We start from the raw sequence: 61,686 nt of genomic DNA on the forward strand, positions 1-61,686 counted from the left end.
GAGTTATGATAGATCCAGATCTCCACCGTATATCTTACATGATCAAATGGTCTATAATCAAAGTTGGTTTTCCATCTCCTCCCCTCTCAATTGTTTGAAAACTTACAATCAATTTGAAAACCTGCAATTAATAGATACTATTAATATTAAAAAGTATTAATATATCATTATTTCCTTCCACCTATAGGGATGCATCCTTAGCTTTTTGTTTTTCAATTATTTTTTCTCGTGAAATTTTTTTGCCCCATCACAATATTATTGAGTTTACGTGCGTGAAACACGTGCGTGGTTGCTAGTGTGTACCAGCTACCCAAATGGTAAGAAATGGTGGAAAGAACACTAGTGTTGATTTTTCTAATTGTTGGTTTTCTTTTCTATTTATACTCCCTATGAACTTCAATTGCTTCCTTGCTTCCCCATACTCAGTTGTCTAAATCAACTTCCTACACATATGGCCTACTGTGATACAACTAGGAATGTGAAGCGTCAGGAAAAGACCTTTCAAGGCTTGGCAAGGAACAAGGTGAGGCTATACTTTCCTCTAGAAGCAATTCATTTGATCAAACAAATTTTATCAATCTATTTTAAGTTTTCAGTTACACTCTTGCATCTGCTTACACACACTTTGCATGCTTTACAACCTACTAGCATGTTTGCCTCTCCTTTTCATTTTTAAGCTAGCTTATGAGGCTTTTTAGACTCGTATTCGGTTATTAAGCTAGCTTACGAGGCTTTTTTTACTCTTCAATAGGTCCTCGGTGTCCTAGACCCAAGATGCTGAATTGAAGGACTGTGATTCTGTTGAAGTAACAGGGATAGGCCCTCCTTGCAAGCTTCTCGTTATGCTTCTTCAGCAGAAGTGTAATGGAGCGACATGTACACTACCACATGACCATGATCGGCCTGCCATTGCTTGTGGAGCCTGGCCCAAACGTCCAAGAGTCTCCCATCAACATTGATCTTTTGCTTTCCTTTCGCAATGATCAACATCGAATCTTAGCCACCTTGGCCCAACAGCAGAACCCAACGATCCATGTGTTTGAAAGCAATCACCATCAGAAGGGAAGGGCCATTTGCTAAATCCTAAACCCTGGGGCTAGGAAGACACAATTTTCTTCACATATTCATGTTGTTAAGTTAGCTTTTAACTCACCGTTCTAACTAATGTAACATGCGACCTCAACATGTCCTAGACCTAATGCATGGGCATTTTAGACGTCTTTCACTTTGCTTGCTCTTCATATTGGCCATTGCAGAGAAAATTTCATGGCGAAAGGTTGCATATGGCATCACATCATTGATGCATTGGCTTTCTCCCATTCCTTTTCAACAAAGCTTGAACAAGTTGCCAATTCTTGAATCGCTGCATGTACTCACGATAGTGTGTTCGTTTAGCTAAATTTTGCTTATCTTTTCTATTTATTCTCCATATGAACTTCATCGCTTCCACATACTCAGTTGACAAAATATGGCCTATTGGGACACAACTAGGAATGTGTAGCATCAGGAAAAGACATTTTGATCGCTATTTTTCTTGACTTATGTAACATGAGTCTGCGACAGGTCCTCGGCATTCTATCCAAGACCCAAGCAGCAAAACTCGAATATATCCAAGTCAATGCCATAAAGCTTGGCATTTGAGACATCATGGTCAGGTGAAGGACTGTTAAAGTACCATTGATAGCCCTCCATGCGAGCTTCCCTTTAGGCTTCTTGAGCAGATGTGTAATGGGACTACACTACCACGTACATGACCTCGATCATCTTGGATTACCATACCTGTCATTGCTTGTGAAGCCTGGTCCATGAATCTCTCATCAACTTTGAGCATATTGTTATTGCATTTTGGCTCCTGCTCTATATATGTGTTCTCCACTGAATTACCTAGATTAACCTTTTCTTTTCTTTCCCCGCCCCTTTTCTGGTTTTATTGAAAAGAAATAGCTCACGTAGATGAAATACAGAACAATTAACATTTCCACGCCTTGCATTTATGCGATTGGACATGCAAGTTGTAATGCTTCTCAGCCTGTACAAAGAAACCAGCTACCACCTTCCCCTATAAACATTGCACAAAGGGAATGTTGAATGAGTTACCAAGGTCCAAGGGTGTTCATCTAGGTATATTTAGGAGGCAAGAGGAGTATGAAATCCCAACCATCGATGGATCAAGGGAAGGTTTGTCCATATGAGGATCTACTTAGTATGGCAAAGTTAACAGCTATTTAAAGAAGATAATGTTTTAGAGGAATTTAATTGTCTCTTTCTAATATTAATAGCTGAGCAATGACTCAAATCATACACATGTTGAGTGACGAATTTCTTCTCTTGATCAAAGTTTGATATATATATATATATATATATATATATATATATATATATATATATATATATATATATATATATATATATATATATATATATGTTCATGGTTTCATATGAATTTCGAATTTAAAAATCTGCAAAACAGTACTTAAAAAACACATTAAGCATGTTCTATATTGTCACAAATAACGTATAAATTAGTTATCTGATTTTTTAAAACTGAAACTTCGTTATCTAAACCTCCTCAGTGATAATCACACATCTTAACTTCTTTTACTGGAATCCACACATCGTTACTTCTAGTTTGCACCATGTAGATTCACAAGTTGAAGAAAAATAGTAATTGCTCGCCTTTGCGCATGAAAAATTAGTGGAACCAAATTTAGTACAATGATTACCTTCATTATATATTTCCTTATTTATCGTTGTGCTTTAATAATATTATTATTTTCTTCCTTAATTATACGATGTGGAATGTCCATACTAACCCTGTATAGTCATTAGTGAACTTTTACCTACTGAGAGGTAGTAGTAAATACTAGCCACTAGATCAACAAAAATTAATGGTTCCTATTGATTTGGGAGCAGTGTAAAATTTTCCTTTTTTTCCCTTGCAATCAGAATGAGAAGAGTCAACAAAAGGAATACTCTCAAGCAGAAAACGAACAAGTCAGTAGGCAAACTGTGTTTACAAAGAAAATTTGCGGGTTTGCAAATTATTAGAGATTCTAGCCTTCCTAGCTTTTGAGAAAAGAACATGAGAAATTTTGTTAAGATCGAGTATATTATCTTTGCATATCACGCCTAGTATCTAAACTGACAAGTTTGTTTCATATCTTTGTTTCCCCTGCCATGAAGGTTAATCGACCTCGTCAGGCTGACGGTTCGGAGTGAACTGCTGATGCGCCAACTTTGCAAAAGAAATGAAACATCGAAACATCGTTGGACTCTCATTGACATATTTTTGTGTATCATGGACGTTCAAAGATGCCCCCATGCTAATCATAAACCTGGATGGAAGAGGATGAAGATGATAACTTCACTTCTATGAGCATCCTACCAAAGCCATTTTAGCCTAGAATGCGGCTTAACGGTCAGATGTTGTGTCCGTAAGTGGTTACAGGGATTTTTCAGTAGAAATAATGGTGTTCAGTTGTTGTTCAATGTGAACTGTTCAGTGTGCTATCTGATAACTTCTCTTTATATATTTGTCTACAACGTCTCATTTGAATTTGCATCAACCTGAAAGAAACAACTTGCCATGATGCTCAGCAGCTTTTGCAATGGGAATGAGTGGTATTAGGAGTAGTAAAGTATAAGTGAATTGTTCATTTTTCTCATCAGTTTAGGCTTTTGAGTGAATTGGTTGGTGCATACAGCTGAGTATAGTATCAGAGGTAGAGGTCTCGAGTTCAAGTTCTGACGTGCGCAATTAAATAAAAAATTGCAGTTAACTCCTATTTTCACGTTAGAGGCCTGAGAGAGCCTCTACGTGAGAGAGAGTGTTAAAGTATAAATAAATTGTCTACCTTTCTCTATCAATTTATATTTTTAGGTGAATTAATTGATGCATTTAGCTTAATAAAGAGAAGAACATTTTCTTGGACAAGCATATTGCACTCTGTGTTGTTGTTACACCTACCTGCCTGGGTACTTGCATCGTCCCATCCAATGTTGTTCCAATCCCCATTATATATATCTAACTTGCTATCTGAGTGTCAATAGGTCGAGAGATGCGTGGACAGAGCTGAAGAGCGTGGTATATGTACTTCACATTTCTTCTGCTTGTTATGTTCTGTTGTTCTTTGTAATCCTATGAACTTCCTTGCTTCCACATATGCACCCAAAAGAATGTATCAGCTTAATTGCCAAATATAGGGAGTAGTTTGAGCGCAGACGGGAGTGAGCGGCATCAGGAAAAACCATTTCACATATATCACTCATCTTGCTTGGAACAGAAAGATGGTGAGTGCATGCTGATTGATAGCACCTAGCTCAGAGACGCGAGGGGCACTCACACCTCCGCATTGCACATATATACACAGATCCGATCAACTAACTGGTTTGCAGTGCAGAGTTTACTTGACCTGAATTTGTCCTATTCAGTCAACTCCACACATATCCAGCAGCTCTCCAGCTTTCTAGTTTCTTTCAAGATATAATAAATCGACAAACAAGACTTCTTGCAAATACTTGTGCTTAGTTCATGCATGAAGCTTTCGATGCAATAATTAACTTATCAAGAATGCACTCCCCTACTTCATGCTCAGAATCGCAAAGGATTAATTAATTCCGCGACCTTGCCAATCATAAAATTCTTCTGCCTAACGCCACATGTTATCAGTACTGCTTTATTTGTAAACACACTATTTCTCTACATGGCTCTAACAAAATTGCATTATTGTAAGCACCTGCCCGATTTCACACTTTTTAAATGTTCTCCAGTTCATCCTCTCTATAAATACTCCATTCAGTCTAAAATAAGTGTTGTTTTAGGTAGCGTGCAGTCAACTGTTTTGAACTTTGACTATAAATTACTTTTTATATATTGAGTTTAGATATTGAAAATGACACGATTTGTCTCGAAGAGTACTTCATAATAGTATACTTTTACTACGTTTTATCAATATATTACAATAAAAGGTAGTAATCAAAGTTGTATTTTAAGACATGAAAGTTGTATTTTAGAGACCGTGTCTATATTCAAAATGACACTTATGCCCTATTTGTTTGGGCTTTTGTTAGCTTCTACTTCTTAGAAACCAGAAGCTGAAATAAACAGCGTATTTTTGCTTGCTTCTGGATGTGGTTTCTGATAAGCAAAAGTAGTCTTTACTACTGCAGAAGCTTGAGGAGCTAGAAGCAAGTCTAGATATACTGGTATTATAAGCAAACTTTTGAAGAAGCCACAGCTTATAGAATCCTAAACAAACATGACCTTATTTTGAACTGGATAGAGCATACTACATAGATAATAAGCTCAAATTTCATAAGCCGTTTAGAACAGTTAAGTTTAAGCTGATTTATGTATAAGTTAAGCTGTATAGAGGAGGGCCATATTCCCTCAAAAGTTAAGTTAGTGCTTTTACAGTCACGACTACTTGCATGTGCAACATGCGTATACAGTCTCTACCAATATCGTTTCTCACCCCTCTATATATATCTACAATTGTTATCAGAGGGCCAATAGGTAGAGAGATACATGTACTAGGCGTAAGAGTAGTATAGGTCCGTATATTCTTCCAGTTGATTGAGCATTTTTTTCTTTTGTTTGCAATGTTCATATGAACTAGATCTGTTAGTTGCTTCCACATGCACAGAGACTCGAGTGATACTGCAACTTAATCGGCATGTATTGTATAGTGGGGCTGTAGTTGGGAGTGAGCAGCATCAGGAATAACAAGCATACAAATCATGGACACCGTGCCCTACACAGCAAGCCGATGAGCCGAGGATGTTCTGGCGACGGCAGACAGGTCGCCGGATCACTCCCCGCGAAACCTTTTCATCGGTTGGGATTTCCCTTTTTTGGTTAACCTTGATGTTCATTCATTATCTTTATCAATCGGTTGCCATTCTAATTTTCTTATATAGCGCGGGTGTGATTCGAGACCGTGCTTGGTTTGTGCATCCAATCATGGCGCGTTGGTCATCTCCAGCAGATACTCTAAAAATTCATCCCCTATAATACTATTACAGCATTCTTTAATATTTTTACAGAATCCCCTATTTTTTTCATCTCCAACAGCTACCCTATTTCCTATCTTCTATTACTCTCCCCCTCCCTTCGGACCCACGTGCATACGCCAGCTACAGTAATACGGGTGCTCCAACCAGCCTCAAATTTGCTGCTCCCAATTTCCGATTGGCATCACTGTAGCTGCTGAAAAAGTCGTATGCGGTAGCTGCTGAAAAGGTCGTATGCGGTAGCTGCTGGAGACGTATACGGGAGCTCCAATCGGTAAAAATACAGATGCGGCTGGTTTGCTGGCACTGCTGGAGAAGGCTTATAGTGTCAACAGAATCCCTAAAAACTCAGTCTTTGACTTACAGTTAGCCGAGATCATATCTGACATGAGCAGCATCAGGAAGAACAATACAAATCAACGAACCTTACACAGAAAGGCGACGAGTACTAGAGTTTATTATCAGCACTGCGGAAGCAATTTGCGGAAGCCGACGAGTACTAGAGTTTATTATCAGTACTTTCTTCAAGCAGGGCTGTGACAAGGACTTGATTTTCAATAAATGTAGGTGGCGCATCTGCCCAGATTTTGTCAAGTAACTATCTGTAATTTGAACTCGCATATTTAGCTGATCTGTTGCTTGTTTTCTTTCTTTGGGGCAACTCTATTTGTGCCATTGAAAATTTTAACTATTCTCTATATGGTATTGAAAATTTTAAAGTTCCTTCTCTATTATCGGTTTTAACTTTCCTTCCTTGCCACTCTATGAGCCTACCAACAAAACTGCCGTCTACGGTCACTGTTCATAGGTACTATTCACCGTTCATGCTGCTTTTACATCATCTAGAATCACTGTTGATGGCGTTTTTTTTTCATTCTATATAAATGGAGCATTACAAACGAAATTACTTTTTCACCATATAACCAAAAGCTAAAAATAATTTTAAAAATTAGTCTATCATATAAGAAGAAACTAGTGAATTTTTTAGATTTTTAAGATGTTATTGGAGGTCCTAACAATTGTTAGAAGTTATAAAAGTAGTTTTTTAAATTTTAGTTTAAATTCTACACAGTCTTTTTTGATGAATTCAATTAAAATAGGTTACACATATATTATGGAACATATACAAAAAGTTCTAGAAATTTCAGAGAAACACAAAACCACTGATTTTCAGAGAAACGGAGGACAGCTATGTCTATGAACAGTGCCCATGAACAGTACTGCTGAATGGCGAGTAAGGAAAGAAAGTTAAAACCGATGACAGAGAAGGAACTTCAAAATTTTCCATGGCATAGAACAGGTAAAATTTCCAATGGTATAGAGGGAATTGTCCCTTTTTTTGCATATATGATAAGTGAGCAAACGAATACTTGTCAATACTTGTCTCTGGTATGGAGGGAATTGTCCCTTGACAATACTTGTCTCTAGTATCCTAAGTTCAAGCATAAACCTTCCTACGCAATTGTGCATCCAAAAGACCTCATTTCACACGCAAAATTATGATGCCTCATAATAAATTTGAGAAGGCGGTCATCAACTGCAGCGGCATATTGGCACAACATACTACTAGTAATACTACATATTTGGACATATGAATTCATCTTCCCTGCTAATCTTCCATCCATATGTGTACGCTCCTGCTCAACATCCCACCAATGTCGGCGAGATATTTCCTGTAGGCTTGAGAATGGTGATTAGAGGAGGGGTGAATATGCAGTTTACCATCTTCTTGAATGATATTTTTCTAATCTTTCACCCAACGCGCCTCAAAACAATATGCGAAAGTAAAAAAAACTCAAGAGAAACATATTGTACCAAAAGATCCTATAAGAAAGCATGGCTCTCATGGATGGAATTGAACACTAGATTTCATTAAAAACCAATTCATACATTATCGTACACAAAAGCTTGCAATTTGAGAAAGAATCACTTAAATCCAAGGAGATAGTCATCAGGAAAAGAAACTCTTCAAATGGATAGTTTAGAGGCAAGAGAATTCAAGGCTAATTCTGAATGTGAATTTTATACCTCTAGCAATAAGACAAACCACTTCAACATGGTAAAAAATTCAGCTATCAAACCAAAACGAAAATCACAATGAAAACTGAAACACTCGCAACGAAACAAGGGGGCCAATAGAGGGAAGCTATAAGGAGATGAACACAAGCATGAGACAATATGAACTTTATTACTTGTAAAGGACAGCCCTATTTTTGACATATTACACAGTATTTTGCATACAAAAAGCTATCACCTAATACCATAGGCTAAGCACCCATCTCCCTCTTCTAAAACCCTACCACATAACTCCCAAATGGCTGGCTTAAGGAACACCATCTTACTATGCCGATAAGGAGCGCAAACATGGTTCTTCTCAAACTTGAGCTTGGGCAATCCTCGGATCAAGCATAAGGCACTCAAAAGAGAAAGTAAATCAAAACTCATGTGCCCTCGCCTCCTATGCCACATTCAAAGCTTAGAAGAGGTTTGTGCAATTAAACACCGAGAAGAACTATGAAACTTGGGAAAATCGACTCAAAAAACTCTCTCGACTCGAGAAATCTGACAAACCAAAGCGCCTAAGGAACCAAAAACTCAAGAAGCATCGCGTTGAAGTGCACTTCCAAATCATCATCCAACAACTGAGATACAGAAAGAAAATTGTATCCTAGATGCTCCACCAAAGCCACATCTTTGAGATTGAAACTCTCATTTGCTTTTATCATAACTTTAGCGTTCACTCTTCCTTTTCTATGATCCTCGAATGTTATGTATTAGTGTCTCTTCGTCGGGGTGAGGCTGGAGAACCATGATGCATCTCCGGTCATATGGCGTGAACAACCGAAGTTGATGAGCCACTTGTTCTCCAGGCCTCCTCCTGCTACCTACATATGAGAAGAATAGTAGGTGGATGGCTCAGTACTGGGGTTAAACAGAAGCCTCTTGGGAATCGAGTACTGGGTTATCCGCCCTGAAGCAGTAAAAGTAGTTGCATGCAAATCAACACTAGCGCGTTGAGGGCAAGTACCACGATGAGGAAAAGATGGTCCGCCAAAGTGCCGCGAATCAAATCCTATAACACATGAATCAAAACCATATGAATCATGGTAAGATTCACGTTGGGCACCACCTATAGGAGGAAAGTGAAGAGCGTCAGAACCTTATGAGTAAGAGCGATGAAAAGGCTCATATACACCAAGAGGGGTGGTGCATGTCCCGAGTACCCCTCTCCCACTCACGTCGCTCATCCCTCCTACGGCGAAAGCAGAACCCAACTAGGTGACCCTCTCTCTGGTAGTTGGTGCAATGGTAGCGTCTCTCAGTAACATGACTACGATCACTCTAGACTCTCTCATAGGAACTTTCATTTTGAGCTATGGAGCTCCATTTGGTTGTGGTGTGGGTTTTTCTTGATGGGTTGTAGTGTGTTATTAATCTTGGATTTTTCAGCTTCTAAGGTAGTAGGTGAGGTGAAAATAGTCTTACCAACCCCATTGTAAGTCACCCTCTCAAACCCAACCCCAAAGCTAGACCCGTCTTATCTGTGCATATTTTGGTTTTGGCTAAAATCAAATCCATTTTGCACTTGCCTTCTGAGCACTTCTCCACAAGAGAAATGAGATACTCATTCTCAACCATGTGCTTCTAATTTTACCATCTAACCCAGCTGAGTTTTTCTTTAAGGATGATGTAGGTGAAACAGTTTGGTTGTATATTCTTAGAGCTCTCAGCACTCTCCAATCTAGACTCTAGCTACTTAATGCGCTCGAGATTCACTGCAACATCCTTTATGAGCAAAGGGCAATTCTTGCAAGCACCTAAGAGAGTAGATCTAGACTCCTCCTCAAGAAGCTTCTTCTCAACAGTCTCAAGCCGACTAGTGACTTGAGCATGCAAAGTCTAAAGCTCGACAAGCTCACTCATGACCACAAGGAAACTATCATATTCCTCATCCTTCTCCCTAGATCTAAGAAACTCAAGCTCAGATAAAGAACATTCTAGCCTAGAATTGTGTTCTCTAACCTTGTGAACTGCTTTCTTGAGTAATCTATCCTGGCTAACAAGAGCATCATTCAAGGTATCAACTTGAACAGAAAGCTAGTCGTAGGAATGTGATACCACAGAAGGATCAAGCTCGACGTTGTTGTCGTTGTTGTCCGTCATAAAGAAAAGGCCGGTGAAGTCCTATTTCTTCTTCTTGTCCCTCACGGGCGGCTCCTCCTCCTTCGAGCTCTCATCCTCGCTTGAGAACTTGTCGATATCGCTGAGCGCCGCCACAAAATCTCGTGAAGCCACCTTGGTCGCCTTCTTGGCCATCTTATCGTGGTTTTGAAGAAGGGCTTCTTATTCTTCTTCTTGTCCTTGTGGTTGTGATTGTGATCTTCCTTCTTCTTGAGTTTGGGGTAGTCTGCCTTGAAATGAGTGGTGTCACCACACTCATAACAAGCATGAGAATCACCTCTCCTCCGGTCTCATCTGTTATCGTAGAAGTGGGTGAATTTCTTCACAATCAAAGCAATACCCTTGTCATCAAGTATGTCCACCTGGTCTTCAGTGATAGAGACCAAGTAAGATCAAGAAATCCACTAGGTGAAGGGTTAGTACAAGAAAAACCAACTCCAGCATGACTACCACCACTGGGTCCTAAAATCAATGACATTTTCTAAGACTGGAGGTTTTCTAGATCTATGTTAGATGCCTTGGCTATCTTTGTGGATTTTAGCTTGCTGAAGAGTTCATCGCAAGTCAATATGTCATAACTAGATGACTCTCCAATGCTTAAGATCTTTGCTTCCCAAATGCTATGGTCAAGAGTATAGAAAAGCTTGATCAACCTCTCATGATCAGAGTAAGGTAAAACCCCATTGGATCTAAGATTGCTAATAATTTCATCAAATCTTGCAAACATAGCATCCAAAGACTCTCTGAAGCTCTACACGAACATCTGATATTCATGATTGTATGTGTTCTGGCTCCAAGCCTTGATCAAGTTGGTGCCCTCATGAAAGACACTAAGAGTAGATCAGATCTCTCTACCAGTACGGAGGTGATGAACTCTATCAAACTCATTATGACTCAGGCTGGTGAACAATATATTTCTAGTCTTGTTGTTAACTTTATATTGTTCAATCTGGACATGAGACATGCGAGCGATAGGAATCTCATAGTTGGAGTCTACAACCACCCATATAGCACTTCATTGGCTTCACAGATAGGCCTCCATGTGCACCTTCCAGTACAAAAAATTATGACCTTCAAAGAAATGGATCTTTTCGTGTCTCTCCATCGTTGCCTACGGATAAAAAAGTCAGTTAAGGCCAACAAGTGATTAAACTGGCTCTGATACCACTTGTAGGATCGAGAATAACGACTAGAGGTGGGTGAATAGGCGCCTTACCAACTTCTTAAATGGCATTTTCCTAATATTTCACCCGACGCGTCTCAAAATAGCATGCGGAAGCAAAAAAAAAACTTAAGAGAAACATGTTGCACCAAAAGATCCTCTAAGAAAGCATGGATCTAACGGATGGAATTGAATATTAGGTTCCATTAAAAAATAATCCATACATCATCGCACATAAAAGCTTGCAATTTGAAAAATAAACACTTAAATCCAAGGAGATAGTCAACGAGAGAAAAAACTCTTCAAGTTGATGATTTAGAAGCAAGGGAATTCAAGACCAATCTGAATGTGAATTTTATGCCTCTAGCAACAAGAAGAAACACTTCAACATGGTGAAAAAATTCAGCTCTCAAACCAAAATAAAAATCTTAGTGAAAACTAAAACACTCGCAACGCAACGAAGGAGCCAATAGAGGGAAACTGGAAGGAGATAAACACAAGTATCAGAGGCAACGTGAACTTCACTACTTGCAAAGAACAATCCTATTTTTAATAAATTACAAAGTATTTTGCATACAAAAAGCTCTCACCTAATACCTAGGCTAAGCACTCATCTCCCTCTCCTAAAACTCTATCATATAACTCTCAAATGGCCGGCTCAAGGAACTCCACTAGCCCTCCCCTCTATTTTTAGGCCTAGGGAGGTTCTTTGATCCTTAAGTTTATTTGTTCCCAAAATACCCCTCACTTCCTATGCACTTCTACCTACTATCAGGGGTATTTTAGTCCAATCTTTTCTCTATCCATCGAATGGTTGTGGCGCCTTCATGACTTAGCTTTGCCTCAACGCAAGCTTCACGATGATGCCACGTGCACTCCATCCTTTCACGGTTTTGATGCCAAACTGCGAAACCGCCTCATACGCTTCTCAAAGCGTGACTCACTGTCACTTGCTTATATCTTAAGCAAGCGATCAGATATTAACACGTGTACTCCGTCTTGCGACCTTGACCGTCGGCAATTCTCTCCTGCTCCCGATCCCTCGGGCCACCTTGTTACTTGCATCAGGATTCCTTTCACTTGACTTGGTCAATACATCATCTTCATCCGTCTTCTCACGCTTTGCTTGCTCTCTACATGTACAGTTAGGATCATCCTTGACTCTGTCTGGCGTCCTTGATCGTCTGGCACCAAGTACCCCGCATAGCCCTGATCATCCTGTTATCGACCACTAAGTTGTTTCCATCACCTACACATCATAATATAAGCAAACACGTATCTCCAACTCCATTATAGATTAGTCAACATCAAAATCCTCAGTTGAAAGCACATCACAGAACAATCGTAAACACAAGATGATCCAACGTGTATTGCCCTGTGATCACCTGACCATCCGGCGTATGCGATACTTCCTTCACTAACACACTCCTGGAAAACCTTTCGGTGTGCACACCTTCAATCACCAGACCATCCGATGTGTACATCCTCACTAGACAAATTTTGCATCCTCTCTGGAAAAATTAGTCCGGCCTGCACATCCTCCATCGTTGGACCATCCGGCGTATAGAATCACACTAGACATGCTTTGCAACTTCTATAGAAAAATTAGTCCAACGTGTTGTGATGCCAATAGTCGAACCATCCAGTATTTCAATGGATTTTCTCCACTGAGTCAAAAAGCCTCTAATGTGAAATCTTCCTGAGCGCCAGACCATTCGACATGTTCATTTCACTGGACGCTAGACCATCTGATGAGGCAAATTTTCCTAGACTCAGAAACAAAAATGCCAACTCTATTTTATCTACACCTTTTGCTTAGTCATGATCATAATTGCAATACATAGACATGCTCATGCAATCCCAAAAATCATCAAACTGAATCAACAACATTGTCAATCACTCATCACATGTAAAACAAGGCATATTTCAACTTGGTTTCTCATTTTCCGTCACCAAACTGCCTTACATCACCTCTAAAAGGTCTGAGAGCCCCTCCCTTCACCTTGCCACTGAACCACAGCCCCCTCTCCTCTCTGCCTCGCTCCAATTTCCCTCCTAAGCCTCCCCTGTTCTTCACCAAATCTTTGCTACCATGCAAATTGACTGCCGCCGATAAGCCTCCACTCTGTCCTTCTGTCCTACGTGCCTCCTTGTGCTCCTCACTCATCCATGCATGTGCCTCCTCTCGTAACTCAGATCCCATCAAAAGCGGAGACCACCATCGTCGATCCATTTCTTCCTCACTGTCGGCACCGCCCGACCTCCACCGACCTGGTAAGCACTAGTGTACCTCTCCGAGCCCCTTCCAAGTCTCCTTTCCTCCCCCGGAGCCCACACCAGCATAGCACTGAGGCGCATCCTCCGCCCATCACGTAAAGCTTGCAACTGGCCAATGTAAGTGCCCATTGGAGTGGGCGAGCCCACTGAAACCTTCACGACACTTTGTAGCCCCTCACCAGCACGCTCGTTGGATTCCAAACTGCCCACTCTCGCATTTCAGTTTTCCACAGCCATCGGCTCCACCTCCCACACACCGCCGCTACCACTCCAGCGAGCTTCAGTTCACAAGAACACCACCTCCACCTCATCGATAGATCACTGGTGAGGGTGAGTATTTCTCATCAAAGTCCTATATAGAAAAGCTATCACCGACAAGTTTTTCGATGATGAGGCCCCACTAGGAAACCTCTCTGTTTCACTCTTGTGGTGACCAAATTCCCTCCAGTGTCCACATGTCCACATGTTGATGACTTGTCGATGTTAGAAAATTTGCTAACATGGCATGTCCTTTGACCAGTCAATCGTGCCACCTCAGCCCCCAAGTCCATGGAAACCATACAATCCATGAACCCGATAGATCAAGTCCACAACATAGTAGCCGATCCAGTCAATGTTGACCCTATGATTTATCAAGAATACTTTGACGAAGACAAGTCCTACATCATTTGATCATATTTTACCGAAGTTTGATAAACACAACCTACTTGAGCCAAATTTTGAAATGCTACATTCTTGCATGCTTACTTTAATTAATTTAAAAGCTTGAATAGTTATAGCCTAGCTTGATTATGCCAAACCTTGCTATTGATTTACCTGTTGTCCATTGAACCGTAGAAGTTTGTTCAGATGATTGCTTTGGTTACTAGTATTCTTAGGCTCATCATGCCTCTATAAAAGAATCACATTAACTACTCATATTATTCATGCTATTGTGAAAAGGGTGAAATGATTAATGTACTTGGTGGTGTGAGTGGGTTAAAAAATGAGGGCGTTAATGAAACTCTAAAGTTTGATTTGATGAGGGTGAGTAAGGTATCCCATAGGGGTGAGACTATCTTGGGAGCAAGGTTTGCCTTTGTAGTGTTTTGCTGGAAGACACTTTTCTCAGTCGTATAAGACCGGTTCGTTGTAACATCCTACCTACTAACCATCGTACAACCACATGTCTTGTATATGGCAGGACTTGACCCAAAACCTCTAGCTTAGCATGGTACCCACTCGTAGGCTATTAGTGGCAACAAAAACAAGAGATGAATCGGACAATCTAAGTGAAGTTCCATGATCTAGCTGGATACTCTAAGTGATTCGTGTTTACATGAGCCCCTGGTTGAGTGTCCGATGGTGGATATCATGGCGAGGTTAGGGTGCAGTGTCTCGTTATGCTAGCTCCGCTAGTTGCTAAGGTTGGAATATGTGTATATCTTGTAGGTGAAGTGTGCAAGCTCTATAGAGTTTAAACCTATCCTGATAGTTGTATCCATAGTTAAAAACACACTATGGTTCAGTCACGTACAACGATTAGCTTCATGTGTGCGTACCTTTTTTATGTGTGAATGGGCTATGTGCACGTGTATTAGAAATGCGGGCCATGTGCCGTGACTTGGAGAGGACTAGGTGTCTATCAACTATAAAACTTGAAAATTGGCGGGATCGATATATCTCCTAGGGGCAATAACTCCTAATATTGACTTAAGGTTGTTTTTTCCCCTAAATGCTTTCAACCTTGCTTACAAACTAGCTCTTGTATAAAAACTGGCTTTCAGCTAAAAACTAAGTTGTATGGCCTTATCCTACTCACTCTTGCCCTAGTTGAATTTAAATAAAGAAGTGAAGAACAATTATGCGGATAATGATAAGAAAGAGTAGAAGAATAAGTTGCACGTATGCATTGGGCCTACCCATTATTTTTCATTGTTTTGTTGTAGAACTCTTTTATATATATGTATGTCGAACGTTTTTTAATGAACTATGTGATGGATGTCGTATGTATGGTATTGTAACACAATCGATGTATAACCGTGATACTATCCTATTAAAAATGTATGTATCAGCTACTACTGACGCATAGTCTTATACAAAATACATAATAGAACCTAAAATTTATACAAACCGTTGTGTTGTCTCTTTTCAGTCCGACTTTGGGAGCTGATATAAAGCCCTTGGTGTCGGTGTCCTAGCTGCTGACGATATGCTAGCCTCCGTTCTGCATACCAACACCTTCAAGACGGTTGTTCCATACGTCTGTTTGTAGCGAATACAAACACTACCATCCGCTAGAGAAAGAATGCTCTATAAATGGATGATGAATGTTGTGCATGATGTTCAATTAAGTGCTTCCAACAAAGCTTGGCATGTAGTGTTAGATCGATTTTTTCTGGAAACTAGGAAAGTCGTCTCATCGAGGAAGCCGTTTAAAAAAGGAAAGTCAATTTCACTATCCAAACTATTCAGTTTGTCCACTTAGTCCCATATAAAATCTCGACTATTTGAACCGGATTAGTCTACCTCTAATGATGTCGTCTATGACACCAAAGAATCTAAAATTAAAACACTAATAGTACAAGGAGAAACGAACAAGACCATATTCATTAGGGAGTAAACTAACCAAGTTTAAATAGTCTAGGGGTTTAAATGATAAAAAAGTTGTGTCGGGGCTAAGTGGACAGGCTAAACTGTTGGAGCCTGAGGTTAGTAAAGATGGACTAACGAATAGTCGCTCCCAATTTGTATACCTGAGACCAGCATTTAGTCACTGTAAAGCTGAGTAAGCGATAGTTACCAAATGACGGTCCTGCACGAGTATTAATTAAAACTTCAGCCGTCAACAACCATAACCCCTCGCAGATTTTTCATCTGATCACCACCTGAGGTTGAAAAAGGAATACTGAGATAACTGCTACTGGAGTTCCAGCATGGCAAACGAAACCATGTAGACATCACAAAGGAAGCACCACAAGGATAAACAGCAAATAAATTCTTTCATCTAACCGTCTAAGCAGTACATCCAACTGATTGTTCTGCACGAAACTTGACGACAGTATGGTTCAAATTTAGCATGGAAAACTAGGTAACTGATGGTTCTGCACAAAAACTTAGCTACAATATGGTTTGAATTAAACATGGGAAATTAGGAATGGTTCTTAAACTACGATAAACGATGCAATATGCAGTACAGCTATGACTTGGATTTTATCCATCGTACTCCTCAGCAGCGAACTTGTTCTCGGGGTAGAACACGGCGACCACCTGGTTCCCACCAAACTTCCTCCCGTGCATCCCTGTCTTTGCCTTTGTCGAGCCATCCACATCTGCATATTCCAAAAACACCTGCAGTGCAGCAAAAGTTTATGAATCAGTACTGATGCCATTCCAGTATTAAGCCAAATGCTGTGTTACATTGGAGATCAAAAGAAAACAAGTTACCTTCCCAACTCCAGCAACAGGCGCACCGCTGGGATCGGGCCGTGGAATTACAACTTTCACCAAGTTACCTGTCCAAGTGTTAGTGAGTACATAGACAAGAGAGTGATAACATAATATACATGATTAATCAAACTCAAAAGAATAGTGTGTCTTCTGTAGGTTAAGGCCCGATTGCCAATATTGCATAAGGTCGGACTATAAAACACTCTGCAATGGCATTATGTGGGACTACAAAAAAGACACACAAAAAGACAAACACACAAAAGGAAACCAATTCAGTAATTGAGGGAAGGCAAACAAAATGATAAAATCGGAATGTGCGTTCAAAACAAGAGGGGAGGGGGAATCCACAGGTTTCATGCAGTTTACCGTATTTGCGGCCTTCCTCCCTCATGTCCTCCACAATGTCCTCGTATTCCTCATCATCTCTAAGTTCATCTGCTGTAACTACCTGCGTCAGGCATACGACCTTGGTTGGCAGGGCTCCTCCAACTTGGTAGACTAGCTTCTGTTCAGGGAGATTTCAGTCAGAAATTGAAAGGATAATATAAACAGATGTTGTTACATAAAACATGTCAATTTATTTAAAATATATATATAAGACATGTCTGTAAGAGCTGACGTGTACCTGCATTTGCACCTGTTGTTGTGCCTGCAACAGAATGCTTTCTTGCTCTGGCCTAGGCTGAGCAGCACCTTGGTTTGCACGCCTAACAGTAAGGGTCTTGTCTCCCATCTTGATACCGTTAAGAGCAGCACAGGCAATGTCGGTAACAGAAAGATCCTGGTACACACAGAAGGCATAGCCCTTCGAGTTACCAGTTTCCCTATCCTTCACAAGATCAAATCCACGCAGAGGTCCAAAGGACTCAAGCAACTCCCGCACTTGGGCCTCAGTGAAGTAATAGGGGAGACCACCCACAAAGATACGGTCTGGACCTTCTAATCCTCCAGCAGAGCCAGGAGTTAAGCCAACAGCAGCAAGATTGAGATTGGGGTTTGGCTGGCTTGGGCCCAGCGCAGCTGCTAGGGAAGGATTATAGTCCGTTGGCCTTCTAACCTTCACTGGTGCGCCCTCAAACATTATGCCATCTAAGGCCATGGCATTGCTTGCTTCCTCCACAGATCTCATCTCCACAAAAGCAAATTTCTTGTCATGGTTTATGTAGACATTAAGAACAGCATCACCTGGACCGGCTGTGTTTCCACCAATAGCAGCCATAACCTGATTGAAGTATATTGCAACTGACTGTATGACAAAAGAAAATTGATCATGACTTGCAACAGACGTAGAGAAACAAGTGAAAAAATTATAAGCTATCTATAAGTAATTACCTGCTCGTTAGCAGATGGAGGAAGTCCGCCGACATACACGCGCCGAGCATGTCGAGTAGCCTAAGAAAAGGGGTTAATCACATTGTATATAGCAAAGCTAAACTGCTGGAGTAACTCAAATTAAGGGAAGACGTATACCTGTTGTGTCATGGCTTGTGGCTGCATAACAAGGGGGTTGAACTGATGCAAAGAGAAGTAAAAAAATTAGAAAGTAATAATTGAATATCAAATAGTAAAGAATAGAAGTGTGCATCTCTAAAACAGATCATTCTACCGACACCAGGTAAGTTGCTAATCAGATTGAATATGGTTGCCCGGTTATGACAAAAAGAACCATTCACAGTTTAAGCTCTAGCTACACAATACTGAAAGGAAACGCAGTAGTCACCTGTCCTGCAGTGAAGTTAAACATGTTTGGAAGCATCCCAGGAATAGCAACAGCAACTCCAGGCAGCTGACCTGCAATACATCAACAGAAAACTCTTAAGGAAAAGAAGATGAAATTTCTTGTAAGAGCGTAACAAGTTATTATAATTAAAAGTCTGATATGACCCACCATTACTACAAAGCACAGATAGAGCAAGTTTGCAAAATTCCATAGAACAGAGTAGCATATGTTGAAGAAAATTACTGAAATATTAACTATGAGACTACCAAAATGTAACAGATGCTGGTATGAAGACGAACAAGATATCAAACCAGATAGTTTCCTCGTGCATTAAAGCTACAGTAGTCGGCTCATTCCATTGGCAGCAGTTGGACAAAGTGGCCCAAGATTGCCGTCTTACCCATTACATACACAACAAAAAAACAATAAAAAGAACAAACAACAAAAGATCTTGCTCAGTTCCAGTTATAATGCATAAGAAACGAAAATTTACAGGTCATTTGTACAAGCAAACATCATCAGATTCATATAACAAGAATTACCAAGCCTTCAAGGCATCCAATGGTACTAAACAACTGGTCCCAGATATAGGTGACAAGTTCCAAGAGCTCAGCCCATTTCTGGTGACAAGCCAGAAAGAGGCTAGTTGCCAGTCTTTCCCTATATAATCTCAGGCACAAAATCATAATAACAAAATTTCAATACTTTATTTGACTGAGAGCACTGCTTCAGAAATTGGAAAAGCTAATATTGCTAAAACAATGATAAATGAATTTTACAAGAAAGAAAAATGATTTGCAAAGTTGGTTGTGTAACATACAAGTTCATGAAAAACCAAGACTGCTTATGACACTATAGTGAAAGGAGTGGCTGCAGCTGCACATAGCAACCCCAGCAGCATTAATCAATATTATAAATGTGTATGCATAATAACTGCTCACCACAGTGAGCATCCCCAATCATAGATAAATATATGTTAAAATGCAAAATGAAACCACAGAACTATGTTGTTCGCAATATACCTGGGGCTGCACCAGCACTAACTATAGGAATTGTCTGTTGTGGTGGTGCTTGGTCAAATCCGCTCACTCGCTTGCTGTTTCAAGACAACAGATATTAGCAAGTCGTTAAAAAAGAAGAATAACATAGCATTGCAGACATAATACAATAAAACAATAAAACCATGTTTAGCAAAGAAGAAATCATGTCCAGAAAGAATTACATCAACTGAACTACACTTTATCCAAGCTAAATTCCGAAGCAAGAAATCAACATTGCAATTCAAAATTGCCCATTGCATACTGCCAGTTTTTCAAACATACAAGACAGAAGATAATAGCTACTTTTGAAAAGCACATTTAACGTGAGGTATCAAAAGGACATGATAATTTGGAATCCTCAAATAGCTTATTCAATGGGGACAGGAAAACCGGAAGTGCCACTGGCATCAGAAACCAAACAATAAACAAGTAGTAAACCTTCTGATAGCATATAACTTTTTACCTCTTTGAACGAGAGCGTGAACGAGACCTAGATCTGCGGTCACGGTCGCGGTCACGACTCTTAGAAGGGGAGCGGGAGCGAGACCGATGCCTACGGTGACCATCCCTGTCGCGGTCTCTTCTCCTGCGTTATCAAAGCATAAATCAGATTTCCAGTGCAAGCAAGATTTTGTTTTCTTACATTTTGCAAAAGATGTTTAGTAACAAGATACTTATATCTTTTTTGTAGCTACATTGTTTTGACACCAGAACATGAAAACCTTTGCTGTTATACTGACTGAAGTGAAGCAATAAATGAATGGTTAAGCATATATCTCATTATTGTTTTGTTATGCTCAGATGGGAGTCAGGTAGTAGATTCCTAATGACTTTCCAATACATTCGGTGGCTTAGAAAAATCAATTAAGACAAATGGCTATAGTACATTACCACATCGTACAGTTTCAGGGGACCAATAATTGTACACAGATCAGGCTACAAAACTCGAAAAATATTTAATATGCAAATGTTACAATGGGATAATAGGGCAGGAAAATAATACATCATGCCATTTTTTCAGAATCTCCCGAAAGTGGCACATCAAGTTCTGCGGCTTACATATTATGCAATCATCATTTAAGTAAACAAATCTTGGAACTAGCAAAAGTAACTCATCAAGACAGTACTGGAATATGCGTAACTCATCATACAAGTACTCTAGAAATTATGACCCAGTACCTTTCAGAATCATGGCTCCGGTGACGGTCACGATCATCAGAACGATCACGGTGTTCCCTTTTCTCACTTCGTTCACGGCGCTCCCTATGGTGGCGATCACGATCTCTGTCCCGGTCACCACGGTCACTCCTGTCACGGTCCTTATCCCTGTCCACTCTCTCCCTACTATCCCTAACACGGTCACCCCTATCACGCTCCCTGTCCTTGCCTTTCTCACGTTCTCTGTCTCTTTCTCTAGATTTCGAGGACCTGCTATCATGTGACTGTGTCTCCTGCTGGAAAAAGCAAAGGAGAAACATTCGATCAGTCCGATTTCCTAAAACAACAGAATTTTCAACTATTGACTATATGATAAGCTCGTAAATGTAGGTAATCAAGCATAATATGTGCTACTTAGTAGGAAACTATGAAGCTCTCACATACTGATCTTTGACCCATCAGTACACAAGCAGCAGCAAATAATCCAAATATAACCAAGCCAATGCACCTAGAACAAGGCCAACCAAATCTTAACCGCCCAGGTGATCAAATGTAAATATGTTATTTAGTGGTCTTCTCCCTTCTCAAGACCCATCAGCTTAATCAGCATAACGTGAGCACATATATAGCAACATCTGATGATAAATTACAAGTAGTATCCTAGGCGTCGCCTCCTGATCCAAGACCAACATAAGGTCTACAGAACAGATCGAAACGGAAGCCTGTACATCAAAAATCGATTGCATCTAATTAACTCTAAAAAGGGCTTATCCCACATGACAACTTGTACAGAACCTAATTTTTCCCCACTAATTATATTGTTTCCAAGGAAATACAATCACCACACAGTAGCCAGGAGAAATCGTGGTCGCAGGTTCGTAATAATAACCGTCACACCAGACTCCGCAAACATGTCGCATCAGCCGAATTAATCAAAACAGATACATCAGAACCTACCCAAATCCCTCGCGTGAGCACTGAATTCGAAACCCGCAGATCGTTCCACGTCCGCCCCCCCCCCCCCCAACCAGTGGCACTACTCGCCCCCATCCCTCGCACACGGGTCATCACATCGAACCCCCGCGCGATTCGTACCACTAACTAGAACGCCACACGAGGCAAGGACGATCCAACCAGGGGGAAGCGCGCACAAACGAACGAACTCACGCACCTGGGGCTGGGAGGATCGGCCGTCGGCGTGGTCGGAGAAGCCAGTGGGCTTGGCGGCCGGGGACCCCCCGGCGGGGGCGGCGCCGTAGTCGGCCTGGGCGTAGGCGGCCGCGGGGTCGCCGTTGCCGTCGTAGCGATCATCGTGCTCGGCCATGTCGCGACGAGGCGGCGGATCGAGTTGGGGAATTTTTCTAATTCTAGGGTTCGGCGTTTAGCTGGGTCGAGAGGCCGGGACGATGTGGAAACGGGAGCACGAGGTCAGGGGCGGACCTCGTTATATAAAGCGCGACTGCGCGAGCGGTCAAGTTCCGTGGGGCGAGTCCCTGACGGGTGGGCCCCGGGGCGCGTGGGGGTTTGTGTCGGTTCCGGTGGTGGAGTTGGGCCTTGAGCGTTGGGCCCGCGGGAGGAGAAATACTAGGAAAGTAGTTGCATTTGACGTTTTAGGTCTGTTTATTTCGGTTCTACATTGTGTTTTTGATTTTTTTTTAAAGTTATTTTTAGATTTTAGCCATTGTCTTTTATAATAAAAGGTCCCAGGTGACTACTTATATTGTGATTTTTCTTTCTAGACTACCATGGTTTTTGTGTAAGTAAAATTAGGTCTTATATCTTCTTGAAATGTTTTAATGATGCTGCTACAGTTAGTTTTGCTATAGTAATTTACTAGATTAAATGAGTTGTTTGATAGTGCAGTTGTATGGTTTCTCATTTAAATTATATCACCTACTGCAAAGTTTGATAGGCTACCAGTGGAGGATCAAAATGTATAACTGATACTTATCCATTTATTGATTCTTTTACCTACCTCATGATTTTTTCACTTACTCCTCTAACACAAATCTCAACGCAAATAAACAATCTTGATAAATCATATATCTATATCCCTAATGAAATTCCGTGCTGTGGTGAGTTCTAATTTTCAACAGACTCATGGCAGTAAAGAATTATGCAGGGTCCTCTTCATAGTACCGTAAATACATATGATATTTTACTTGACTTTTCAAAGAAAAAAAAAGTATATTTTGCACCGATAGAGGATAAATATCCAGATTATTGATTCAACAGTAGTTTAAAAAAGAAATGCTTCGGGCCTTCCGCGGGGATACTGTAGCGAGTGCTGGTCGGAACGGCCGATCATACGCATAATATCGTTCTTCAAAAGAATATTGACATACAAAGCTTACGTCCTGGTTGTGTGATAAAGGAGCAAGACCACAATATGGGGAGAAAAAGTCGTCAATTCGCACAGCCAGCACCTAAGCATGCACCGGCCGGGCAATCGAAACAATCATATACTCCCTTTGTTCTCAAATGGATGGCCTCTATAGATGCATGCAGTTAAATTTTAGAAGTTTGAATCACTAATACACATGTAAGTGTTGAATTTTAGAAGTTTGGATCACTAATACACATATAAGTGTTAAGTTTGTCACATGAAAATAGAATAAATAAATTTATCATTAGAAATACTTTTCAATAACTTTTAATAACAAATGCTATAAAATTTCAACGTCAAAATGTATGGATTAGAGACCTTATAGATGTCTAAAACGATAAATAAAAAACAAAACCCAAATAAAGATAACCACTGCTCGGCCTCGGTCACTGATGGTGACGAAGGCGTCGAGGATCACTTGGCGAAGAGCACATCCATGTCCTCCAAGCTCCGGCCCCTCGTCTCTGGCAGCCGCGCGTACACGAACACACATGCTACCGCCGCCACCCCAGCGTATAGGAAGAAGCATCCCGGCATGGTGATCGCATCGGCGAGCGAGATGAAGGTCATGCTCACCAACCCGCACGTCAGCCGGTTCACCGCCATGCCCAAGCTCGCGCCCTGCGCACGCAGGCGCAGCGGCATGATCTCCGCGCTGTACGTGCCTGCCAGCGGCCCGAACCCGACCGAGAACGCCGCCACAAAGGCCAGCACCGACGCGACGCTGGCTGCTGCGCTTGCCGTCGACGTCACGCCGGCGCTGAGCGTTATCCCTAGCGACGTCATCGTGGCGGCCACGCCGGCCGTGCTGGTGAGGAGGAGGGGTCGCCGGCCTAGGCGGTCGGAGAAGAGTGTGGCCACGAGGACGAAGCACGCCTTGACCACTCCGACGGCGACGGTGGCGCCCAGGATGGCGCCGTTCGATGACATGCCAGCCTTCTTGAACACTAGCGGGCTGTACAAAACGATGGCGTCGATGCCGGACGCTTGCTGGAAGAAATGAATCCCGGCCACGCAGATGAGGATCCGACGCACACTCGCCGTTGGCCGGACGAGCAGCTCCTTCCAGACGCTGCCTCCGTCGCTAACCTGCGGCTCCTCGACGGCCTTCTTGATCTCCTCGAGGCGGAGGTCGGCCTCGGCCGGGCTGTCTGAGGTGCGCACGAGCACCGCGCGCGCGTCGGCGTGGCGCCCGCGCATCGCGAGCCACCGCGGCGACTCCGGCATGGCGAGCACGCCCACGCCGAGGAACACGGGCGGGAGCACGCCGACGGCGTACATGATGCGCCAGCCGAGGTGCACTGGCAAGCCGGCGAAGGCGTAGTTTGACACGTAGCTAAGCAGCAAGCCGACGCTGATAAACATCTGCACGTGCACACAACAACCATGCTCCATTAAGCTAAGCTTGCAAATCAATCAACATGGTTAATTTGCGTACGTGTGTATGCATACATACGTCAAGAAACGACGACAAGAGGCCGCGCGTGGACGCCGGCGAGATCTCGGCGTTGTAAACCGATGTGACAACGATGGAGAACCCGGACCCGATGCTGGTGACGAAGCGCGCGGCCATGAGCGTGGCGTAGCTGCCGCCGAGCGACATGGCGAGCGGGCCGGCCATGAGAAAGGCGTTGGCGAGCACGAGCGTGCCGCGACGGCCCAGCAGGTCGGCCGCCCAGCCGGCGGCGAGGATGGACACGAGCATGGACACGTTTATGGACCCTGCGAGCACCTCGATCTGCGCGTCGGAGAGGCCCAGGTCCTCCCGGATGAACAGCTGCGCACCGCTCATCAGCGCGAGATCTGCGACCTCACAGAGCACTCGTCACATCATACAGATCCACGCACGGTTGCATATGTAGTAGCTAGATGTGATGGTAGAGTAGGATGACCTACTGTAACCCATGAGGATGGTCGTCATGGAGGCGAGCGTGGCGCATCCGAAGGCGTACATGTTCCGCCGCGGCTTGCCTGCAGACGAGGCGAGCAGCGGCGCGGCGGTGCCATTGGCGCCGCCGTCGTGCGCCATGTGGTTGTCCCGCTGTGTCTTGGTTGCGGCCGGGGTGGCGCGCGCCGGCAAGGACTTGAAGAGTGCCTGGATGCTCACAAAGTTACGGGCTGTCGTGTTGCTTTTAAAGGTATCCAGAGAGAAGATTAGCGGAAGTTTAATAAAAATCTGTAGGAATTTTACCTTCTCTCCCTAAAATTCTTGCTTTCCAAGCTTACCGAGCGATCAAATTAAGTAGCTAGTGACATTGTTTGATACTCACTGAGCCTAGTTTAAAATCGGTAAATATGAATTTTCCCTAAAATCTGTAAAAATCACACAAACAATGTTTCTTTAACCATATAAATCTCCACGATCCAGTACAACTGATGTACAATATAATGCTGCAACAGATCGACGCTCATGATCGATGTCGAAAGTGAGATCCAGTACATGCAATACACCACAGAAGACGACGAGCAGTCAGCCTGTCAATATGATATATATTTTGTTTCCGTTCGTCTCTTAGCCCAGGAAGACGACGAGTGATTGCTACCTAACACGAGAGCTGTCTGTCGTCGCAAAGATGCTTCTTGTAGGATCTATTACACTATTATTAGACGGGAAAAAGAATCACCACATTTACTTTTAAGATCATGAAATTATCACCTTAATCGAAAAAGAGAAAATTATCTAGACTATTTATTGTTATAAACATATAACAGTCTAGATTAAACCAATGAGCCAATCTAAAATATAATTAATAAATAGTTAAATTCGGAAACCAAAGATTCTATATCAAATACGAATAATAAATACCTTAAAATTCATGAAAAATTAGCAGTTCAATTTTCATATGGTGTGATAAGCAAAATATCGAAATAAAGAGTCTAAATGAAATAAATTAATAATAATTAAAATTAAAGTTAGAATAGAAAAAATAAGGATTCATATCAAATATAGTCTTATAAAAAAATCAAATTATTATAAAATCAAATACTAAATAAAGAGTCTATGTAAAATACAATTAATCAATAGCTAACATTCGTAATAAAATAATGAACTTTTTTAAATTCTTATTAAGATAATATATTAAGAAGCAATGTGTAACTTAAGTTCATCATATCAAGCAGACAGTAGACAAGACACATCACATAGGTAAAGGCAAACATATTATGATTTTGATTAGGTTGTTTAAATTTGACGTATAATTTTAACAGTTAATCAAAATATATACGAATCGAACTAATATACGAATACGGTTTAGGTACAAGTTTAGAGCATAAATAAATTTTTCCACTAATATATTTTTATTTCTCTTCTAATTTTATACGTTTTATAACTAAATGATATTGAACTCATAAAAACTAAAAAAGAAAAAGGATTGTTTTTTAATCAAATATTATCATAATAAAATATTATAACGAGACTAACCAAACTATTAATATGTGCCACTTCTTAGTTTTTGTAATGCGAGAAAAGTGACGAATCCAGGTACACTTCGGAGTTGTAATCAGCGTTCCAAAATTGTTTACTTTCATCGTGCTTGCTTCTCGCCATTGTTTTGGTTCTCTACTGTACTGGGTACATGGATCGCGATCACGTCCTTGCAATACGTACTACTCCAGATAAGTATTACTGGGTACATCAACATCGAAAGAGAGGCAGTGGACGGTCTGTGATTAGTCAAAATGAAACTTTTTTCCACTGGTGATCATCAGTTATATGGAGTAGTTCCTTGCAGCAGGATGGGATGGGATCCACGGACATTTTGGGCCCCACGAGTGTTTTGACTCCTCTCTCTCTCTCTGATTGTTCCGCTGGCCAATCGGTGCGCACCATGCAATAACTATCCACGTCTGTACGCATGCGATATATAAAGCTATATATTACCTTTTACTTACGGTGACTGTCAAAAGAAATTTTGTTCGAAAGTTGCATCCAATGACCGACACTTTCTTCTTCAATGGATCTCGGCTCACTATGGTGTTTGTTTTTCTCAACCGTCACCTCATCCTAGTTCTTCATCTCTGGTGACTTCTAACTTTCACTTCCTAATTATTACCTTTATTTTGCCACTGCTATCAGCACCATCTCACCACGACCATCCTGTCTGACTCGTGACTCCTATGAAACTATTGTTACCTCATCACCACACCCTGTCACCACCCATCGCTCTCCTACCTAACTTGTGGCTTTGGCTGCATCACCATACCACCAATACAAATATTGCCCACGTAGATCTTACCCCCACGTAGACTTCAAATCTTAATCTCTCTGGCGGGGCAGTGGGTAAACAATTTTTAAATTAAATTTATCAAAAAGAAAGAAAGGAGGGTCTGAGTTTGACAGGAAAACAACTTTTAAATTAAATTTATGAAGAAGAACGAAATGTGAGAAAACCCTCAACCTCGGGTGATAGAAGAAGGGCACAAAAATCAAGCAGTCGATCTTGACAGCAAGAAAAGAGAGAAGAGGTCATGCTGGATCGATCAAGTCCCTATCAGTCAATCATATTATGATATAAGCCCCTGCACCCATGGATCCGGATCCTCTGTAGTGGTGAAGGCAATACAGAGGTTGTAGCAGCACTACAGTGATATGTGAGGGATGAACATTGATCTGTAGAACGGTACTAGAGGAACAGTGATTCATTTACCGTAGCGTCTCTTTTCTACCGTTCACCAAGGACTGTAGCATCTGCCCTGAGTGGTTGGACTTCAATCTAACGTGATAACTTTAGGATCTCTTTTCCCACGCTCGTATGCCATGTGTCCCTATGCCCACGCGTCATGCTCGGCTTGCCCTTGCGCCCGTGCACCATGTGTTCCCGCACCCGCTTGCCGGCGCGCCTCACGTCCCCGCGCCCGCACGCCACACGTCCATGCGCTCCCGCTCGCTCCTACACCCACGCGCCATGCGTCCAATAGTTTAATAGTCCAATAGCAACTATGTATTTGCTTAGCAGTGTTCAGTAATTTACTATGACTTGAATTCTTCTGTAATTTTGTTATGGGTTTAATGCTTTTTAAGTAGCGGTGTGAAAAAATTACTATGTTCAGTAGTGTGTCAGTTTTGTTGTTAGTAGTTGCTATTAGTATCAGTATTTTTGTTTAGTAGTATTAGTAGTTTTGGTCAATAGTTTGTTCAGTATTTGTCAGTAGTTACTAGTAATATCGGTAATTTGTTCAGTAGGTCAGTAGTTTGTGTTCAGTAGTGTCAGTAGTTCAAAGTTATATTAAATTTTGTTCAGTAGTTTGTGTCAGTAGTTGCCAATAGTTTGTATTAGTAGTTGTCAGTAGTTTCTCGTAGTATCAATAGTTTGTTCAGTAATATCAGCAGTTTTTTAGTAGTTGTTTAAGTAGTTCTCAGTAGCTTTCAGCGGGTCAGTAGTTGCGCGTGGGGTAGGGGCACGTGGGCGCAGTGGCGGGCGTGGGGGATCCGGGCGTGGTTCGCAGGGGACACATGATGCGTGCGGGCAAGCAGGCGCGAGCGCAGGGCGAGCGAGCGAGTGGGGGCATGTGGTGCACACGGAAAAGCAAGCACGAGCGCACGTTGAAAAGCAGGCACAAGAGTGCGCGCTAGGAGCTGGGCCGACGTTCTGCTATGGGTGGGGTAGGCTGGACGGAGGTGAGTGTAGAATAACTATTCTATACTCTGGTGTAGAATAGTACTACCGTATATATGTGTATATATATACAGAGAGAGAAAGTTATGTCTACTTTCATTACGTTATCTAGATTGTACAATTCTACATTATCTAAGGATTCTATAAAATTATTAAATTGCTCCGAAGCATAATAAATATCAGCTTCATTATATATTTTATTAATTAATTCATCTTCCTCATTGTAACTTTCTTTCAAATAATCGAAACACAGACCGTAGAGTGGCACTAACTTTAACAGTGCATGTTTCTTTAAGACCCAAACGAGTAGACCCAAAAAATTATGAAGATGGTGATTTGCTACCCTTATGACTGGAAAATCAATTTTAGTCGATTTTCTAACCTTTGGATAATCATTGAAATGTTGATGAGTGCATCAAAACACCAGCGAGGGTGACCTCCATCCACAACCACAAGTTTTACGAAAAAGACTAATTTGCAAGGTACTCTGCAGGATCGTTCTCCTCTACCTTCTCAGTAGTCAAGCCTGTCTCCAATGGTTCCCTTTGCCCTCTTTCCTTCTATTATATTTTTTTGGGGAACTGGAAATTTATTAATATAGAATAATGTCTTTACAATCTCGAGCAAGGAGCTCAGCAATACACGAAGGCGATTCGAGGAACAAAACCAAAGCCTCCACACCCCTTTTTGCTAGTTGTGCTAACACGTGAGCCACTCTATTCCCATTCCTGTTCACATGATTAAAACGACAATCCGGCAAATTTAGAGCGAGATCATTTGCCTCCTTCAGTACATAGCCAAAGCTCGACCGATCCCAGCCGGTGGACGACATTCCCTCAACAAGCGCCGAGCAGTCCCCTTCAAAGATGATTAGCATGTTCACCCATTCATTCACCAGTCTACAGCCAAACAGACAAGCATGCGCTTGCCAAGAGGCTTGACCAAGCAGACAAAAGTGCTTCGCCAAGGTAATTCCTGATAAGCAGTCCCCTTCAAAGATGATTAGCATGTTCACCCATTCATTCACCGGTCTACAGCCAAACAGACAAGCATGCGCTTGCCAAGAGGCTTGACCAAGCAGACAAAAGTGCTTCGCCAAGGTAGTTCCTGATAATGCATCCGCCGAAGGTCTCGCCAGAACGCGCATCAAAGCTGGCATCTGTATTGACTTTTGCCTAATCGACAATTTGGGGGAATCAGATGGGCTCCATATGGGCCGAGAAGCCCTAACACTAGCCTTCCCTTTGCCATCAGATGTTTGCCAGATTTGAAACAGTGTCTCAAAATAATTTTTCAGAAAACCAACTGACTATGAGATAGTAGCTCCGCCCTTCACGTGGATGGCATCGTTTCTCAAATGCCAGGCATGCCAAAATAGCAGAAGAATGCAAGCACGAGTTTCATCATTCCGTGAGTTGAGCAGCACCTGTAGCCAAGCCGAGCCAGTATAGGAGAATTCCCATTCAGAGGGCAGATTCCAGAACTCCCTCATCGCCTCACGCAGGGCTCTGGCCTTAGTGCACCTCACCACAACATGGAATCGATCTTCATCCGTGTTTCGGTACACGTCGGGTAGAAAGCCAAAGTTTGGCGCCAACGGCTCATCTGTGTTGCAAGCGCTCCCCTAGCGAGCTTCCATCCAAATACTTTAGCCTTTAGAGGAACCATAGAGCTCCAAATACACTTCCAGATATGGTTTGCTCCCTCGCCATTAGTACTAACTGCAGGCAAATGCGGAGGCTGAGTACGGTCTTTGATGGCAAGCAAGTAAGCACTACATACCGTAAACATACCTCATGGATCAAAATGCCAAGATAGAAAATTGTCCACTTCTCGGTTTGGAACTTTTAGTTTCAAAACTTCAGCCGCATCGTGAGGCCACATGATACAGTGGATAAGATCCTCATTCCATTGCTGTGTCAGGAATCATATGCTCATTCACTCTGTGAAGTCTTGAGGTTTCCTTCATATTATAAATTTTAAGTGCATTATCTCGCGGCAACCAATTGTCGCACGCCATATCCTGATGCTCCTGCCAAAGCACACCCTCCAGATAATTCCACATTTCAGCATGTCCAAACCATGCATAATACCTTGCCACGAGGGTGAGCCCCCCGATGCAAAAGTTGTGTCATGAAATTGACCCAGAGGGAAATATTTCACCTTTAACAACCGAGCACACAGGGTATCAGGAAACTAGATCAGCCTCTAGGCTTGCCGAACGAGGAGGGCTTGACTGAAAGCACGGACATCCCTGAAACCCATGCCACCATAACACTTCGGCACGATCATCTTTTCCCAAGCAATCCAATGGACTTTCCTAGCATTCTCCTCATATCCCCACCAAAAGATCCTCGTCGTTTGCATCAAATCCTCACACAGCCCTGCAGAGAATTTGAAGATCCCCATCGTAAAAATTGGTAGGGCTTGCATAACAGATTTAATCAATACCTCTTCCCCTCTAGCTGAAAGATATTTTTCAAACCAATCTGCCAGCCTTTTAGCATATTTATCATTGATCAATTGGAATCTATAATCCTTCATTCTTCCTTCTGGAACAAGGAGTCCCATGTACCTTTCTTCGAAGCCAACATGCTCCACATTGAGAATTGTAGACACTGCAACATGATCTTCACTGGCTCAAATGTGGATGGTGACCTCACAACGCTCAGTGTGTATTCTTCAAACTCCCTGCCAATGTACTCTGGGTGTTCCATAATACCCAGCCTGTTCATGGCAGTGTACGACACCTTCGGGAAACCAGAGGTGTCCAAGCAGTACTCAGTTACCCAACCTTGATCTTCCATATGTATAGAGAAAGACAACGCTCATCAAAAAGGGTTTTTCAATAGAAAGGGGAAGTATAAGAAGTTTTGTAAAATAGTTTTAAGGAAATTACCACGTCTATGGTATCATCTGATAGCTAAGTATGGCTCTGATACCACCTAAAGCACCTCAGATCATCCTGATGCTTAAAACCTTTGTTGTACCAGTCTCTAAATCAGTCACTAAATGAGAGTTTTATAATAGGTGGAACCATAGTCATACAACAAAGAGAATGGTGAAATAACTCTATCAAGCTAATAAAATATACACCATTAAGAAGCAGTGCACAAACATCATAGTCCACGACATCAGAGTGCATAGCAGGGACAACATGATGAATACGTCACTCCACAGGCAACTCGGGTGTGGATACGACCAAACTACTCATTAGCCTCACCGTCTGTGTCGGTGAAGCCCGGATCATCCTCTGAAAGCACAAGCAAAGGGTATCCGGGCGCTAGCCCGGTTGGCAAGGACGGCGCGAGTGCTCGAGCCAGCCCGCGTTCGAGCCCGAGTGCTCGCACGGGCATGCACGGAGCGGCCTCGCTCGACCCTGCCTCCAAAGAAGGCCGTAGAAATGGGTCCCACTATTAAAAAAAAGCACAAGCAAGGGTGAGTACAGACGTACTCAACAAGTCTTAACACTTTCCCTATATCAAGGGATATAAATGCATGCATATGGAATAACAGGGATAAAGCTGTAATGTTAACTTTTGCAAAAAAGAAAAGCTGAGCTTACACATGCAAGGTTCATTTTATAAGGCGGAGATTTTGAAAACAAATCATCAAGTAAAGGGGGTTTTCTGGCCATGGTGGAAGTTACCATGGCCTAAGTTTTAATGTTGCCGAACACTCCGTCCGTAGCAACTCACGGCACCCTACCGGACCTATTTTCAAAAAACGGGCGCACTCTGCCCATTCACACTCCAAGAGTACACACGCAACCCATGCTAGTTGTTGTGACCAAACCGTAGTTCGTCCTTGACTGTGGACACGGCTATTCGAATATTTTTACCTCCACAGAGTGTACACTTAACTCACAAGCTGAGTACATATCACCGTCGTGGCATTGCGATTCAACAAAGCCATTACCTACTCAAGCATCATCTCACTAGCCACCTACGAAAGCTAACTAGGGGTTCCTAACCTTTAACCAGGTCTCCAACCGGGTCAACAAGGTTGCACCTACTTGCACCTGCTCCATGGAGATGACGTGGTTGTGCACATGTCTAGAATCGTCGTAGCACAAACGGTGGTAGAGCACGACACCGTGGGTGGCGAACTCGTCAATGAAGAGGAGCGCGTGGAACGTGAGGCATCGTGCAGTGACGTAGCCGCTCAAGGGAGCACGACGGGTGTGGCCGCACGTGGAATGGTCGCGTCATCCGGTGCCGCGTGTTGGGCGTCGGAGTTTCCGATGCCACTGGAGCGGTGGATGCCGAAGGGTTCGGTGCGGTCACAAGTGTTAGTGTCCGCCATCGCGCATGATGTCCTGTTGTCGTGCGGTTGTAGCATCTCCTGAAAGGGGTTAGATGACAACGCAAGATCGTTGTCATGGAGAGACGATGGTGGCGGCTTGGATGTGTCGTCCTTCTTGCCACGAGCAAAGGGAAAGTAGTGCTCGTCAAAGACGATGTGCCGAGAAGTGTTGACGCGTCATGTGGATGGGTTGTAGCACCTGTTTCCCTTGTGGTTCGGCGGGTACCCAAGGAAGACGCTTGGCACTAAGCGTAGAGCAACTTGTGTGGCGCCGTCGCAGAAATGTTTAGGTACCACAGACACCCGAACACCCGTAGGTGGTCGTACGTAGGCGCAGCACCGAGAAGAAGCTCGTGCGGAGTGACGGACTGAGTGGTTTGTGCACGGGCGCCGATTGATGAGGTACGTCACAGTGGCAAGTGCCTCAGCCCAGAACGCCAGCGGCATGGAGGCATGGAACAGCAAAGAGCGGACACTGTTGTTTAATGTGCGGAGGATGCATTCTGCTTTTCTATTTTGCGCTGAGGTCTAAGGACAAGAGAACTGAAGAGCAGTGCCATGGGAGGAGATAAATGAGCGCAATGCATGATTATCAAACTCTTTTCTGTTGTCGGTTTGAAATGTAAAAACGGGGCGCTAGAATTGAGTTCGAACATATGAAAAAATGACAACAATGTTGTAAGGACCTCAAATTTGCACTTTAAAGGGAAAGTTCACACGAAGTGAGAATAGTCATCGAGAATAACTAGATAATACTGAAATCCTGAATTGCTTACAACCGGTGATGTCCAAATATCACAATGCAACAGTTGGAAAGGGAAATAGCTAACTGAATTTGTAAGTTTAACTGTAAATTTGGAGCTCAGGCTGAATAATCATGAACTTATCATACATGCCACAGTTGATCGATGTTTAACTTCAGTTTGCTTCCCTACACTGTTTTAGAAGAAAACATCGCCAAATTGGGTACTGATGCAGCTATGAACTTCTATAGTATGCGGTACTCGTGAAGAAAATAATTCTATTTTGGTGATTCTGGTGAGATATTGGAATAAATCTAAACTAAAAGCTACATCAAGTTTCTTTTAGTTTTGGATTGTGATTATCACCAACATGCGTGTTGCAGTTGCCCATGTCTGTTGAGTTAACGAATTTGCGCTCACCAACTGACGTAAAAGGAGGAGTGTCCTTTGTATCTGACCATCACATTTTTTAATGTAGGGTTGTCCCGTAAATGGTGCATCCATTTAGCATTTTGAAATGTTGTCATCCTGCTGGGACACTATTTCAATACAAACAGATTTAAATGATGTTGTGCATATATAGCAGTTTTATATGACTACTTACAACGATTTGTAACATAAAAAATTGTTTCAAAAAGTGTTTTCTTAAAGAAAAGTAAGACATTTTGGATGAGTGAAATAATGATATTCGCCTCCACTATTATTCATATATTTTTAACCTAAAGGATTCCACTTAATTGTTGACAAGTTTGATATATATTTTTAATAGAAAACACACAAAGACAAACACCTTACATAGAAAAGGGTTCATTTATTGATTTATTAATATCATTCATTAAAACTATTTGCTTAGCTTATTTGCTCCGACATACAATTGGTTTAGACATGAGCTTCACATATTGATGACTAATTTTCAGGTCCGATACGTATTTATAAGGATTCGTTTATTCAATTCTTAAAATTGCAACTCCTCAAGTTGTCCAGAGATCGTCTCATGTTTATTGAAATCAATGCACTTCAAGAATAACTCGTTGGATTCATGAATGACCAAATCATTAGTCCAACCGGCGAGTTCCATGAAATTGACTCCTCTCTCTCGTTACCTTCATTCAATAAGAAATGGCAGAGTTCAGACACTTCGATTAACAAGAAAGTTTAAACTCTTTATCGTTGTTATAATGAAACTTAACATATATGCAGTGTATATATACTGTGATTAACGAGACATGATGTTTTATGACTTAAATTTATATGTGCGTGTCTATAAATATACCGTATATTATTGGTGACAATGGCCAAAATTTGAAAATGGGCACGTTATTGGTAGCAACCGTCATATTTTAAAAAGGACGGGAAACACATATCAATGTCAATTGGTAATATAAAGCAACACTGATACGCGTACTATTACTGTCGGTTGTATCCACGAACCAATATTGATAGTGATTTTCAGTGTCAGTTACATACCCAACACTGATAGTCAGTAACTATAAGTACCGATTAATTAGTGATGATCACTGATGTCGATTTTGAACCGTCGCTAAGAGTTTCTGCAGTATTACTCGATCTCCTTGAGGCGGAGGTCGACCTCGGCTGTCCGAGGTGCGCAAAAGCACTGCGCGTGAGTCGCCGTGGCGCCCACGCATCACCAGCCACCGTGGCGACTCCGGCATAGCAAGCACCCCCGCGGCGAGGAGCATGGGCGGGAGCACGCCGATGGCGAATATGACCCGCCAGCTGAGGTGCACCGGCAGGCCAGCGAAGGCTTAATTGACACGTTGCTAAGCAGGATGCCGACGTTGACAAGCGTCTACGACACTTTGTTGCTCGTGGACGCCCGTTCGTGCAATCTAGCAAGGGCAACAGTACGCCCCGCATTGACGCCGACGAGATCTCGGCGTTGCAGATCGGCGCAACGACGCGCGGGAGAACCCGACCCCGATGCTGGTGACGAAGCGCGCAGCCATGAGCGCGGTGTAGCTGTCGCCTATCGACAAGGCGAGCGCGCCAGCCACTAGGAAGGTGTTGGCGAGCACAAGCATGCCGCGGCGGCCCAGCAGGTCGGCCACCCATCCTGTGGCGAGGATGGACACGAGCATGTACACGTTCATGGACGCCACTAGCACCTCGATCTGCACATCGGAGAGGACCAGGTCCTCTCGGATGAACAGCTGCGCGCCGCTCATCAGCGCAAGATCTGCAGGTAGGAAGCAACAGTCACGAACGGTAGCCCACGAGGATGAACGATCGATCTAGAGAGGTAATGACTTAGTTTCACGAATTGGAGCACAGTTTGCTTGCCTAAGACCCTCGGTGGTTTGGGCATTTTAGAGTTGCAGCTTTTTGCCCGGGCTCTTCGGATCAAATGGCTATGGTTTGGATGGAAGGAAGAAGAACGACCTTGGTTACAGATGCAGCTTCCTTGTGATAAATCAGACCAAGATCTGTTCAATGCTTCAACAAGTGTTACATTAAGTGACGGAAAAAAAAACACTCTTCTGGCAGTTAAGTTGGATCAACAGACAAGCTCCTAAGAACATTGCCCCAAACGTTTATGAAAAGTCCAAAAGGAAAAAACAACTTGTCTGCAAGTCACTCCCAAACCACAATTGGATTAGATGGCTCGGTCCAATTGAAACTCAAGCGGAACTTAACCAAATGACTTTGCTATGAGAACACTTGCAAGATATGGTCATTTCAGAGGACACTCTGGATCACATCACTTGGAGTTGGACTGAGAACGGCGAATACTCGACGAAAAGTGCATACCACATATAGTTTATGGGCAAGTTCAGAAGATATAGCATGACGAATATTTGGAAAGCAAAAGCGGAACCCAAATGCAAAAACTTTTCTTAGATCCTATTACAAAACAAGATTCTAACGGGGGATAATTTGGCAAAGCGTGGGTGGGGGGATTCTTCAGTTTGCCGACTGTGTGATCAAGAGGACGAAATGGCTAATCATCTTTGCAAAGACTGTTCTTTTTCGAAAGGAACTTGGCAGTTGATCTGTTCTTGGTTCGACTTGGAACAGACCCTCCAATTGGACTCCTCTCAGACCATGCGTGCTTGATGGAAACAAGCCAACAGACAGGTTACTCATGATCAAAAATAAGAATTCAACGGAATCGTCATCTATTTTTGGTGAAACAGTTGGAAGGAGCGCAATCGAAAGATCTTCCACAATCAATCGTTGACTGCACAGGGGGTTGCCTGCTTAATAAAAGAATCGATTCTAACCAGGAGGCTGGCGTGGAGAAAGCAAGCTGTAGATGAAAATGTTTGAGTAATACCGCTGTAATACAGGCGTCCTTTCTAGTTTGTTGTTCTCATTTTTCTTTTTTGCGTCTGCAGTTCTCTGTGGTTTAAACCTCTTCTTATGCTTTTTCTATTTTTCCTGTTGTGGAAGAGGCTTCCTATTAGCGCAAGCTGATGTGCTAGTTTTGTAGTTGATTTGTATGAGACTTTCTATTTTTTTCTTTTTTTCTAATCTATGAAAAGATCAGCAGAACTTCTGCTGTCCCTTCGGAAAAAAACGTACCGCAGCCCATGAGGATGGTGGTCATGGTCTCATGGAGGCGAGCGTGGCGCAGACGAACGCGAACGTGCTCCGGTGCGGCGCGTCCGACGACTGGAGCAGCGGCGCCGTGGCATCGGCGGCACCGTTGTGCGCCACATCGCTTGCTTGCGGTTGCTTGTCGCCGGTGAGGACCGTGGGATGCAAGTGCAACTGCAGATAGCAGTATAGTTCTATGTCAGCACAGTCTCGTTCAATCTTTGTCCATTTGCTGATGAATGTGACAGTGGTTATTGTCACCAAACCTAATTTAAGTACCTAAGACGACGTGAGAGGGGCCCTCCGGACATGAATGCCACCAGCTCTGTTTCTTTCTTCTAGCCTTTACGGAGGATCCCAAGTGGACGATGCCCAGCGCTTCCGCCCATTATTGGAGCTAATTAAATGCGCCGTAATGGAGGCTTCGGGAGGAAGGAGAGCGCAGAAACGCGGCGGCGCTCCGGCGAGCCGAGGCAGCACGCAGAGGAGGCGTTCCTGGAGCTCCCGGTCGTGTTCGGTGTTCGAGATAACGAGTAGGAGTGGTCGTTGTTCTGTTTCAAATGCTGACCCGCCCTGGGAGCCGTCGGATCAGTTTTGTGCGGGCCAGATTGGTCGTAATCGCGCTCTGACTTGGTCGTCGTCAGGCTGGGTGGATCGCGCGGGAGTACGGCACAGCAGCAGAGCTCGACGGCCGGCGATGCCCGTTGCTCGGCCGGAACCCGGGACACCGACAGCCTCGTCGTCACTTCCTTGAAGAACAGTTCCCATTGCTCTCACCATTTTGCCACTTGAAGAAAGAAACAACAACGCAAGTAAAAAAACAATCGTACCCTTGTACAGCCCATCCAGATCACAAAGACTGCAGAACGCGAGCCTCGGGTGGTTCAGACTTTCGGATTTTTTTAAAAAATTGGACCCACCGGTAAGGCTGATATTTCCGATATTCGGAAATTTTTGGTCTAATTTCGATCAATTTCGAGTCAAAATTGGGTCAATTTTGTCATATTTGGTTGAATTTGAATTTTTCGATCAGTAAACTAAATATTGGGGTGACCGATAGAACCGATTTTCGGCGAAAATCACCATGGAAAAAAATTTCCATAGCCTCGCTATAGAGTTGAGAGCCAGCTAGGCGTCCGTACGTCCAAGTGCGTCTGGATGACAACGTTGTGGAACGTGATATGCCGAAGTCCAAGATAGCATTTACAGAAACAAAGAATACATATGGGAACAGACAACTCGATATGTTTTTTAGATAAAGAGACAACTCGATATGTGACGTTTGCAATTGGTTCCATAATGACATCGGGGAAACCCTTTTATTCAGTATTTTTAGAGAAATAAAGAATACATATGGGAGCAAACAACTCGATATCTCAACACACACCTTGGACTCCTATTTCGAGAAAGCTTAAAGCAAACAAACGACCGTGTCACAACTTTTATTTATATAGCAGAGTTGTGACTATTCTTTAAAATACGGGCCTGTAATTCGCCGTTATAAGAACACGCCATATGAGACATCCGACACCGGAGCACTCTTAAGCTGGTTCGTTTTCTTTCTGATCTCCTTTCTTGAAGAAGCGGAACATAAGCCAAACCAAGGCCAGTATGGGGATGAGCAGCAGGATGACGTTCCTTGATGTGCCCCACTCCCGAGCACTGCCTGCCGCGTAGGCTCCCAGGAGGGCGAGCATGTTCAGCAACATGGTTGTGTGCATTGGCCAAGGAGGCATTGTGCTCAGCTTACGCATCATCATCAGTCCATGAAGCAAGCAGGCGATGACGATGATGGAAGCTATGAAGGAAGTGGAGTTGCTGTAGAAGAAAACGTTGTACCGCAGCTTGTTGGTGTCGTAGAGAACCGGGTTGCCAGCAGAGTGTCCATTACCGTCGTCCCTCCACAGGCCACCAGGTGGTTTTAGGCCCGTCAGGTAGGTCACGCTCGCAGCCAGTATTCCGACCAGCATCAGGTACTTGCTGGATTCCGGTGTTGAAGAGCAATCTTGTTGATCATTGCCACTGCGTGATGGAGCTTCCGGCTGACGTTTTGATAAGTGGAAGATTGCCATAGAGACTACAATAACAGAAAGTGCAGCAACCAACACAAAGACAATGACGGAGGTTAATAGATGCAGGGAGCTTCCAGCAGCGTAGGCACCCATGAGGCCAAACATGCCCGCTACCATGCAGACAAAGAGTGCATAGCACCGTATGCCCGGCCTATACAGATCTGGGTTCATAAGGAGGACGATGAGAGCCACGGATGCCATGAAGCTTGCAGCATTGCAGTAGAAGAATGTCTTGTAACGGCGAGGGTATTTGTCTTGGAGGACCGGGAAGCCCGCGCGGTGCCCAAACTTGTCACTTTCCCAGAGGCCACCCGGCGGGGTCAAGCCGGCTTGGTAGGTGAGTGTCGCAGCCAAGATTGCAAGAAGCAGCAACACCTCACGATTCTTCTTCAACTTATCTTCATCCTTCACATCCTTGCGGTCTAGTGTCAAGAAGACAATGTGAATCACCACATAGATAAGGACAGCACCAGCCATGGCGACCGTGTAAATGGAGGTGCTTGTGTCCCTGCAACTTCCGGCAGCGTATGCGCCTATGAGGCCAAACATATCCAGTATAATGGCTGCGTCCAGTGCATGGCGTCTGACTAGACGTTCACTCTGCAACATTACCATGATGACTAGGGATGCCACAAAAGCCGCCGAGTTAAAATAGAAGAAGACCTTGTACCGCCCAGGGTGCGTTGTGAGGAGTATTGGGTCTCCGACATGGTGACCCTCCCCGTTGTCTGACCAGACGCCACCAGGGGGATCTACTCCTGCTTGGTAAGTAATGGTAGCCGCAAGAATGGCAAGCAACTGAATAAATTCACGACGCTGCTCCAGGTCTTCGTCCTTTATACTGTCCATCGTAATTGTACAAATAGATAATTAGATCAGATTGCAGCCTAGAATAATTCTTTTGATACTGATATTAAACAGTAGGAAATAATCCTACTGCATATATAAAGAGGTACAATAATAAAAGAGAAGAGGGGGGGGGGGGGGGACTTATGCACATGAAGTGATATACAAAGCCATACTAGTCAACACTCAATAGTTAAGTAAAATTATGTAGCTATACTGTTAGGTTGCTATGTTTGAATATCTACAGACCAATGCAAATTGGTTTAAGAAACGAAATCAATGCAAAATCATCTTTTAGAAACTTCCAAATGAACATGGCTGAAATAACGATGTACTATCACTTAAAGGTGGGTCGGAGTCCGTTGACTAGAACTTCTGTTTGTTGATAGCTCAGTTTTAAGATAGCCATAGGAAAAAATCATAGCGAACAGCTATATACAGAATATATATCTATGAATTTTTTTCCATAATTCTTTAAAATTTACAAATTAATTTATTTGCAGGAAGGAAAAATGTATACCCGTTTTGAATATGACGAATGCAGTAAGGAAAATTTCAACATAAATTTAACTATGCATGCCAATGATGAAGATCAATACTGCATACCACTTGGGGAGCCAACTTTTTCTTTTTGAGAGGAAATTCTCGAGCCAACTTATGAGTGGCACACGACCGCTTCGGCATCCATCCTCGATTGTACCAATGCAGGGGAGGTAGGTGCTAAGTAGTCTCCAGCTGAAAATGTAGGCAACAAGTGGGACACCTAGGCCGAGAACATAGGCGGTGTGCTTGCTGTCCCTGCAGCTCCCGGCGGCGTAGGCGCCCCCGAGGCCCAAGAGCGCTGTGATGATGAGTCCATACAGCGCAACGTCACCTGTTCTCCCCTTGAGGTTGTGCTTCTCGTACTCCACGATGAGAATGATGGCGAGCAGGGACGCGACGAAGGCGGTGGTGTTGCAGAAGAAGAAAGCCCTGTAGCGGTTGGGATGGTGGGCCTGCAGCACCGGGTGACCGGCGGTGTGGTGGCCCTCCTGGGTGCTCCGCCAGAAGCCGCCGGGCGGGTTCAGCCCGGCCACGTACGCGATGGTCGCCGCGAAGATGGCTAGCAACATCAGGATCTCATGCTTCTCGAGATTGTCCGCCGATGGTGCCTCTCCTCGACCTGGGAGGCTGCCGGCGACGGAAGTGAGGATGAAGACGGTCACGTAGACGAAGACGATGGACACCAGCACGGAAGCGCAGATGGTGGTGAACTTGTCGTGGCTGCTCCCGACGGCGTAGGCCCCCATGAGTCCGAGCAGGTCGACCACCATCACCGTCCGTATCGTGAGGAGCAGGTTGCCCTGGCTGCCCTCCTTGTTTACGAGGAGCAGGAGGCTGACCAAGAGCGACGCGGCGAATGAGACGGCGTTGAAGACGTAGAAGGCGAAGTAGCGCTTGGAGTTGGTCTCCCGGAGGATGGAGTCACCGGCCACCTGACCTCCCGACGTGTCCTCCATCCAGGAACCCCCCGGCGGGTTGAGCCCCGCCGCGTAGGTCACCGTCGCCACCAGGGTGGCCAGCAGCAGCAGGTACTTCTTCAGCTGGTAGCGGTACTGCTTCAGCTGGTCCTCCGTCGCTGGCCCTTGGGGCTTCTGGCTGGTGCCGGTACTCATTTGGTTGCTGTCCGCCGGCTGGATGCTACTTTGATTATGGACTGCGTCGGCCATCATCCTACTGTTGGGTGCTTGGGGCGACGTGAAGCTTTGAGTGACACCCATGGCTGAGCTCCATGTATTTATAGAGCTGATCGAACGGGTGCACACAGCTAGCATCATTGTGGGTGGCGTTGCTGTCTGCGTGTGTCCCAAACATGGCATTACTTGGGCAAATCATCTTATTTTATACTTTATTCCCCGCCTCTTTCCCAGATCGACTTTGTTTTATGCCCATTGTATTCGGCAGTCTCATTCAAGTGACCATTGTCTGCACGCCAGGTTTCAACTCCTCATGTGTCGTGCATATACTTGTTTTGAGCTGAGTATACATTTGTTCATTCTACAAATTGTTTTCTTTTTTCATATGAGCAAAGCGTAAGTTAAGAACATGTGATTCTCTATCATGCGTCCAAAGGGTTCAACAAGTGCCTGTCTTGGCAGCATGGGTGCACAGCGTTAATTATTGACGTTATGGAGCCCTGGCGTGCATCCACCATTCTTCTACTTGCTAATTTATTCATAGGGATGACTTCACTGAGTGGCCTTTTTTAAAGCTCCTTCAGGGAATGTCTGGTTTGAGGTGATACCAATGAAGTGATTTTGAGGATTGAAATGGTGATGGATCAATTCATCTCATTCCTCAAACTAAACAAGTGGATTAGATTCGGAGCTAGGATTATCTGATGATACACCATCAACCCACTCCTCAAACCAAACACCATATTAATTTCCCTCAGCTTGTATTGGAAACTACTAATAATACGGAGTACTCTTTAAGGCAGAGCCGATGTATCTTTCCAGCTCTACCAAAGTTGGAGTATTCCCATGCAACAGATATTGGGCTCTGCACGCCAGGTATCAATTAATTCCTCATGTCATCTATACTACTTAGTATTTCTGCAATTATGACTGTTTCGGAATTATTGGGGCCGGGCTTTGAAGGTATTTTTTTTTCCAGTGAACATGTCTAGTGTTTCTAGCTAGGCCCATAAATCTAACTGAAAAGGAAGTTTGGCCCATAACTGAAAAGGGCGTGTTTGATGCAGATCAAAATGTGTCAAGCCAATTTTTGGTTTGCCCGCCGATTTTGGCTGCCATTTGGTCGGAGGTCAAATTTTGATCAGGCCAAGAAAATTTTGGTCAGCGTGCACACAGTAAACAATGAAGCTGGCAAATTTTCGGGCGGCCGATTCGCTCGCCCGCGAATTGGCTTGGCCGAACGGGCAGCTGTGCTGACGTGTTAACTAGTGATTGGTATATTGTTTTTGGATTATTAAGTTTGTAATGATAATATTTGCTTAACTGTACATCTGTTTATAAATCTGTTCAAATCATTGTACTCTGAAATTAAATCTACAAATCAAGACCCATATTCACTCTATTTTGACATAAAAAAATTAATTACATGTGAATTCCGCATGTCATACTCATATCTTTCAAAAATTTTAACATGCCTTCAATCCAAAAGCTTATTTCTAGACTCAATTTTGGTACTACCCTAACATTATCTTAATCACAAACCAAATGTTATTTTTTTTACCAAATTTTGATATTATCCTGATTTTAATCATGACCAATATTTGATTAGACTTTTTATATGCAACCAAACGTATCCAAAATGTTGGTGTACTTGAACAAGGCGATTCGAAGAATAATCCTTTCTGTAAGGGTCGAACCAATCGCGCTCTCTGAAACCAGTCGTGCGCGCGCGGCCGCAACATCGATCTTCGAACGTTGGCGCAGGGATTTCCGGTGTGCTGGGCGCGGGGCGCGGCGGGTGTTCAACTAAACGCAACGGCCGCGTTGCCCTGTGGGCGTGGGAGAAATGGGCAAATGGCGATCCCAGGGGGGCCTTCCTGCCCAGCTAGCGAGGCATATTCATGGGGCGTAATGGCTGCTGCTCACTGCAGTTCCGAAGATGCGCGACAGCGTGAGCTGATGAGCACCGTGCCCCCGTTGGACAGTACAGGCTACCTCTGTGCTAGCCTAGGTCGGTACGCATTCTCAAATGAGAATAGAAGAAATTCTACTTTCATGTAATATCTAGGGACGGATCTACAGTGATTCAAGGGTATTCAACTGAGTACCCATTTTTTTTAAAAAAAAATTGTATATAGGATGTATATCTATCCCGTAGCTCAAATGCCCAATCAGGCGGCGAGCTGCAGCCTGCAGCAGAACAAGGCAAGCAACAGAGCCAGGCAAGCAGCAGCCCGTTACCTTTCCACTTGGGCTTAGACCTTTGTAGGCCTCTAAAAGATGTACTACTAATTACTAAAGGCCCACCCACACTCCAATCTGACTCGACTCGAGCAGCCGAGTACTCGACGGTCGACGCGACGTCTCGGCTTCGATCGACTTGGGACTCTCAAGACTCTGGTCTCTGCCTCTGGATATGGGACTGGGAGATCGGCGTGCGGCGCCGCGGCGGTGCTCGCCTAGTTTGGACCTTGGAGGAACAGTAGGTCAGGAATTTTTTAAAATTATATTTTTGATGGATGCTACAGAAATAATAAAAAATAAAGAAATTGTAAAAATAATACCTATTCGTCTGACGGTTTAATGAAAACTATAGTATGGTGAAAACACTATTTTGTCAAACAGTATGGTGAAAATATGTGATGTGGCACTAGCGGCAGGTTACGGGTGCCTGGCGGCAGCATCGAGATAATTTTCGTCAAACTATTTGGTGAAAATGGCGAAAATCAATTGTCGCCAAACCATTTGGCGAAAATTAATTATCGTCAAACCGTTGAACGAAAAAACCGCGTGAGGTCAGTGGGCCACATCTCCTGGTTAGGCCCGTGACCTCAGTGTGAACCCTATCTCCCGCGTTGGAATGACCGAAATTTTTCTTCTGTCGATAAAATATTATATCACTTTTTTATTTTATAATTAAACTTATTTCTTATACAGAATGGAAATATGTAAAATAAATCGTAGAATCGCTTGTCCGATAATGGGACATAGCTGATAGATATTGCATGGGAGGCTACAATAGTAGTTGTAAAGTATAAGTAGCATAGAACTTGGTACTGAGGTTATATACATTGATGAACATTACATGTGACATAGGGTTTTTCGTCGTAGCGCGAATATACCCTAACTATAAAGAGCTGCCGACAATAAATATTGACATGTACGATATGTCTAAAGAGTAATCTAATAGTGTGCCGCTGCTAAACCAAATATGTCTTAGGGAATAGAATTTGGCCAGGGTATAATAGATACTCTCTACTGAGTGCACCTAGGGTATTTGCCATTTCGTAGGGCATCGCCCCCCGCCTTAGCGCGAACGGGCCCTCTCTCGCTTCCTTTCCCTCTCTGTTTCACGTGCTTAAGCCACGACACACTCCTTCGTGACGTTCCTGATGCGCTCCTCCTCCTACCGCTTCATCCATAGTTCCTCCTGATGTCGCTCGTACTCGCGGCGTTGATAAGCTTCCCTCCTTCACCACATCTTCATGTCTACCCATCGCTTCTGGTCCTTATTTTGCTACATATCGAGCTATTACATGAAGTCGCAGATAGGTGAATGTGACTGGATAAAAGAAACAAGAGGGGAGATTAGTAAGAGAGCGTATGGAATTGTATGGAAAGGTCTACATGAGTTGGATAAAAGAAACAAGAGGGGAGATTAGTAAGAGAGCGTATGGAATTGTGTGGAAAGGTCTACATGAGTTGGATAAAAGAAACAAGAGGGGAGATTAGTAAGAGAGCGTATGGAATTGTGTGGAAATGTCTACATGAGTGATCTATGTTGCTATACTGGTGGGTACTCGTGTGGTACATGTCGAGGCTTGTCGTACTGGTAGTTGACACATATGAAGAAGCATATGCTATAGATGTAGGATATTTCCTATGACTCCCGAAGCTTACAAGGGTCGCCACAGAAGTACATCGGTGGTTCGATCCCTTGGGGGACCCTAATGTTTTTTGGGTGGGTTTGGTGGAGCTGAGGAAGACATTGCAGTTGAGAGAGTTGAGGAAGGAGTGGTCTCTCTATGGATGAGGATGTGGTTATTTATAATGGATGGGGGCTAGTGCAAGGGTTTGGTTGGGGGCTGGAGCATAAGATGTCCTGTGAAAACTGGAAAAGTTGTGACATTGATGCTTGACAGAGATTCCCTGTGAAAGCTATTTCTTAGTGTGGTCATTTCATGCTGCAAAAGTTCAGCAAGTAGTTATTATTGTCTCTGCATGTAAGACAGGGAATCCAATGAAATTATTGTGCTTACTATATTCCCACTATAGTAATATAGTAGAATACGATAGCAGAATAAGGTAGTAGCATCATAAGATAGTAGCATCAGAGTAACTAAACTACTCCGTAAACTAGTAGTCTGAACTAATGAAATAGAAAGCTGAACAAATGATATTTATTAATCATAAAAGGAACACAGACTACTCCTGACCCCTACCTGACCCTTCCCTATGCCCTACCTCTAGCATGCTTGCGCCTACGTGTTGACACTGGAACGTCGGCCTCCTCACCCCCAGGATGCTCGTAGGTGGAAGGTGTGTACCAATCAGGCGTGTGGCGCTCACGTCTGGGCAACTGGGGACCATAGCTGCCTTCTGCCTTCTGGTGCGTAGTCTGAGTGGACGGTGGTACAATGTACAACTTTGATGATCCCAACATTTCTGAGGCCCCTACATAGTCAAAGAGTGTGGTCGTATCGATGCGGATCAACCTACATTTATATCGTGCAGAAACAAGTGAGTATTGACAGAGAATACATAATAAATCAAACATTATGGAATAAAGAGTTGTGATATACATGGCGTAGGAATACACACAAACGTGGCAAAATCAGAACATCATGCATGCACAGGACGCGAAGGCTGAGGAGTATCATAGCCATGCTCGGTCCATCTAGGGCCTCCTGTGAAAAAAGGGCTGCCCATCTAGAGCCTCCTGTGAACTAGGGGGTGGCCCATCTAGAGCCTCATGTGAAATAGGGGGCGGCCCATCTACAGCCTCCTGCCTGCACAATTACTTAAATCGACACCATATGGACCGTTATGCATTTAACCATTTGCATAGAAAACTCTAAGATTTCTAGCGTTTGATATAATTGCAACAGAAAATAAATGTATCGAACAAAATACCAAGTTAATTAACCTTACATAGAACTAAAACAACAAATTGCTAAGATCACGGAAATGTACAACAATATTAAAAAAAACTACGTACAAAATATTTATTTTTCAATCATATAAAAAACTCCCAGACTAAATAAAAAATTATTATAGTAATAATATTACCTGATCAGGGAGTGGAGGCTGAGGACCAGCAAATTGCTGGTGGTCGAAGGCGGAGGAAGGTTGTGGGGACCTTTGAGTGGAACGCGCGGCCGAAGGCTCGCGTACAACAATGTCGGGCTACCAGCACAATGTGCACTCCACGTTACGTAAGAAGGAGAATGCTTCAATGATATCATCGATCGTCATACCACATGTGCCCTTGCTCGTGCAGTCTCGTAGCTGAACTCATCGCCTCCTCGTGAATCTCTCTCGCGACGTCGGACTGCGGTACACGACTAATCATTAGCACTAGTAGTAATTTGAATGTTGAAAGTCGTAAGAATTTGAACATTTCACGTACCGCAACGTGTAGCACCACTCCTGCGTGTCCTGGGTATAGGGCAGTAGTGGTAACAGAGGAACGACGTGGGGTCCATGACTCGAAAGAGACGTGCGAGTCCGTGTACTGTACCACTGCAGGTACTGCTGGTAACTGTAGCCGTTGTAAGATGCACCAAACTCGATCACGTCCACAAGAGCATCGCCCCACTGCTGCACCCAGAGCTGCATCCTGATGGTCATGTCAGCCATGCTCCTTGGTGGCCCCTTCGTCGATAGCCTATAATGGAGTGTTACTGTTGCACATGTGTTTAAGGCCACCTTCTCAAGGCAATGCAATGGCATTCCCGGTGTTCTGTCATATGAAGGCATCCAAGTTCAGTAAGATGACTTCTGCTCAAGCTCTCATGGCTGGACAAGAATTCATTGGTGAGCAGTGTAATCTCTTCTCTTGCTATGATATCAGTACTGAAGTGCACACGGTAAGCTGGTTTGCTCAGAATTTGTTGAGAGTGTGGTACTTTAGTTCTGTCCTCCTTTTGCTTGGGAACTTGTGGAAATGGAAGAGATATCTACAGCTGCTTGCTAATGATGCTACCACTGCACCAGAATTAGACACTTTTTATAGAGGTGCTGAATACAATTGGGAAAAAGGCTTTAGTGCCTCTTGAATCTGAAGCATTGTCTCAAGACAAGATAGTAGAATCTTATACAATTTATGGCATGAATTATGGCACTTATGTCAACTCTTTCGTTGGGCACAATGTCAATGTATAAGTAACGTAATCATGTAACCTCACAGTAAAGGAGAAAACTAATTACTATGTATCATTAATATAATCAATTTACTGAAATCAGACATAGCCTCAGGATAAAGACCACTGGTAAGACCACAGGCGGACAGCAACGACGCTCCAATTTTCTAGAAATAGACTACTATGTTAGAAATGTGGTCTAGTATTATTCGAAGAAAAAGTTCAATATATCACCCGTACTTATTGAAAATCTCAAATTTCATACTTACCATGTTTATCAGCCTCTATCCATATTGTCTATGCCTTTTCGTTTTTGTTATGTATTCTCTTTATTTAATATTATCATCACCACACAACAGAACTATGCTAGTGCCACTGCAAGAATGGCTCTCGAGAGCACCATCTAGCAAAATTCTTTTAATGATATTGTTGCATACTCTACTTGCACCCGGGTACTGTACAATCTTCAACCTTAGAAATGTAAGCTTGGAATATATATTCAATGCTTTGGTTAGTTTGTATTTACTGTGGCAATGATTTAGCTCCCTGGCTATATTCACCAAACTCTTTGCAGGAAAGAAATATGATCTGGAGTTCAAGTCATCAAAGAAATCAGGGCTGAACTTCAAAACTGGAGATGATATGATGGAGATGTATAGCAAGATGTATAGCAAGCTTTGTTCAGGAATAACTGGTTTGTGGATTGACATCAATTTTTGGGTACATCTTTTGATTTCATAAAGTTTTAAAAATTCAGTTCACTGATTCTTTCCCTCCATTTTCTGTGCTAGAGTACCCACTTGTCTCCATCGAACAGCCCTTTGACAAAGATGACTGGGAGCACTCAAATCTGAAGCATTAGTTAATATTAAACCTATGAACTAATGAACATTCTTTTCATCTTTTTCACCGCTTCAAAGTTACCTATAAAATATCAGTGACAAAAAATTATCTAAGATGCAAACATTCAACCACATGATGCCATGCATATATTGAGACGGTAGATTCGGTCTTAGATAAAAAATGTATACTTACACCTGTAACAAGTATTTCTTTGCTTACTACTTCTACAGTTCAAACTTTCTTCTTTAATGTTATAGATCCTGTTGCTTCATCCTTGAGTTGAACCACAGCCGTTGCCATCGCCAATCCCACGAGGTTTAACCATTGCAAGGTAATTATTATTATACTACTATTTCTTAAACTTGTTTTCATAGCTGTGAAACATCTAACATACCAACTATTCACATTCTTCTGTTCTTTGCCTTTTATTCTTTCCATTCACACTCATGTTGTATCTCTAACTCGCTGTGTAGATTGTTCATACATTCGTATTTGTCAAGAAATACTATAATGAAATTACAGAGATATGCGGAAACAGAAGGATATAATGTTTTTATTGTCATCTCTTGATGTGTTAAAAACGGCACCTGGCTTTTTTGTTCTACTGGACAATTGAAATGCTTTCAATTTTACATACATTGTGTTGCTTTTTATACCTTACAAACGGTTTTAAACTTTACTCACCGATGCATAGTAAATTCTTCAGTGATGGGTTAATAAAGCGCTATGATCCTTAAGGTATAACGGATGTAGCAGTGGTAGCTTGATCCATTAATTGTAACAATCCAAAGCCAAGTAAACGATGAGCCACACCTGTGACATCGGTCTAAGCCAAGGGAAATGTGAGGTAGACGGAGGGAAGTAATTTGAAGAAGCTTATACGGTCATAGACAGGACAATCTTTGTGGCCAGAACTGTAATTGGTTACATTCAGGCTATGCCCACAAATTATGATCTTGGTAGATTGATGACGTGCTCTACATAATTTCCATGATCCGTTCTCTATTCATGTTCAATCATATTTTGTAGGAAGGAGAATGACGATTAGAGAGGTGAATAGACGCCTCAATAAATTTCTTTCGGAATAGAGAGTCTTTTCCTATTTCAAACCCAACGCACCTCAAAACGCTCAAGCAGAAGCAAAAGAATTAGAGACACAAAACAAGAAGACTACTTTCATAGCAACATGAATCCACAGATGGAATATGAACCATAGGTTCCATTCAAGACTATTCCATATGTTTTTTGCAAAAAACTCGTAACTTTAAAAGAAACTAGATAAGATGGACACCGGATAAGATTATCCTCCAAGATGATAGTCTAGTGGTAAGAGAACTCAGACCCGCTCAAATACATGAGTATGTGAGTGTTTAAGCCACTAGCATAAAAAAATAACCCTGCAAATGTGAAAAACTGTAGCTTAAAGAAAAGATCTCCGGGCAAGAAACCTTTCCAAATTGATGATCTAGAGGTAAGGGTACTCAAGACCCATGAGCATACACTCGTATGTGAGTTTTTATGCCTCTAGCAACAAGAAGAATGATCTCACAAGGTGCTGAAATTTTAGCCCAAAAATTAAAACAAAAATCAAAACCAAAAACCGAAAAACTTACGAACTTGCAAGAGAACCAATAGAAGGAAACTAGAAGGAGGGTAATTCAAGCATATGCAAAAATATAAACTAAATTACTCAAAGAGGTCAACCCTATTTTAGGTGGATTACAAAGATTTATCTCTCAAAACTCTCATCTATTACATAGGCTAAGCACTCATCCTTCTCTCATCTAAAACTCTAGCTCTAAGACTCTTAAATGGGTGGCACAAGGAGACTTAAGTGGCTAGTTCAAAGCTCTCTCTAGCCCTACCCTTCTATTTATATGTCTAGAAAACTTGGCCCTTAAATTTTCTAGCTTTTTCCCAAAATACCCCTCTCTTGTAATGCACTGCTACCTACCACCGAGGGTATTTTGGTTCATTTTCTTCTCTATTCATCGGATGGCCGCGGCACCTTCACGACTTAGCTTCGCCTCGACGCAAGCTTTGCGATGGTGCCACATACTCCTCCAGTCTTCCCACGGTTTTGAGGCCAAACCGCGAAACCGCCTGCACACTTCTCAAAGCGTGACTCATCGCCTTACTTACACCTTAAGCAAGCGCTTCGATGTCGACACGTGTACTCCGTCATACGATCCTGACCGCCGGCAAATCTCTCCCGCTCCCGATCTCTCGGGTCGCCTTGTCACTTGCACCGATATCCCCTTCGTTTGACTTTGTTAACACGTCATCTCCATCCACCTTCAATGCTTTGTTTGACCTCCACGTGTTCAGTTAGGATCACCCTTGACTCCGCCCAGCCTCCTTATCGTCTGGCACCCAGCACTCCGCTTGGCTCTGATCATTCCACCGTCGACCGTTAAGTTGCATCCATCATCTGCATACCAAGAGACAAGCAAACACATATCTCTAACTCCAATTTCAATTAATCCATAATCAATATACTCAAATGAAATCTCAAATAAATTCTAATCATATCAAAGCTCATGCAAAATCGAAAATCATTAAACCAAATAAATAACAATATCAATCACTCATAAAAAAAACCAATGCTCATTTCAATTTGATTTCTCATACTTTATGCTAGGACTGATATGCTAGTTTAGATAGAGAACTCTTCCCATATTCAATTGCCGATCCTTATCCATTCGATTAAACCTTGAAATATTTTAAGAAAAAAACTACAGCTGACAACTTGCGCTTGCGGTTATAATTAGGGTGCATTAAAGTTGCCAACATCATGTCCAAAAAAAGAACCCAACATGAAACCACATGTTTTGCATGATATACAGGGATAATAGTAGTTAGTACATAACAATATCAAATGGTTGTAAACATAAATAAAAAAAAACTAACACCATGTTCCTTTGTAACGCGACATAAGCGCGATTATGTACACATGCTCCATGATAAGATGTACAAGCTCGTGTTCACTGCTCTTATATATTGGCCGAACTGGGGAGATTGGTTTGGTCATCTAGTCGTACTATTTTCAGGCAAAAAGACCGTCAGGCCGAGATTCAGCAGCAATATTCTGACGTGAGTGACAAACTCCCCGCCGGTGCCTACGTGGTTAAAATGGAATCCAGATCCACAGTGAGGTGACATGTAGCAAAGCATCTCCATCCATACATTTATGATTAGCTCCCATGGATCAATTATTTCTTTAAGCTTAAGAAGCCCTGTGGCAAGTTGATTAACACGGGGTAAGATTGGCACATCAGAGAATACCTCAAGATGAGGGAATTCTTTAATGTGTTCTTCGGCTAGATCATATTCCCTGCCAACCTTGTCACGCATACTTTTGACAACTTTACAATGTTTTAGGGCTTTCTTGTCACCACCAACTTCTTCTTCAACAAATTTTACGATCTCTCGTCGAGCCATCTCGAGCACAAAATGCCCATCATTGCCGACCAAAATGCCATGTTTTGAAGCAAGGTACATGACATAGCTGGACAGCTTTCTGCTTGGGCCTCTGCATGGAGAGTTGCATACCTCGTCATCAGAGAGACATATGTCCGTTGCTATATGCCAAATGATGATGTTGGATAGAAAGTCCACACGGTCGATGGTTTTGACGAACAGATCTTGAGCTGTGCTCCCTTGGAATTTGCTCTGGAGTACCCATTTGGCCCACTGGCCATGGAACTTGGTAAAATCCCACTCATCTACATGTGGGCTGTTTGCTACGTTTAAAAGCTTATCAAGGAGGAGCTCTTTCAGGTCTGAAGAGGCATCAACACTAGTAGTGTCGCTGCTGATGCCGATCCATTGGATGATCCACCCCAACAGACCAGCTTGTTTCTCCATTATGCACCTGCCGACGATGTTATACTGGGTCAGCTTGTCCGACCACTGACATCTACTCTCCGGATGGGCTAGCTTCACAATGCTGAAGATCGCTGATCTTCCACGTGGAAAATCCTTGACTGCTGTGAGGTATGCCCAGTACGATGAGATGACCATGAAGTTGGAGAGTATTTCTAATACGATAGCTCCGATCAGCAATGTATACGACACAGCAACGTCAGCCCTACGGTAGTTGACAAGAGAACCTCTGGTATCCGCCCACACGAACAGCGTCAACGCTGCACAAGTTGAGCCCAGCGTAAGGAGCCTGGGGATCGCACTGACTATTGGGCTGAGGTGGCAGTGACGAGCTCCAAGCTTGGTATAGCAGTAGTCATAGATAAGAGAGAGCTGGACCTCGACCAACTTAAAAGCGCGATGAACTCGGTTCTTATTGCGTAGGAACTCTTCTGAAAATTTGATCTTTTTGGTACCGCGTTGCAGGCTGGGCATCACGTCCTTCAAAAATGCCATCCATCTGTCGAGTCCTACACTAGCTAACCACACAAGCTTTGCGTAAGTTGGTTCGTCTTCCTGCAACGATTTGCGTATTTGGAAGAGATATGCGTATGTGCTGATCTTGTGCACGTCGGACAGATCAAAACAACTCCCAGGTGTTGCAGACTTGGCGGCAGTCATGAGTGCCCATGTTCTCTCAGCATACCTAATGGTGCCGGATGTGAACATGAGCACTAGGGGAGCCATGAGCAGCGAGCCACCCTGCCACTGCTTGCCGACGACGTAGACGACCATCGCCACCTGTTGCACGAGGCTTAGAAGGTGCCGCTTCCACAGCATATTGTCCTCCATGGAGAAGGCTGTGATAGTCTCCTGCCCTCCAAGGTGAAGCAGCATGAACGGCGCCCAGAAGAGGACGAGCTCATGGCGCAGGCCATTGATGTGGAGTGTCAGATGCCCGAGGACAAAGGTCGCAAGGGAGTCGGCTGACACATAGGCAAGCCACAGGAGCACTCTCACAACACTGGAGATGGTACGCTTCCTAATACCCGAGAAAAGGAGCAGGAAGGCTTGCAAGCCAAAGCTCATAAGCACCAAGAACTGGATCTGCCATTCATTCAAGATCTGTTGGACATGTGCCGTCAACCTGACAGCCAGCAGTAGGGAGATGAAAAATGAATTTGCAAAATGCTCTTTCGGTTGTACTTGGGTTACACTAATTTGTGTAAACACTAGACCATATAACAATTTAAAAATTCTAGATAAGATTGGAGGCCCTTTCGAACAGAAAAAACACAGGAAATATATAGAAAAGTTTGTGTAAAACAGAGAATTTGAAACAGAAGAAAATTGCAGGAACAACTATTTAGATAGGATACTGAGAGAACACAGGAAATTCCCCTACATTCTATCCCAGTGAGTGAAAAAAAGAAAGTTGGATTGGATGTTTTCCCAGGAAATGCCTACGGAATCATAAACTACAGTAATTGTATGGAATTTTGTTGGCCCATTTCTAGGTACCAAAAATGGTACGATAGACAGAATTCCATAGGAATTGGTTTCTTCCAGAAATTATATGAAGTTCCTTCCATCCGAGAAGATACTGCAACTTTTAAAGCATGCAATTCATGTGTTGAGTTTAAACAGCTAGAATTTTTACCTTTGTTGATCCATCTGTAGGTTGCCGCTTACGTAACTTCCAGAATTTCTAAGCATCCTAATTTGCCACACGCACAGAGTTTTCTTCTTATTCCAGGAATGCTGTGCAGATTGTTTGATTGGTCACAGGATAAGCAATCTGCCGTTGATCATATATAAAGGCACTCCCTAAGGATTGTCATGCTTCAAATTCTTTGCTCTAAGGATTGTCACACTCAATTCTTTGCTTAGGTTTCAGCTGTGTACCATCCCCGGATGGTAGAGGCTGGAACTTTGTTCCATTATCTAAAAATTCTTTGCTTAGGTTTGGTGGAAATGAATATTCTGGAGTGACAGGCACGGAAACGCCTGTTTTGCTTTGGACGGATTTAGCCGGCAGGCAGCAAGTCAAGAACGGGATGCTCAATTGATTTCATCTGGTTCAGACTGGTGTATTGATCTACATCAGCGCATACCTGTGCACCAGACTTAATTGGTGGTTAGCACTGCAATGATCATTTTTATCGGGAGTAACAATAGAACACTCAACTAACTAGCAAGGTGGCCTGCGCAAATTGTGCAGCTAGATCTATTAGCGTAAGTTATTTTCTGTATCTTAATTTTCATATTGGAACTATAAATCTCTCCAAATTTTGCTGTTGATTACTTATGTACTCATTGGGAAAGATATAAATGTTTAGACGTTGTACAATAGCATATTACAAAATTGAGCACTGATATAAATACGACCCAATCGTACGACTGAGCCGTGAGCCATCGCACACGGCAGCGAAACGGACTTGGAGACTCATGCACTGGCAGCCGTAGATAAAACTATAAGTCATACGCACAGCAATTCCCTACAAAATTACTATTAAGATTGCTCTCTCATGTCCATGTTAAGCTCTCGACGGTTAGTGATGAATTCCCTCTATTTTCCCGGTAAATCGTTTTTGAACTGTCTAGTATCTAATCGCAGTTCCCATGTTATCAAGGTGCATCATCACTCTCAAGAAAGCATTTGCATCATACGTCTAGTCCCTCCTTTGCTTGTCTATGCAGAAACTGTCGACCATCGTCCTCTGTTTGTTCTTCTTCTTTTTTGTTCATGTAGATCTTTTTTACATCTAGATTTACGTTGTTGGCTTTCTTGCCTTGTCTGGATAGCTTTATCGCTGCCGGGTGATTGCAATTAAAGATGTCTAAATAGACCATATCTACTGGGTTGATCTGAGGCACGACACTGTAGGCACGACCCGAGTCGAGATGGGCCGGACCGGCACGGCACGAGGCCACGGGCCGTGCCTGGGCTGAGCGTGGGCCGGCACAGGCACGACCCAGCCCAGGCCGGCACGGACCTGGTACGGCTCGGCACAATCCGGCCCGGCACACATGGGCCCAGTTATTTTCTATTTTCTATATATATTTTTAATTTTGTAGCTATTTTTTTTTATCTATTTTATATAATTTTTCTATATATTTTTAAATTTTGTAGCTATTTTTCTTTATCTATTTTCTATATATTTTTTTAATTCTGTAGCTATTTTTTTATTTTTTTGGCTGGCTGTGTCAACGGACCGCCTGTGGTACCGTGCCTGTCGGACCGAAATCGTGCTCGGGCTGGCACAGTGACCGACGGACCGTGCCATTGGCCGAAGGGGAGGCACGCAGGCCAGCACGGCACGGCTCGTTACAGTAGCTAAGCCGTTCAGGCCGTGCCGAGCCGGATCGACCCGAATAATCCATTTGGCCATCTCTGATTACAACTTGTAAGACCGAGGGAAGAGGGATTTGGGAATTGGGGATTGAAAACTGTAACTTGCTCCATTGCTCAATGATTGGGTGCTTGCTCATCACTCGCCGCCCGTGCTCGGCGACCCTCTTCTCCATCCACCTCGGATGCAAGCAGAGCATCGTCATCACCTCCCAGTGCTTGTGCTCTGCATACCCTGTTACTTTCACACCGTTGGGACACGACGCCCTCTTCTCCACATTGACATCTGACGCTCGTCAACGGCAACACGTATCTCGCCTGTGGCGACAAACCTCCAAACCATGCTGTTTGTCAGCGTCTTCATCTCCGTCTTCTATGCTGCACTTTGCATAATTGCATCTCTCACAGCTTGACTTGATCGCTCGTTGTGCAATGGATGAAACTTAGCACCCAACTCGCGATTACTCCAGACTATCACGTTTGAACGAAGCTTCAGACCGACTTGAGGAGGCCGATGACGAAGGAGGTGCAATTAGATCGCCGACGGAAGAAAAATCGGGTTCCTGACGGCGAGAAACTTGCCGTGATCCCCTCTCGTCGAAGCATTGCTAGCTGTGCGTATTGCCTCGCTATCCTGTTGGCCATGGCTGCCTCTGCCACTGTGCAACAAAATTCCATGCAGTCCTACGAAGACTGGGGCACGTAGAAGATCGTGGATCCACGCTAGGGATTAGAAAGATTTCTAGCTTTTTGTTTCCCTATATCTAACTTTCGTTTTCTAATCTATATCAGAATCAATCTAAAACATGACATTTTCTAATCGTGTTAGATGAAAACTTTTTTGGAACTTAGAGTTGCATTTCAACATCACTACTATCTATATCAATTCAATCTCAGCCGATGTAATCTAGGCCCTCTAAACTAATATTAGATATATTTCTTTTTTTTCTAATAATTACATGGTAATTTCTAGCTCTTGAGGTTAAACGTGGAGGCTTCTTTTCTTGGCAATTTACTAAGCAAATAGATGGAAGCAGGTATAGGTGTATTTTGGATTAATTTTCTCATAATTGCAATGGTGGGTAATTAATTTTCTTAATAGTAGTGGTGGATAATTTATAAACATGTAAAGTGATATTATGAGTTAATTTTTTCGTAATGACAGTGGTAGGTAATTTATAAACAAATATAGGCCACTCTGCAACTCAACACCACAGCGCAAGCAATGGTCAGGAGGTGGACCATTCACGGTAGGAAAGAAGAAACAGCAGGAGTCCTCCAATGCTCTTATGCTACTTCATTTTCACATGCCTGCCTGAAGCAAGCAACTGTTAAATCACTACCTCATGAACAACCCAACTCAAATTGGATTATTAGACATTTATATGGCAGGAAATAGCACTGTTACCAGGGAAAGTAATAGTGCCACCATCTTCAAAAGTACAATTTTGGCAGGCCAGCATGGTTATTTTTGCAGGCGACACTTCACAACATATGAGATCAAGAACCTTATTTCAGCGAGGAGCTAGAAAGTGACTCGCCCTTTGTATCCCAACTGTGGTCAATCCTGTAGGACTAATTGTAAGCCTATGGAAGTACAACCTCGGCGGCTCCTGGGGCCAAGATTATGTAGCAACTTCGTGCAACACCTGCCAAGAACTGAAGCAACTGTTACACATACTGTCTGCTGATCTGACAGCAGACAGTATGCATTATTGAAGCTAACATTGATGATTTTGGAGTATGTTATCGTTTTGAAAGTGTTTGGCATAATATCATAAAAAGCAACAATTTGCTCAGAAAAATGCTCAAATTGGAGAAGCACTGGAATACTGGAGAAAATGCCGAGGCTGCTGAGCCAGGTGGGCCCAGTCACCCATGGGTGCCACCAGGCCGCCCATGGGTGCCCCTGGCCCATGAAGCCCATTGCAAGCCCAGTGCCCTCAACCATCTAGAAGCTCTCCCACTTTGGAATTTTTTGGAATCAGCATGAAAATTATGGAAATCTATATTCATATGGGCTCTGCCGGAGTCGCGATCGTACTCAAATTTTGGAAATTCTAGAAGGTTGGAACCCGAAAAGGAAGTTGGAAATCGACAAGGACCATGAAAGGAATTCACTGACCGAAACCTGTGACAAAACGTGCAACTTTTGGGGTTCACCTCCAGCACCGCCTCAACCTCCAGTGGGTATTGTAGCAACTCTGCTCCGACTCGCCTCCAACACCGCCTCAACCTGAGTATAAATATGTGGGGGGTCTTGGCTCTAAACGATGCCAATTCACAATGTAAAATCACAAACCCGTGATTAGAGCTACCTCGGGGTGTTGAGAGTAATTTGAAGTCTCTAGTTGTCTAGATTAGTCACCTCTAATGAGACTAGTCTAGATGGCTAATTAGATAAGCCGGGAGATTAGAGCACGATTATGCCCAGAGTTAATTAGTGCGGGATTAGAGCCTCATGCTCTAATTATGTTATAATTACCTTGGTTCTAATTACGTCATGGTTCCAGAGCCACTTCGGATTTACATTAAGGATTGTACTAAAGGTGATGAATTCCTCTGTTCTTTTATTGAATATTTCTCCTTTTGATGAAATTAGCTACCTTTGATCTTCTTGATATACACTTATTGCGAGTATGCTTATTGCTTTGTCTATTTCTAGATTTGACGATAGAGTGGTATAGATGTAATCGTGGTGATTAGATCTATAGTATCGATCCTCGTAGTATTTAAGGCTCGTTTTATAGCATTCTAGGTGATGCACTTGCAGACTAGCCTAGTTACCGTGATAGGGGTCTGGGGCGAAAGGTTTGGTGCTTAGTCAATGGATCATGATAGATGCATCGGTTTAAATATGCTAGAAGTAGTCTTGAATGTGATCTCTTTGTGGCTAAACCTCAACTTGATGTGCTATCTAAGCTATCATGTGATGATGTGTTTATTCCTTCTAGTTTATCAGTACTACAGAACCGACTATAGATGGTGGTTCCTCACTGTCGTGCAAGAACCGGCAGTGAAAATGTATCACTGCTAGTTCTTAATCTCTCGTGCCCAAACCATGATGGACCCGCTAATTAAGAACTGGTATTGATATCGACTATCAGTGCCGGTTCTAGCCACAAACTGTCACTAATAGTCTGTCCGGACCCAGAATTTTGATCTATTCTAGTTTTGGCTCGCCCTCACGTCCGGCTCCAAAGATTTTTTTTCTCGCCTTCCCCTCTGTCTTATCTCCTCCACCATCTCTCTCTCTATCTCTCTCATCACCTCCCCTGCTACCTCTCCCATCGGCCTCCTCCCCACCTAGCTCCTCCCCTGCCTCCTCTCCCACCGGCCTCCTCCTCCTCCTCCCCTCGCGAGATCCACAGCGGGATCCACGGTGGGATCCAACCATGGATCTCGCTAGGGGAAAAGATAGCAGTTGTTGAGCTGGGGCCTGGAGCGGACGGCGGACGGCGAGCTGGGGCGCGGTGTGTTTTGTGGTGGTGTCCTTCGTGCCGTCGCATCTAGATGTGTGTGTGTGTGTCGTCGAGCTGGCAGAGGATGTCAAACTAGGGTTGGCAGCAAACATGGACGGTGAGCTCGAGCGGACGACAGCGCCAAACGAGCATCGACGGATGAGTGTCGCCATGGAGATTGTGCTCCGAGTGCTTGCCAGACATCGTGCGCAACGACAACGACGGCCTCTACTAAACGAGCCCTTCGCGGTGCGGGTAGCGGTAGCGGCGGTGGCGGGGGGGGGGGGTCCGTGCGGGGCGATATGTTCAGCGAGGTCCACAACGGCGACCTGAGCTCCATGATGGCGAGTGGCATGGCAGCGGGCTCGAGTGGCTTCGGCTCAAGTGCTCGCTCGAGATCAGGTTCTTTTTTTTTGTTTCAAGGAAATGGCTTCACTATAGGGTTCACAACCAGCAGTGATAGCACTCGACTTTCACTGCTGGAAGAAAAACCAGCAGTGAAGGCCAATTTGCAACTGGCAGTGTTAGCATGATCTGTAGTAGTGTATCTAGTTCATCTAGATAAGCTAGGATTGGTTGGCTTTTGCCTTGTGATTTGCTTATTCTCATGCTCTTGTTTTTGCTCTCACGCTTCTTCATGTGCATGCTTGTCTTGTTAATAAGATGATCCACTGGTTGGTTAGAAAGCCCTAGGATCTCGATTACTGATTCCCTATGGTTTGATATTAAACCTTGGAATACTATAAGGGAAAAGCTACGACTGACATCATGCGCTTGTGGTTTAGAATATGTGTGCGTAGAAGTCACCAACAAACTTTTTCTGGCACCGTTGCCAGGGAATCGGCAACTCGAACCTAGGGCAATCTTTTTGATTTTTTGAACTAATCCTATCAATATATTGCATATATTCGGTTTTTGTGTTGTGTTCATCGAACGGGTGATCATCGACGAGCCCGGCAAGATCATGGCTCAGCACACCAACTTGACGCAAGACTACCGAAGGAAGCACCACAATGTCATCGACCACGACATCGTTGTCGACACAAGCCACACTCTCTAGTGGTAGGTGCTAACACTGTTAGTGGCCCAGCATCCGTTATTGAGTTCTGCTACTTCACCTTCAACCTAGACAATGAACACGCTGCATGGACATCACTCTGCATGCGCAACCATGTCAAGAGGCCTACAAGTAAGGATCTCACTCAAGATTGGATCTCCAAGCGCATATTTTCATTCTCTCCAACTGAGAAAAGCTCAACAAAGTAGTTCAATTCTCAATCTCCAAGAGAAGAGCAAGCATTTCTCTTTGTGTTGAGGACTAAGCCAAGTTGTTCTTGCCAAGCAAGACTCAAGCTGTGCATCACTTCAATAAGAAAAGGAGTTTAAGCATCGACTTCATCAGCTGGTAGAGCCAAATGAACATTTCAAGTGGACAAATACAGTGCTGTCATTGCAAGCCCAGTGAAGAAAGGAGCCCGGATGTTGACCAATTTCACGCTCAAGAAGAAGTGCAATAAGTTTGAGCAGACTTAAGTGCAAAATCACTGCCGCAGTTCAAACAAGGAGGCTGAGTCTACCCGAGCTATCTCATTGAGAAGCGCAAAAGATCTGAATGCAGAATAT

The 61,686-nt window shown here is 43.3% G+C and overlaps 4 protein-coding genes and 1 pseudogene across 9 annotated transcripts; all 5 read right to left on the reverse strand.

Moving 5' to 3' along the window:
* Positions 1–16,591: 16,591 nt before the first annotated feature.
* LOC133887521 (splicing factor U2af large subunit B-like) lies at positions 16,592–22,417 on the reverse strand. 5 transcript variants are annotated; one of them, XM_062327501.1, is made up of 11 exons: positions 22,152–22,417; positions 21,002–21,276; positions 20,286–20,408; positions 19,805–19,878; positions 18,783–18,853; positions 18,533–18,574; positions 18,395–18,454; positions 17,688–18,308; positions 17,429–17,567; positions 17,060–17,127; positions 16,592–16,963 (listed from the first exon to the last, which is right to left on the reverse strand). In XM_062327501.1, the coding sequence occupies exons 1-11, from the start codon at positions 22,302–22,304 to the stop codon at positions 16,826–16,828; spliced, it is 1,764 nt and encodes a 587-aa protein (XP_062183485.1). In that variant the 5' UTR covers positions 22,305–22,417; the 3' UTR covers positions 16,592–16,825. The 5 variants fall into 5 exon arrangements, 4 of the variants coding, with proteins under 4 accessions (XP_062183485.1, XP_062183488.1, XP_062183486.1 ...); XR_009903589.1 differs by having other exon boundaries at positions 16,821–16,963; positions 17,060–17,287; XM_062327504.1 differs by lacking the exons at positions 19,805–19,878; positions 20,286–20,408; positions 21,002–21,276; positions 22,152–22,417 and adding an exon at positions 19,112–19,314.
* A 1,173-nt stretch (positions 22,418–23,590) lies between these two features.
* Positions 23,591–25,723, reverse strand: LOC133887522 (polyol transporter 5-like). Of its 2 annotated transcripts, none has more exons than XM_062327505.1 (3): positions 25,263–25,723; positions 24,823–25,169; positions 23,591–24,731 (listed from the first exon to the last, which is right to left on the reverse strand). In XM_062327505.1, the coding sequence occupies exons 1-3, from the start codon at positions 25,393–25,395 to the stop codon at positions 23,781–23,783; spliced, it is 1,431 nt and encodes a 476-aa protein (XP_062183489.1). In that variant the 5' UTR covers positions 25,396–25,723; the 3' UTR covers positions 23,591–23,780. The 2 variants fall into 2 exon arrangements, with proteins under 2 accessions (XP_062183489.1, XP_062183490.1); XM_062327506.1 differs by having other exon boundaries at positions 25,259–25,402.
* Positions 25,724–35,543: 9,820 nt separating this feature from the next.
* Positions 35,544–38,355, reverse strand: LOC133886495 (polyol transporter 5-like; annotated as a pseudogene).
* Positions 38,356–39,128: 773 nt separating this feature from the next.
* LOC133886496 (uncharacterized) lies at positions 39,129–42,229 on the reverse strand. Its single transcript, XM_062326182.1, has 2 exons — positions 41,112–42,229; positions 39,129–40,500 (listed from the first exon to the last, which is right to left on the reverse strand). Exons 1-2 carry the CDS (start codon positions 42,215–42,217, stop codon positions 39,129–39,131), a joined length of 2,478 nt encoding a protein of 825 aa, XP_062182166.1. The 5' UTR covers positions 42,218–42,229.
* A 10,184-nt stretch (positions 42,230–52,413) lies between these two features.
* Positions 52,414–55,019, reverse strand: LOC133886497 (uncharacterized). Its single transcript, XM_062326183.1, has 2 exons — positions 54,911–55,019; positions 52,414–54,397 (listed from the first exon to the last, which is right to left on the reverse strand). The coding sequence occupies exons 1-2, from the start codon at positions 54,964–54,966 to the stop codon at positions 52,414–52,416; spliced, it is 2,040 nt and encodes a 679-aa protein (XP_062182167.1). The 5' UTR covers positions 54,967–55,019.
* Between the last annotated feature and the right edge of the window lie 6,667 nt (positions 55,020–61,686).

This window comes from Phragmites australis, chromosome 12, assembly GCF_958298935.1.
Source record: "Phragmites australis chromosome 12, lpPhrAust1.1, whole genome shotgun sequence".
Classification (NCBI taxonomy): Eukaryota; Viridiplantae; Streptophyta; class Magnoliopsida; order Poales; family Poaceae; genus Phragmites; species Phragmites australis.

Bases quoted from the DNA above. Each gene is read 5' to 3' on its own strand.
- LOC133887522 (XM_062327505.1), bottom strand. From the start codon at position 25,395: ATGGCGCACGACGGCGGCGCCAATGGCACCGCCGCGCCGCTGCTCGCC. The intron at 25,170-25,262 runs GTAGGTCATCCT...GTGAGGTCGCAG, and splicing joins GACCATCCTCATGGGTTACA to ATCTCGCGCTGATGAGCGGT. The intron at 24,732-24,822 runs GTATGTATGCAT...GTGCACGTGCAG, and splicing joins TCTTGTCGTCGTTTCTTGAC to ATGTTTATCAGCGTCGGCTT.
- LOC133887521 (XM_062327501.1), bottom strand. From the start codon at position 22,304: ATGGCCGAGCACGATGATCGCTACGACGGCAACGGCGACCCCGCGGCC. The intron at 21,277-22,151 runs GTGCGTGAGTTC...TGCTTTTTCCAG, and splicing joins GCCGATCCTCCCAGCCCCAG to CAGGAGACACAGTCACATGA. The intron at 20,409-21,001 runs GTACTGGGTCAT...TTGATAACGCAG, and splicing joins CGGAGCCATGATTCTGAAAG to GAGAAGAGACCGCGACAGGG.
- LOC133886496 (XM_062326182.1), bottom strand. From the start codon at position 42,217: ATGATGGCCGACGCAGTCCATAATCAAAGTAGCATCCAGCCGGCGGAC. The intron at 40,501-41,111 runs GTATGCAGTATT...TACGATGGACAG, and splicing joins AAAAGTTGGCTCCCCAAGTG to TATAAAGGACGAAGACCTGG.
- LOC133886497 (XM_062326183.1), bottom strand. From the start codon at position 54,966: ATGCTTAGAAATTCTGGAAGTTACGTAAGCGGCAACCTACAGATGGAT. The intron at 54,398-54,910 runs GTAAAAATTCTA...GCTGGCTGTCAG, and splicing joins CTACAGATGGATCAACAAAG to GTTGACGGCACATGTCCAAC.